This window comes from Oncorhynchus kisutch, linkage group LG18 (assembly GCF_002021735.2).
Source record: "Oncorhynchus kisutch isolate 150728-3 linkage group LG18, Okis_V2, whole genome shotgun sequence".
Taxonomy (NCBI): Eukaryota; Metazoa; Chordata; class Actinopteri; order Salmoniformes; family Salmonidae; genus Oncorhynchus; species Oncorhynchus kisutch.
In genome coordinates, this window is record NC_034191.2 from 36,009,585 (window position 1) to 36,081,673 (window position 72,089).

The following is a 72,089-nucleotide window of genomic DNA, read 5'->3' on the forward strand; positions in this document are numbered from 1 at the left end:
AGCAGAATTCTAGCCAGTCGTTGACATTTCTGGGAGGAGTCTGTGACAGTTGCATCTGGGCCATAGAGAATGACAGAGATCTCTAGTGGCCAAAATACCATGTTAGCATGGGCAGCGCAATTGAGGGCTTCCACAATTTTAATATAGTCAACTGGCTGGGACTTTCCAGTCTGGTCTCATAGACTAGATGTAACATAGTAAATGTGAATCCGGGATACTCAAATTAGTGGAACGGTTAAATAAGACAGAAGGTATAACGCGAAGGTCTAGTGAACGTCTAGGAACCCAAAGGTTGTGTGTTCGGAGCTCATCACTGACAACTTTAGCTTTTTAGATAATTAGCAGCTTTGCAACTAATTACATCTTTTTAGCTACTTTACACCTACTTAGCATGTTAGCTAACCCTAACATTAATCCTTTTACCTAACTCCTAACCTTAACCCTAACCTTACTTAGCTAATGTTAGCCACAACAAATTGGAATTTGTAACATATCTTACGTTTAGAAGATTTGTAACATACTGTGCGAATTACAATTCGTAACATATCATACAAATTGGAATTCGTAACATATCATATGACATGGTTGACGGACATCCACAAATTAATACCTACCATTCAAAATGTAACATTGGCATGTCCCGGATTTACATGTACTATGTTATGTTGACTTCTGAGTCCAGGTTGGACTTCCAACTTCATTGGCTGATCCCTTCTGGTGACACTGCTGGAGTCATGTCCAACCGGGTCATCAGGAAGGTTTAGCCAATCGTGAAGAAGAAAATTGACTACTTCAAAATGGAGATAGCCTCAATGGCACTGCCCATGCTGTCACAGACGCTATAATAGCACATCTACAAAAAATAAGTCCTCTATCTATTTCTATGGTTTGGGTAACTATTGCCCTAGTTCATCAGTGTCAAAACAGTGCAGCACATTTGCAAAAAAGCTGATTTAGACTGCATAGGGAGAAAGGTAATCAACATGAGAGCATTGGGATTATATTTTAAAATCAGCTTAGTGCAACCAGCAACCTCACTGTACATCAGGCTTAATGCTGCATTCTTAACCAAGTGGGAAGTGGGAATTTACTACATACGACTGGGAAAAATCTGCTTGAACGGCCCTCCAATTGATCATTACTAGTGGGAAACTCGTCTATCATACTGAGCTCCCATTTCTCCCACATGCTGACATCTGACGTCACATACTAAGAAAACGACCTTGATAATACCATTTTGGCAGTTTCGTGCAAAAAACAAAGCATTAACTATAAAAAAGCAATATATTAATATGTTTTCTGAACACTATCATTTGTTTACAAGCTTGATAGCTGTAGTTTGAGTTTATGGTTAACACAGCTTGTTGGGCATGAGCGTTTCTCAACGTATTCAAAGCACATTAATTAATTTACGACTTCACAACTAGTAAATTCCCACCTCCTACTTGGTTACGAACGCAGCTTAAAAACATGACTTCGTCTACAGAGGGAGACGCGGTGGACAGGCGAAATGACCTCCTGAATTTGTCGACTGCCTGAACTATTATTGTCCAATTTTATGAATAATTTGACGATATCTCTGTATAAATATTATTTTTCAGTGGAAATTCTAAAGAGACACAATGGACCGAGTGAAGAGCTCCATGCAGCAAGTACCGAACCCAATTCCCAAAGCGCTGATTCGTCGGACCGGTGGTGCCAACAGTTTAGAACTTGAAAAGGAGAACTTTGAACGCGGTCAGGTAAAGCACTTGTTTAGTGGGAATTCTGGATTTCTTGTACAGAATTAGAAGGGACTAAGAAATGTGAAGATATTATAATTGTTATGGTGAAGCTTCGAGTTGGAACCGTCCGTTGCATTGAAGTTGGCAATTATCCGTTCAGCGTGAAAAACCATGACATGTCCGCAAGTTATCAGCTTGAGTGATTGGTGCTGCCTCGCAGGTTCGGATTTCCATGGAACTTTCTGTGAACATTGCTCATGATCTATGCACGAAGGTGTGTGTGGGCGCCAACTTGACTTAAATGATTGAGTGTTTACAGGAATGCATTGTTTCCGATGTTTGTAATACAATGTAGTAATATAGTACCACCACACAACAGCAAGCCAACATCATCATCATCATCCCTCATTCTTAGCAGTGGGTAACATATTTGATACGAATGTTTGATAGCTATGCCTCAAATAGCTTCTACTAGATTAGAAAAGGTATCGTCACAAAGTTGATATTGCAAAGATTATAGAGACATGACATCATTGTTGGGTCTTCAGTGCAAGATCAAAATCTGTTGAAATAGGTCAGTCCTAAGAGCACAGATTTAGTTATTTGAGAAATTCTGCCTGATAAAGAACAGAGGTCTGATTTACCATCTCTCAGAAGAGGTGACGCCCACAACTGTGGAGAGAGAGGCAAAATGCTGTATGTGTCTGCCTGGACTATCCATAAAACCACTACCATGTATCGAACTGCAATAAAAAGCCTTTAAGTGCATCCTGGACACAGCACTAGAACCAATGGCCTGAGAGATATTGTGATGGGTTCTGGAAAGTACAATCAGCCTACAAACTGGGGTGTGTGAGAGAGAGCTGGGTGAGACTATCATTGTTGCTTTTATCCAGGGAAATAAGTTTGATGAAAGGGTAGGACTGAGCAGCACTGTTTGTTGATGCCCTTTAAACTGGCAATCCACAGTTAAAACAATAAGTGTTTCGGTAAAACGCTGAGGGATGGGGCTGTAACGACTCTCAAATTCATAGACCGAGCTATGGATGCAAGGACTGACCATCCATGATATCAACATTTTTGTTTTAATCATGTTTTGAGGCTATATAGTGTTTGTTTACAAACATTGGAGTAAAGCAAGCTTATATATTGTGTTTTGATGGGGAATCAATGGGTACATATCATTAATTTATAAATAAAAAATGGGATGCAGTGACTGCAGATGCCCCTTTAATGGTTTGGATGTACTTTGAATTCTCAATCCCATATAGCTGACAGTCTGTTACTCGAGCTGTAGTATAGAAAAACGCATGCTCATTTTTCATGCACGCTGCCGAGCAGCGTGGACAAGACACTTCCTGCTTGGCAGTCTCTTCCCAGATGGGGGGGGTAGTCAAAAAGTAGGTCAGATGAATCAAGCCTTTTAAATTACCCTGCTCTGCTCTGCTGGGTTTTTTTTTTTTTTTGCGGCAGATGCAACCTGCTTTTCCCCTCTTCTACTACAACCACTGCTAAATTAGCCAATGAGCTTTTGAGCACTCATTTGCGGGACTGACGATTGATCCAGAGAGCAGAGGTTTGCTGTCTCTTGTAGTCATAGTGTGCTATGACTGTGACATTGATTTTAGATTAAAGCCTACATTTATACATTTAGCCTATCATACCACATTCCTCTCAAAATTGCTCAATTCAGATACGATTCCTAATCTGGTTGTAGCAGTTGTTTTTGTTATGGTTGATTTTTGACGGCAGTCCTAAAGCTGTTTCGCCACGGAGGGAAGAATCAATGAAATCTTGTTTGTGCTTTAATACAGGGATTAGCCCCGAGTTAATCTGATCTGTTGTGGCTTGGATCTGCCTGAATCTCCTGGCTTTCACCACTGTCCCAAAACCACCAGTGGCTCTGCTCTAAGACCTCTGTTCAGGCACAAGCACTCTAATACAATCTATACGGGTCCCAGATCTGTTTGTGCTGTTACACCAATGACCATAAGAGTTTTATGGTGTTTAGAAATGTGCATTGACACTGAACAAGTCTCTAGAGTAGACAGATCGTGGTAAGGGTGAAGTCATGGATCCCAAGGCTCCTATCTCGGTTTCTTAGAGCCTGAGAGTCGGGTAAACAACAAGGGTGTGTTCAGATTCAGAGTACTCATTACTTCATTTTGTCCGCAGAGTTATAAAAAATACCTCACCCATGCCCAGATAACACATACAGCATGCATGTAATGACATGTTTAGAGAACTGAAATAAGTAGTGTCCTCTCTAATTGGAGATGGAATGAATCTACAGTGTGCTTGTTTATGAAGGACTGCCATGCCTCTCTGTGGAGTCGCAGTTGTACTGCTACGTAACAGTTTCCCATCGGTCATGAAATGTAACGGCACAGTTGTTTAAAAAAAAGAGCTCAATGACCAGCTTGAGAGAAACTATTTTAGCCGTTTCAACAGTCCACCTCCACTTGAACACCGTACCCCTTTAATTAACCATTTAACTTCCAGAGCTGCCATCTCTTTCTCTTCTGGAATGACAGGCCCGACTTTGCAGGTAGCCTGGCGGGTAGGAGCGTTGGGCCAGTAACCGAAAGGTTGCTGGATCAAATCCCAGAGCTGACACGGTAAAAAATCTGTCATTCTGCCCCTGAGCAAGGCAGTTAACCCACTGCCAGAAACCATAGCTCAGTACTGCCTGCTACAATGACGGCATGTCTGTCTGGATAGTGGTCTGAAATGAGAGAAACATGGCTGCGTCTGTGAGAAAGCTACTTCCGTTCAGCCTGGCACCCCACTTTAGAACCTCTCCTGGGTCTCTCAGCTCCCAGACGGGGCTTTCTATTGTGGGATACATCCTGAGAGTGACTCCACCACACAGCAATGTGGCTTACATAATTAAGTCTTAAATTTAGATCCAGATTCTTCCTGCCTGTCTCCAGCCCCCCTGCATCCCACAGCTCTCCAAGACAGGCTGCCTCTGGATATTCAGTACGGTTCGTTCCTTGTCATTTCAGCAAGTCATGACACCCACCATCTCAGATTGTTCTGAAATGGTTTCTGTTAGAAACAGATAAGACTAGCATTCCTGCAACATTATTTGGTTGAAATCTAATTAGATCTCTGAGAAATTAAGCTAATTGATTGCACCCAAATTGGCCATTTTTTATTTATAGGATTAATATAATATTCAAAGAATCCAAAGAAATTGTCAAAAGCTCCCCACGGAACCCCTACACCCCACACCAATCAGTTCTCTATGTCTGACAAGGAGCGTGGAGTGTGAAAAGGTTAATATTGGCACCATTTCTTTTTTTTTGTGCAAAAAAGTTAGCATTTGAAACAGTGGACAACAAAACCAACACATGGATTGCTCTCATACCTTCTCAATAGACTGCTTACAGGGTAAGGAAACCTATATGTAATTGTGTAATTTTGGTTAACGATCCCTTTAACATTGAGCAGTCACCTGAAACAGTACCATCTTGTGGCCAGAACCTGGCAATATCAGGGTGTAGGATGGGACATAAACCTAACAACTTCAATGACTAATTTCACTGAACAGGGGGGAAAAAACATCACCAAATTCACTGGGAATACATTACATAGGATGTAGAAACAATACTCTGAGCCGTAGTACCATACTACATGTCAGACATAGAGAACTGATACTATATACCTGTTGTTGGGGATTGGCGTGGAGGGTCTGTGGGTGATAATTTATTTGGATTCCTCATGTCTTACTCATTGTTAGAAAAAGGTTTGGTCCAAATCAGATGTCAGCTACTATATTTATTGAATATTATATGAATCCTATATATTAAAATTGCCAATTTAGATGCAATCAATTAGCTTAATTTCTTAGATCAAATTATATTTGAACTAAATTATGTTGCAGGAATGCTAATCTTATCTGTTTCTAACAACAGAAACTTTCAGAAAAATCTGAGATGGTGGGTGTCGAAATCCACTTGTGCTTTTTGAGCATGAGAGTCATTCTGACACTTTTTGAGGATGTTAACAGTTTGTTTCTTAGATGATGTATCTTAGTTTGACTAAGAGATGCTGTGGCACTGCTATATCTCTATCTGGTAATCAATGCTGCCCACCCCACTGCCTGTGCCCCCTTTAGTGGAGCACTGTGGTGCCCTGGCAGCTGTGGAATTTGGAGGAGGATCCACGACCATGTCCCTTGGGCACAAGCAGCACAGCATGGCGAACCTAGACAAGCACTCTCTAATCTCTCTCTCTCTCTGTTACACACACTCTTGGTCTTCCTTTCTCTTCCTGCCTTTGTAAGATACCCCCACCCTCTGCTTGTACCCTGTCATTATAACCAGGGTGAGTTGGAGAGGGGTAGTTACACACACGCACGCACAGGGAGAGCGAAAGCGGCCCGGGCCCATTAAAACCACTGAGGCAGCAAAAACAGCAGGCACTGGCCTGTGACCTCATTGCACCGGCTGTAGATTAAAAAGTCCTGGACATGAGTGGCAGGTCAGCCATTGGAACAAAGTACTGAAATGAGATCAAAATGGCATTAACTCTGGCTTTAATTTGGATGGATTAGATATTTTAAAACCTAAAAAAAAGTTGATTGGACATTGGATGCTTTGGTTACATCATCACAAGGACCTACATTTGTATTATTGACTTTTAGTTCATCATTACAATAATACTTGTGATTTTAGATCTAACTTTCTGACTTCATTATTGCGTAAATCCATTATAGCTTAGGGGATACTGTTCACACACAGTAGTGATTTATTATTTTTTACCTTTATTTTACTATGCCCTAATGTCTGGCCAACTGGATAGAAGGGCCTACTCAGCGATTAAATGTCATTGTGACATACCAGTAAGTAGATTTTTGTTCTGGAACGGTTTTGTCTCAGCCGTGTTCAAGGCCATTTATATGAACTTTGCCCACAGAATTGAGACAGAGAGGCTTTCACCCTTAACTCGGCGTGTGTGGTGTGATTGTGTGTGCTCGGCACCACCCTCACTAAGGCGGAATTAATGTACGGGAACCCAGACGAAAAGAGAAACTCAGTTGTTCAAACAATCAATATAAACATGATAGTCATAAAGGCCTAGAGTAGTGTATGTGAGAATTGCAGCCTCTCCATAGAGCCGTGCTCGATGGGTCCACCCACACCATTGGCCCACACCGTACCAGGAAGTGAAGAGACTGTAGTGAAGAGCAGGCTTTGTCTGAAGACAGTCTGTTTGTGTGTAGCGGCCAGTCTGCCAGCAGGAGAATGGGTCACATATTGATTACTGTGGACTATGCTCCTCACTTGGCCCAAGTAATAATAATAATTGTAGCTTTAATTGTTAATGTGCTTTTCATGCATGAAAAAATACTTAATTTCATATGTTCAGTACCAAATTGCTGAGGTTATTACTAAAGAATGATATGCATAGTCTAATATTGACTTGTTTGTGCTTTGTCAAAGTTGTTTTTTTAGCTATCTGAAATGATCTGAGCTGTTTGATTTTGTGTGTGAAGATTCCAGACAGTGCAATAATTTCACGATTATGATATAAACCTCTGTCTGAGAGTAACCAGAGGAGGGCACTATTTACCTAAAATGACTGATGTAAGCTAAAGTTTATAACCACATTGCCTCAGCATAGTTGAAGACTGAAAACGGCTCCTTTTTGCAGTGTCACCGTATAACTTTGATATTGACAGTGACTTACTTTAATTATGCTACTGTAGGCTACCCTTTTCGTATAGCACATCCTATTTCAATATGGCCCATAAATATAGGCCTATATCAGACAGTAATGTTATGGTCACATGTAAGCAGTCCCCAAATCACAGATTATTTGTTACACTGTTGCACTGGTTGTGGAAAGTTACATGGTTTACCATCATGATGATTTGCAGTGTGCCCGAGCCGCGCTGGTCTGGTGTCTCATCATGTATTTGATATTTTTTCAGGATAGTATAATTTGTTACATGGTGAGGTACGAAGTTAGTTTGGGCGGGGGTTTGTGCCATCCCCAGTCTGCACCTATTGTTTCACAGAGAGAGCACGCTGTTGTTTACACAAAATCCCCGGACAGATATTCAATTATTGATGTTTAGAACCACCTGCCGTCCTGTTTAGAAATATATATTTTAAATATTGCAATCTACAATGCTATACAACATATTCAAAAAATACACGAGAGGGAGATGTTCCCGTGTATAGCCTACTCTAGAAGTAGGTTGTCGTTTTCTAGACAGTTCTGTTCCGCTTCTCGACAGTCGGATGCTGTGGCTGGGAGCCCCCACTGTTAACTGAGCACGTAGGACCGGGAGAAGGGACACGGAAGGAAAGGAATTGGAGAGCATTTGATATCAAATCGGGACACATGTTGAGTTAACGGGTCCACTCCACCACCCTCTACCGTCTACCTCATAAGCGATTCTAGATTTCTAATTTCCCAGTTGTAGACGATTCTGTCGAAGTATTGCCATCGACCGGATTCGTCTTTGAGCTCACAGCCACCCTGCATTTTTCTGGGACTATGGATCTTAGTAAAATGGTAGGTTTCCAGATATCGATTTATTTTTCCAGTGAACATTGTTACAAAGGCGCAACAAATATGTGTGTTCGGGGTGAGAGCGTACTCATTTGTTACCAGGATTGTTTATTTAGGAAATTACAAGTTGGGATACTGCCTTCGGGATATATGTTCATGGTCGCTCTAAATAATTTGCTGATCATGCAACTGTATCGAGTGGTGTTTTTTAAGTTGGCCGTGTATGCTATGGATTGTTATAGGATAGTCCAGACTCTAGTCAGATGCATGTTTTAGTGTAGGCTATAACTAGTGTATTGGGCTATAGTTTGCTAATGAATTTCCCCCGACTGATCGGATGTTTCCCCCTTATTTTCTCACATTGGCCCGTTTTCTATGGTCATTAGATAACGTAAGCACGCGCACGTTTTCCACGGTGACTAGAATATCAAATAGCTATCTGACTATAGTGTTGTTTTCTTGGAGGAAAGCGATGTCAGTCAGACTTATGGTAGCCCAGCTACTTTGCAATGCGTGTCGTGGGTCAGTTAAATACTTTCTATAAGGCTACTAGAGACAGCAGCATATCTACTAATAGGTTGGATTGCACAATACATTTAAAATATTTTACTAACCACCAGGGACATAAGATATAGCGTTACAACCCATACATGATTAGTTCGGGAATAATAATCACTCTTATTGATAGAGAACCATCACATTTGTGTTACATCATGAGTGTCATTGCAAATATCATGGCTGATAGTGATAGAGGCTATGCATGCTGTTTTGTATGATTGATCATGAATGGCCTACAACAGCAGATGGAGAGCATTGATTTAGTCATTTGTGAACAGGGGAATCCCCACTTGAGAAATCCCCCCTCAGGGTCAATTCAACACTGGCTGGACTTGGTGTGAGAGTTCCAGAGCAGGTGCACTAGCAGGGCCAAAGCACCAAGACTGCCCTTTCAATGCCAACATGGTGTAGTAGGCTACTATAGCTCTGTATAGAGGGGTGGGGGAAGGGGGTCAATACCAAGCTTTGTGCTCCTCCTGAAATCTCATTGATGTGGTGGTAACCGTTGAACACACACACAACAGTTTGTTTGAGGCAAACACCGGTTGTGATGGAATACGTTCCTCCGTTGTTCTTGGAAGCAACACCGGTTGCTCAAAGTCACGTTATAAATATGTTATTGGAGCGCTGTTCACCGCTCTGGATCAAACAGGCGAAGCCTCAAGGCTGCTCTCTGAGACAAGTTCCTCTCTCTCGGCCAGAGGAAGATAAAGGCCTGCCTGCCACCTGCCTGTCAGTGTCCTCTTAGCTCAGACTCCTCTGCTTTGGTTATTTATGTCATGCACTGAGAGACAACGGTATGAAAACATCAACACTCTTGGCAGATGCAAGAATCGAAAGCAGATATCGAATCGTTCTGAAAGAGGGCCCACTACTGTTGTTAAGGTGATCTAAAACCTAGTCTTGTAAGACTGTATTACATTTCTACAGTGTCATAGCGTCTTTATCAAGGTAAATTAGTGGAAATGTCCATAGAGAAACCACAAACTAATTCAGCGGCTGATGTGCTTGCCCTTTTACTTTTATGACATCGGCACTTCTTCAGGAAGTTAGCTCCACTAGTTACACAAAGCAGATAGGAGGCCTCCCTCACAGAAGGTTGCAGAAAGCTGTCTTGTCAAAGGAGGCTCGTAAACGGACCATGGGGTTTAAGTTTTATTACGCAAGGGCCTTTGGCCCCCAAGGTCCACACTCCGGCCAGTATGTCTCTTGAACCACCTGCCGTCCTGTCTTCCAGCCCAAGCCCCACAGGAACAAAAGCTGTTGTCGGTGATGTTATAGACTTTGACTAGCTCAATGCTGGCAGTTTTGAACTGATAATCCACCTGGCTGTGCTGCTGCTACAGTTTCAACTGTTCTGCCTGCGGCTATGGAACTCTGACCTGTTCACCGGACGTGCTACCTGTCCCAGACCTGCTGTTTTCAACTCTCTAGAGACAGCAGGAGCGGTAGAGATACGCTCAATAATCGGCTATTAAAAGCCAACTGACATTTACTCTTGAGGTGCTGACCTGTTGCCCCCTCGACAACTACTGTGATTATTATTATTTGACCATGCTGGTCATTTATGAATATTTGAACATCTTGGCCATGTTCTGTTATAATCTCCACCCGGCACAGCCAGAAGAGGACTGGCCACCCCTCATAGCCTGGTTCCTCTCTAGGTTTCTTCCTAGGTTTTGGCCTTTCTAGGGAGTTTTTCCTAGCCACCGTGCTTCTACACCTGCATTGCTTGCTGTTTGGGGTTTTAAGCTGGGTTTCTGTACAGCACTTTGAGATATCAGCTGATCTAAGAAGGGCTATATAAATACATTTGATTTGATAATGGAGTCTTAATAGACATGAGACAATGAGAAGTAGGGCGACAATACAGTAGTATATACCTATTCAGTGTACAAAATATTTAGGCCTACCAGTTTGATTCTGGACAGTATATTTCCAATATTTTGTCTTACTTTGGTCCTGAGGAAGGTCCTGTGTTTTTTTTTCTGAGCACATGACCTGACCAGGAAAAACTCTTTACTTAAATGGGGAGGGACGATCTAAACTTGTTCAATAAGAACACCCAATTTCTGTTGCAAAACATTTTTCTACGGTGTGCCCTAATGAACACAACCCTGGTCTAATCCATGTTGGCTTTATGTTCACATAGACAGGAAGAGTGGCCATGCTGGAGGGATTGTCTTTTATGTTTCCTTTCCCTACCGTGCCAGGCTCTTAGAGGTGTAGAGTGAGTGTTCCATGGGAGTGGAAATCGACGTCAGAAATGTGAGCAAATTTGTCAAATGCTCCTTTACCGAAACAAGTAACATAGAGGGCCCTTTTCAGTGTGCTGAACTTTTAAAATTGGTGGAGTTCCAACCTGAAGAACAATATAACCTAAACCCTCTCACTTTTACGCTCTATTGCTTTTACAACTTGTTGCTTTGAGGGACGTTAGTAATATGCTTGGTTTTAGGTTTTCACATTTGCTTCCTAAAAAGGTGTGTTTTTAAGTGTATAGTATGATGACTTGTTTTCACACAGCCTGTCTAGTGTGACGTAATGTGAAGTGAGTAACTTTTCAGGAAGTGGCTATTACGTGTTTTTAGTTATTTCAACATTTCCATCTCAAGCAATCCTTGTCAGCAGGAGAGCACTATTGGTGTCAAACAGCTACAAATTGTGTGTGTGTGTTAGTAAAAGTTTAAAACTATGTCCAGTTGACCATTGGCCTGGAAGATGCTGGCAAAGGAAACATTATAAAAGGGGAGCTGTGAGGTCTGTTTGGGTTGGCACCGGGTACTAGGCCTGAGGAGGAGGAGGAATAGTGGAGGAGCTGGGTGCATTTTTCGACAGGCAGGAAATGGGCTGGACAGGGTGTGCCAAGACAGCAAGCCTGACTGAGCACCCCTCTCTCCCCCCCAGACCCACTGACCCTCTCCCCACCACAGCACCTCTGTGTACAGTGGCGACGCATTCACAGGCAGCCATCCATATTTCCTGTTTTCATTCCCTCCCCCCATCCTTCCCTGTTTACCCATTCCTCTTGAGGTGGTGGGCAAGTCTTAGCAGTACCACCGCAGCAGCCCGCCGTGCACCTCCAGTCCACGGTGCCTGATGAAAGCACTGTGGGAACAGGGAATAGTTTGTGCTGCTTGGCCCCTGCTTGTGTTCTGGTGTGGTTTCAGCACAGCGTGAACAGCAGATCATCTGAAACGCTATCTATCAAGACCACTAACCAAAAAGCACTCTTCTTCCATGTCAGCCATGTAGATTATGTATGGATAGAAGCTCACCAAACTCATGAGAACCCAGGCTCCTTTATTTAGACTATTATTTTGATTGGATTGATTGCATTAATCCAATCAATGCAGATGTTTTTCAACCATCATTAACTTTATTCTGCTCTTCAACTGTTTTCCTAGAGTAGTGATAAAAATATACTGCGTTGTCGTCAAAATCATCTCGTGTCCTAGTACCGATATGGCTGCAGGAAAAACTTGCAATGCAAAATGTTCCCCATTATGCCATGGGATGGGCCGTTAGTCATGTTCATGTCAAGCAGTCAACCATTATTCAAATGCTTTCTTTGGGGAAATGACTCATCAATGAGAGATTGCTGCATTATTAAACAGGCACTGACCGGGCGGCTTTTAAGGCACCGGCTATGTCCTGCTCAGTACTAGACAAGACAGGCTCATACTGAATCCCAATACACCCCTAAAAGCCTGGGCACTCTTGTAGATCTCAAAGGATCTGATAGGTTTAAGCAGTATGGTAATTCCTTCACCTTGTCTTCTGATAGGCTGGGTGGAGTTTTCACCATATTGCTTGCATTTATCCTTTAAGCTCAACAAGTGTGTAGGCCATTTGGGTTTGTTTCTTGACAGTGTCACTGCCACACAGCCAGGTGAGGACTAGCATATCAATGACAACAGGAGAGGCCTCTAGAGTTCTCTGTGCATTACATAGGTGGGCCCAGTCCAGACTAGTCTCTGTGAGGCAAGCCTCATCCTCTGTCTAATCCTCCAACTGCAACACACCCACCACCACAGTCTGTTTCTCACCTACTAATTCAATTTTCTAGCAGTCATCATCTCACTTCATCGGCTGGCCATGCTGCGACGAGACGAGTTAATAGGCCTGTCGATGCCAGCGAGCCGCTCCAGCTTCTAGTCCCATTGGCTTGCCAGGAGTCCTGAGCAGCTGGCACTCTCTTTTAGACGGACGACAAAGTCGCTCTGTGGACTAATTGGGTCGTTCCTGTGTGGGAACTGCTTGCACAAGTGCTGGGAGCCTTCCATCGTTCTTGGAATTTTGAAAGTTTAAAAAAAATATTTTTTACAGAAAGAAATGGTGTGGGGATTTGACTGAAATGTAATGGTAGTGCTATTTTTACACTGAACAAAAATATAAATGCACCATGGAAAGTGTTGGTCCCATGTTTCATGAGCTGAAATAAAATATCCCAGAAATGTAAAATTTTGTATTTCACCAAAAAGTTTGGCACAAATTTGTTTACTTCCCGGTTAGTGAGCATTTCTCCTTTGCCAAGATAATCCATCCACCTGATAGGTGTGGCATATCAAGAAGCTGATTAAACAGCATGATCATTACACAGGTGCACCTTGTGCTAGGGACAATAAAAGGCCACTCTAAAATGTGCAGTTTTGTCACACAACCCATTTGGCATGTTGACTGCAGGAATGTCCACCAGAGCTATTGCCAGATAAATGAATGTTCATGTCTCTACCATAAGCTGCCTCCAATGTCGTTTTAGAGAATTTGACAGTTTGTCCAACTGGCCTCACAACCGCAGACCCTGTATGGCGTTGTGTGGGCGGGCAGTTTGTTGATGTCAACATTGTGAACAGAGTGGTGGCCTTGGGGTTATGGTATGGGCAGGCATAGGCTACTAACACCGATTGGATTTTATCGATGGCAATTTGAATGCATGGAGATAACGTGACGAGATCCTGAGGCCCATTGTCGCGCCATTCATCTGCCGCCATCACCCCATTTCAGCGTAATCCACGGCCCCATGTTGCAAGGATCTGTACACAATCCCTGGATGCTGAAAATATATAATTTCTTCCATGGCCTGCATACTCACCAGACATGTCACCCATTGAGCATGTTTGGTATGCCTTGAATCGACGTATATGACAGTGTGTTCCGGTTCCGGCCAATATCCAGCAACTTTGCACAGCCATTCTAAGAGGAATGGGACAACATTTCACAGGCCAATCAACTGCCTGATCAACTTTATGCAAAGGAGATGTCAATCTGATGCAAATGGTGGTCACACCAGATACTGACAGTTAATTTGTTTGTTTTTTCCACACCCCTAGCTTTTAAAAATATATCTGTGACCAACAGATGCATGTCTGTATTCCCATTCATGTGAAATCCATAGATAGAAATCCATAGGGCCAATTTCAATTGACCGATTTCCTTATGAACTGTAACTCAGTAAAATCTTTGAAATTGTTGTGTTTTGTACTTGTTCAGTAAAGAAGATTCTGAATGTTTTGGACTGTATTTGCAAGTGAAATCCAGATATGAGATATTGTCCTTTGTCCAGACTCCTGCTGAGCTGTTTTCAATACGTCTCATCCATCCCGCAGTAGATTCTCAGACAAACAGTGGTGACACTTGAAAAGGTCACATTCGCTTGCCTGTCGTTGTCAGTAAACACAGAGGAAGCTACAGGATACTTTGGTGAGATATATGGCTCTGGGTACAGTGTTGACATCATGGCATACACACAAATCGCTTGGCTTGTGCTTGATTATGTAGCAACAGGTGTTCCACCTGTAGCACCAGTGTCCATATCAACCCTGCATGTATGTTTAATGATCGAAGGCATGGCTAGTAGAGCTGAGCATGTTTTGTGGTTCATCCTCTGCAGGGCTACAAGCTAAGGACAGAGACATGGATGGAGTGGAATTTGAACCAGGGAGCAGTGTGTGTTGAGAGATGTTAGCCAGCTCTGCATTCCTCTCTTTATCCTTGTCCTCCTTCTCTTCAGAAGGCACAGCTGTGACTTAATTAGACAGTCACCCTGTGAATCGATCTTGTCAATACAAAGCCCGTCTTTGTCACCTTGAGCTGTGAATATGCCATTTGTAATGAGGCTGAGAGAAAAAGACAGAAAGAAACAGGCTATTTTGTCTACTCTTATCATGACTCTTGCGTCCTTAGTGTGTGTATAAAGGTTTGTTGATTTGATCACTAGAGAAACAATCTACATGTCCGAATGAACAAGGTGTCTAAATAATCACCAATCGAGCATGACTGTGTAGTGCACTACTCCTAGGTTATACTTCTGAATGCCATGGTCAGCAAGTCATTCCTTCGTGTGAGACCAACGCACTGCCTGCGCTCCCAGTGAACCACCGGTGAAGTGAACCTGTGATGATTTATCACCATCTGCTTCCCCTCCCAGAGAGGACTCAGGACATCTGGGGGAAATGAGATGATTCAACCTGGCCTGTCCTTTCTTGACCCTAAAGCCACTCCACTTCAATATCACTGTTCTTTATCGGACAACATGCTAGATGTGACACCGGTATTCATTTAAAGCAGAAATGGGCAACTGGTGCCCCTCCCCCCTTTTGTAGGCCCACATATCAATTTCTAAAAATGGAGAGGAAAAAAAAGTTTTAGGAATTCAGTTGGTCTCAACGTACTGGTGCGATTTCAAAATGTGGATGTGCATCAGCAGTTTTTCTCTTGTTATATCAGTCAATGATAGTCACTCAATTAGCCCATGTCAGCCCATGTTTGATTGCTAAGTTAGTCTAGCCAGTTATCTAAACTTGTAGTAATCATGGTCGATTTATGGACCGTGGACGGCCCCCGTTTTGATTTTGTAAGTCACTCACTCAGATATCATATTAACATGGCATAAGTCTGAGCAAAAATGTGTAGAATTGCAGGAAATAAGCATAACAATTGCAAACATTTCTGACTGCCCCATGGCAAAACGTATATAGAATTGCATCAAACTTGTTTTAAAACGGCCACATTTTCTCTTTGCCCCTTGGCAAAATGTGTAGAATTGCAGGAAATTAACTCACTTTTAGGGCCCCCAAAAGAATAGGGCCTGCTCTGACTGCATGTGTTTATTTATTTATTTATTTTACCTTTATTTAACCAGGTAGGCAAGTTGAGAACAAGTTCTCATTTACAATTGCGACCTGGCCAAGATAAAGCAAAGCAGTTCGACAGATAAAACGACACAGAGTTACACATGGAGTAAAAACAAACATACAGTCAATAATGCAGTATAAACAAGTCTATATACAATGTGAGCAAATGAGGGGAGAAGGGAGGTAAAGGCAAAAAAGGCCATGATGGCAAAGTAAATACAATATAGCAAGTAAAATACTGGAATGGTGTGGGTATGGATGTGGGTACGTAGACCCGCGAGTCACTGTGGCCCCTTAAGTTCATATTATTTTTTTGTGACCCCCATCAGAGTTGGCAATCCCTGATTTAAAGGCTCAGAGAAGAGGTGGAGGTGCATAGCGGGGCTGCTTTTCCTCTCAGATGGAGGCCGAGATCAAATAGCCCTGAAAGGGATACTCCTAATAGGCCTGAAAGGGATACTCCTAATAGGCCTGAAAGGGATACTCCTAATAGGCCTGAAAGGGATACTCCTAATAGGCCTGAAAGGGATACTGATGTGGCTCTTTACACATAAGTTAAAAGAATGTATTACTAATTGTAATTCACTTTGGCATCTGATAATTCATATAAAAAGAGATAATTCTGAGTGTGGTGTGTGTCTTCCTTGAGTGAGGAGTATGAGAACACCAATCAGTGCAATGCTTTTCTCTTTCCTCTCTCCCTCCACTTCCTCCTCTGCACAGGCTGTGAGCATCAACAAGGCCATCAACACGCAGGAGGTCGCCGTCAAAGAGAAGCATGCCAGGAATATCCTCTTTGTCGAGCCGGGTGTGTCGCTGTGTGTTTGTGTGTGTGTGTGTGTGTGTGTGTGTGGGGCACTGTGTGTGCAGTGTCGATGTTAGTTGTGCAGTGTGGATGTTAGTTGTGCAGTGTGTGTGCGTGCGTGCATAGTGGTAGTGTGTGTGTTGGATAGAATCGGTTTCTCTCTGACTATAGAGAAAGGAGAGCTGTGTTTATGTTGACTCCCATGTGTTTGTGCAAAGCTCTTGTTCCTTCATGACTCAGGGTTGTGTTCGTGCAAAACAATAATGGAACGTGACCCTGATGTCTGCCGGGACCAGGCCATTAGTGTGTGTGTGTATGAGAGAGACAGACTGCTCTGTAACGGTCATTGTGAGATGTGTGGGAGCCCCTCTTGAGAGAACAATGGAAGTTGAATAGGCAAGCAAAACACCTCTCTATGTTAAAACCCCCCCAGCAGCCTTCGTCAGAATATGTGTGCTCTCTGTCATCTCCCTTGTGTTTCTCCTTGACTGGTCTGTCTCACCCTGTATCTTGGGGACCCACCATGAGAAGGGCGCCCACACTTTCTGGGCGGCGGTCAACCGTCTACCGCTCTCCAGCAATGCGGTGCTCTGCTGGAAGTTTTGCCACGTCTTCCACAAGCTGCTGCGAGACGGCCATCCCAACGTAAGTCTGAACCCACCAACACAGCCCTGATGGGACACACACCTGTGTCGCGATCTGTAAGGCGTGCAATAGAAAACTGAAATTAGCATTTATTATTGGACAAGACTTGTCAGTTCCTCCCTGTTTCACTACGTTTTCTTTTGGTTCCTAATGAACACCACCCTGAACATAGTGCACGCCAGGGACATGCCCATCTCTCCATAGACTTGTGCTCAAGAAGTCTCGAATGATACTATATTCCCTCTTTATTACTCTGCTGGATTTGGTTTGAAGCCAAGCAGGGTAGGGCTAGAATGGGAGACCGATGCTCTGTGATCACACTAAGCTCCCACAACACTTATCCCAAGACTAGGGGTGTTAACCCTAGTCGCCCCGTCTTAATTCCTAATCTGGCCCTCCTCATCCCCAGATTCCAATTGGCTAATTTCAGCCCCTCTCCTGTCCTCTCCCCTGCATCTCTTTCTAAGGTCATTGCTGTAAATTAGAATGCGTTTTCAGTTAATTTGCCTGGTAAAATAAGGTTTAGGTCAACTAAATATAGGGGTGGTTTCCCGGAAACAGATTAAGTTTAGTCCTGGACTAAAACCAATTTTTAAATGGATATTCTCCATTGACCATGCTTTTAAGTCCAGGACTAGGCGTAGTCTGTGTCCAAGAAACCGGCCCATAGGGAATATCATTTAAGATTTGCACTTAATTCAGAATAGCTATTAGTCTGGTCCAAGATCTGTATGTGCTGCCTTGCCAAGTCATGCCAAACACAAACAGTTCTGGGACCAGGCTACATAGCCTCTACTTCTATTAATGTATCCTACTGTACAGTGAGATGACAACCACCAGTTTAGCCACAGTAGCTACTACCTCCAAGAAATAGCATCATCCACCATGCAAAGTATCAGCATAGTGCTGTTCACACACCCCCATACACATTCATTCACTTCTGAGGACTCAGGCAATCGCCCAACACACTGGCCTTCTAGAACACACCCACACAATGCATACAGTACAACTTCACGTGTAGTGCTCTCTCTGTTGTATCAGTATCAGCCTTGTCTAAATTTTCTTTCTGTCTCTGTGTGTTCAGGTGATAAAGGACTCGATGAGGAACAAGGCTGACCTGAGTGACATGAGTAGAATGTGGGTAAGGATCAGGACACAGCAGCTGATGGTTGGCATTACGGCCATAAGGCCCTTCCCAACCAGACCAGGAACAATTCTCAGCCCCAGTCATCATGTCTACCACTCTTAACCGGCAGGCTGGCATGGACACATTGGCTGCGTCGGAAATGGCACCCATTTCCTATATACTGCACTAAATCCCAAATTAATACATACAACCACTAGCATAAAAAAAGAATCATTTTTTACACAATGTGGCTGACGCAACAGATCAGAACATTTAGCTTCAAACGTTGGTAAACTATTATATTAACACATTATAAGTGCAGCAATGTGCACACAGAAGCACAGATGTTCCATTAGCAGGAAAACACCATTATCAAAAGTGACCGCAAATGCGACTATGCATGTAATGCTTTTATTATAAAGGTGCATTTTTATGGTGAAAATGATCTTCTTAAAGCTCACGCGCTGCTTATGTATGCCAGTAAAACAGATTAACGTGCTTCATTTGAAGATATTTGGCCACCTAAGGTATGATACAAGCCTATGGGCTAGGTGTGTGTCTAATGATTCGAAAAAGTCGAGGGGGAGAAAAAAGGCATTGTCTCTTGCCTTCTTGTTAGCTGGTCGTAATTTACAAGTGATAGGCTAACCTTGTCACCCATCAGGCTATTCTTGATTTAATCTTGTTTTTACATATACTAAATAATACATGTGAAATTTGTTTTGATTTAGAATGGACCGTTGTCATGCACTTATCCTGAAACAGGGACATGGGAAAAAAATATGTCATCTATGCACTTAAAAAGGGAATGGAGGACAGCTATCCCCTTGGTTCAATTTCTATGTATTTTCTTTTGTCATTGTTACCCCAGCCAGGTAGGCTATACTCCTGTTGTAAAGATAAGCAATTTGTTGAGTATTAGGAAAGTTGAGGAATAAATATAGTAGGCCTAGCCTTTAGAAAGCTGATGGGATCCTGCTCTTTTTAATAGAGGCCATAACTCTGTTTTCCTGCGCAATTGCATGGCCAATGAAAATGTTGCACAACATGAGCTCATGGGGGCTCATGAAGTGCTTGATTAGATTTTCGATCACATTTGCATTGATGCCAGAGTGATTAGAGGAACAATAGAGTGCTGAGTATCAGGCAGTTAGCAAGTTTGGTAGGCTGCTTATGACCATCGGCAGCATCAGAGCTGGGCGAAGCCGAATTACAGTGACTAAACGGACACGTGGAATTTGACTGCCTTCATGTGTGTCAGTAATACGGTCACCGCAACAGCCCTAGACCCAACTTAATAGTTGATATAACGTTTCAAGTTCGTTGCAGGCAGGCCATGCATGGCCAATGTGATTCATAGGATATTTATTTTCAACAGGATATTTTCTACCTGCAGGCTGCAATGTTTTTATTTGTTGGCTTTATGTGGGCTATTTTTACATAGATAGCAATGGAAGTTACTTTTTTAGGTTTGTATCATTTTAATTTAGATAGAATTTTGATTAACCACATTTGATATACGAAGACGTTATTAAATTAAACTTTTCCACACGTGCATATGAAAACCATAACTGGCACACAGATTGGTAGAAATGGTAAGATAAATTGGCATTCCACATGAAAAAAGTTGTTTACTGGCCAATTCAGGATAATAACGGCAGAATCTGCGAAGCCAGCAGGAGCGGGAGGAGGATGGTTTTGTTAAGGTTTCTTTCTTCTGGTTATCTTGATCTCTGGCTCCCTTTTTGAGTCATTTGTGTGTTTTTTCATCAAACAGTGCGCTTAAAGCATCAGACAAGCTCAATGCATATGTATTGAACAAAATATAAATGCAACATGTTTCATTTCATATAAGGAAATCAGTCATTAGGCCCTAATCAATGGATTTCACATGACTGGGCAGGGGTGCAGCCCAGTCTGGGAGTTCATAGGCCCAGCCAATCAGAATGAGTTTTTCCCCACAAAAGGGCTTTATTACAGACAGAAATACTCCTCAGTTTCATCAACTGTCCGGGAGGCTGGTCTCAGATGATCCCACAGGTGAAGAAGCCTGATGTGGAGGTACTGGGCTGGCGTGATTACACGTGGTCTGTGGTTGTGAGGTCGGTTGGACGTACTGCCAAATTCTCTAAAATGATGCTGGAGGCGGCTTATGGTAGAGAAATTAACATTCAATTATTTGGCAAAAGCTCTGGGGGACATTCCTGCAGACAGCATGCCAATTGCACGCTACCTCAACTTGAGACGTCTTTGGGATTGTGTTGTGTGACAACTGCACATTTTAAAGTGGCCTGTTATTGTCCCCAGCACAAAGTGCATCTGTGTAATGGTGATGCTGTTTAATCAACTTCTTGATATGCCACACCTATCAGGTGGATGGATTATCTTGGCAAAGGAGAAATGCTCACTAACAGAGATGTAAACTAATTTGTGCACAACATTTGAGAGAGAAAAGCTTTTTGTGCATATGGAAAAATGAATGAATCTTTTATTTCAGCTCATGAAACATGGGACGGACACTTTACATGTTACGTTTATACTTTAGTTCAGTATAGTTGATTTTTTTTTAAAACACAGGGTGTGTCTATATATGGAAAGATACATGAATAACAATCTTTCGGTCTACCAATATTTATTTATTTATTGATTTGGGGACAATCCTAATATAGGGAATATGGTGTGATTTTTAGAACACGCATGTCATATACTGTACATTGACTGGGGGGTAAAATCATGATCACCCTCATTATTTCCCCTCAACGCAATATCAGCGTGGTGCGTCCATGCCGGTCTACTGTCAGTTAGTGTTGCCATCGCCATCTGAGTAACAAACATTCTAATAGGTGACAGTCACCCAGCATTGAGGTCCTGCTAAACCGGAATCAGACTCTACAACACACACGCTGTTGTTATGGTATTCTAATGGTGCTACTGTGTATAGACAATATCTTTACACGCTTTTGGAGGGCTGACTGTGGACTGAAACAAATGTTTCCATCCAGTTAAAGGATTGATTTAGGTCTGTTAATTTGGCATCCGTAAAACGTTTACATTAAATAACCACATTTCAACAAAAGAGTTGCCTCTGGGTTGCAGCAGTACAGTGGAAAAGCCAAACCGTTTACTGCCCATGCATTCAGTGAGCAGGATGGACGGGGGAGCAGCTAATGCTGACAAGTAACCTTTTCCTGGAAGTACACTTAGTTGGGTCTCTCTTGGTATTTACTGATGGTACAAAATATACTAGGACTCTGGGAAAGTGACCTTGATGACCAGTCAGTACCGCTTCCTTCCTGTTGTGACAACACACTGAGGGCCCAAAGAAAGGGAAGTGAGAAGAAGCTATTTACTTTATAGCTGGCTATTCATTTTGACACACACACATGCACACTAGTGATGCATGGGTTGACTCATAACCCGCAGTCACCGTGGTTATATCTGCGGGCGAGTGGGTTTAGGGTCATGAAATATTGTGTGGTTGAATAAAGAGAAAACAATACCTTAAAAAATCCATATGTATCATTCTATAGGCTACATAAAATGTTTTTCATTATTTTAGGCTATCTGGCATTAGTGCATGAGCCTAAGTTTAAGGCCTGACTGTAGGCCTATGGCATGTCAAGGGAACTGTAACCTACTGTTCAGATGGGTTCAATAGTAACTGAAATCTGGACACTGACTGTAGGTCTATAACATCTCACAGCCTTAATATTAACTCCTGCAGAATTAAGCATTACTTACAGTAAAATGATACACCAATTGTAGGCAATATTTTGACTGGGGAACAAGATTGAGATCTTTTAGCATCTTGAGAGAATGTGAATGTGCATTTAGCCCCTTTACAGACGATACATATCTTTTATATAATGTGTTTCAAATCTGTTGTCAGTATTCTGTCTCTAAATGTTGTCTTTCACTAGCAGCATCATATCACCAAGTGAAATTCTGAGTATGTGTAAATGTACTTGGCAAATAAAGGTGATTCTGATCAGCGTCATAAATCTGATTTTAGTATTTCAACCACACAAAATATGCATCCAAGCCGGACTGAAAACTTATCAGAAACATGTTGGGTTGTTTTCACAGCTTTCTCTTTCCTTACAACCGGTCAAACTGATCTACAGAAAATATTTCCCGTTTAAAAAAAGAATAATTATTGCATTTTCTCCCTGGTCTATAAACGTCTTTGCTCCGTGAAAGGAGCAGAGATGACAAAGAGAACTTTACCGACGTCAACTAGATTCAAACATTCATTCTATCGACTTATTACATTATTCTGGTGAGCAAGAGTTTTAGTCTTCTAGGCCAACATTTAATGACAGAAGAGAAGCTAAATGTATCTAATTATAGATTATAACAATTACAAGCAGAAATATGTCTAAATCAGGCAAAACAAATCCTGCACCACCTGTCAAAAATCGTTTTTGCCGTCTCTGACTAGCCTACAGCGCATTTGCTTTATTAGGGGGTTAGGGTCGGGTGTGGGCCTCAAATTTTCACATTATCACATAGTCGGGCGGTTGAGGATGGGTTAGCAATTGCGAGGGGGTGCAGGTGAACAACAAGCTGACCTGCGTACCACTAACAAACAAACACACACACAGGCCTGCACTCATACAGTGCAAGACATTGCAGAAGAAGATCAATTTGATTTAATGATAAAATACCTTCTGCAACGTCAGCAACTAGCGACTCCTTTGGAACTCTCCCAAGGCCCTGGAGAAGACCATGTCTATCTCACTTTGATCTGGTCGCTCTCTCAGGCCTCTGACTCCATCTGTTCCCCTTTTCCCCTCTGCCCTCAGGGTCACCTGAGTGAAGGATATGGGAAGTTGTGCAGCATCTACCTCAAACTGCTTATCACCAAGATGGAGTTCCACATCAAAGTGAGTAGTACCCCAGCCTGTATGAACGACAGGCTGACCAGTCTCCCTCGTCTCTCTCTCTCTGTCTCTCGCATATACCCTTCTCTAAGGATATTCCTCACACAGAAACACTATTCTAAAACTAATTGCCTTTTAGAAATCAGTAGTTAATAGATAGCTAAGCTCAGTGAAATACTGCAGGCAGCAGACTTGGTGTTGCTCTGGGGTTTTTAGTCATTGTTCCTGGAGATGGAGATGCCTACTGAAGTGAAAAAAACTAGGTTAAATCTAAATTGTATTTCTTTGAATCCTCACGTCCTCTCTCCTCATCTCCTTCTCAAAGCACATTGGAGCAGAAGATCTGAGGTTCCTCCCCTCAAATCTTCTCCTTCGATACATTTTGAGAAGGACACAAGGAGAGATGAGGCGAGGGAGCAAGAGAATACAATTGAGATTCAGCCCATTCTGATATGACTCGTTCTTCTCTCTCCCCTCAGAATCCCCGTTTCCCCGGCAACCTTCAGATGTCAAACAGGCAGCTTGACGAGGCGGGAGAGAACGACGTCAACAACTTGTGAGTGTCGCTTGCCTTTGTTGTTTTCACCAAACCACAGAGGGCTGGATCTATAATGATACATATTCTAATGTATCCCCAATGTTCCCTTGTAATCATAATTAAAAGTGTTGAAAATGACAAGAAAATGAAGAATGTATTGGTTATTGCCTTCTATTAGATACTCTATAGCATATGACTATTGTTATATGTAGACAAACCAACTCTGGTTCATTGCTACATAGGTCTTATAGCTTCCTCCACTTTGTACATGCTGTGAACACTCCAATCCAACCCCTCTGTGCGTTTGTGTGTGTCCTCTCACTACAGCTTCCAGTTGACAGTAGAGATGTTCGACTACCTGGAGTGTGAGCTCAACCTATTCCTTGGTGGTAAGCTATTCCTGTCTCTCTCTCTCTCCATCTCTCCTCTGCAACCACGCTTATCTAAAGATGTTGTGACATAACATGACACTCAGCGTTCACACACAACCATCTGGTTCTATCTTTTATATGTCAGGGTCATGTTCATCCGCGCAGTCAACGGAAAAAGTTTTGCAGCGGAAAACAAACATGAGTGTTTCTTATTGGACAAGTCTAGGTAGTCCCTTTCTGTACTTGTCCATTCTCTTCCGTTTGGTGCCTATTGAACATAACCCTGGTTTTGGCTTCATAGGCTATGTCCCAATATCCACACTAGCATACCACTTAGAATGTGTGCCCAATAAATTGCTTAATTGAAAGTAGTATACTAGTATGGACATTAAAACAGAGCTATACAGTACTCTCCTGTCTCTCGGCCACTATAAGCTCTTCACAAAGTAAAACACACATCTTCCATCTATCTCAACATGAGTGCCCTTCTTCCTCCATTTGAACACTCAGTAGGACTAATTTCTACCCTGTCTCCACCTCTTCTCATCACACACACACACACACACACACACACACACCCCCTTTGTCTCCCATCAGGAGAGATGTTTTGCAGGCTAAAGCATCACGTCACCCAGGAGCTGAGAGGTGTGTGTCTGGGTTTGACTGTACAGGAAACCACACCTCTGTGTGGAGGGAACGACTGGGTCTGTAGGGACTGGCATCAGAGCGGGAGGGAGGGAGTGCAAAGGAGATGGAGGGACTGAAAGAGAGCTGTAATGAGAGAGGAAGAAAGAGAGACTTTGAGTACATACTCATTGGTTGATTCAGTCTAGAGCAGTGGTTCCTAACCACCTGCGTGCACAAACAGTGTGTGACTTTTTTTGTGTGTGACAGTCACTTGTGTGTGTGTGAGAGAGTGATAGAACGAGATGATCACTGATGTGTGTGTGTCATCCCTTGCAGTGTTCAGCTCCCTGGACATGTCGCGGTCTGTGTCGGTGACGGCGGCGGGCCAGTGTCGCCTGGCTCCCCTGATCCAGGTCATCCTGGACAGCAGCCACCTGTACGACTACACCGTGAAGCTGCTCTTCAAGCTGCACTCCTGTGAGTCCAACACACACGCCCCCCGCTGGACAAATGGCAGTGTGACAGCCTGAATAACTCATACTTAACTACTAATCTAGGGCCAACAGTTTTTCCTGTGACTGTCCCAGAAAAACTGTGGCTATTCCAAGGGCACGTCATTCACATAATTCTCCTGGTCATATCATGGGGTTGGGAAATGGCTAAAACCTTAGTACACACACATTTTCAGTAGTTTCATATACACACATTCCAAAACTCTGATCTGTTTGTCTGTCTGTTCCAGGCCTTCCTGCTGACACACTCCAGGGCCACAGAGACCGCTTCCAGGAGCAGTTCAAGAAGTGAGTTCATGCACAAGTCATGGACAGCGTCTCAAATAGCACCCTATTCCCTATATGGTGCACTAGTTTTGACCAGGGCAGTGCTGAAGGTGTGATGATGAAGGTGGTTTGTTTCATCCGTGTGTGTGTCGTCTCTGCTAGGCTGAAGAGTCTGTTCTACCGCTCCAGTAACCTGCAGTACTTCAAGAGGCTCATTCAGATCCCACAGTTACCTGAGGTAAGGCCTGGAGTCCTCCTGAACTAGCCTGTAGATTAGACAGGATCTCTGCTGTGTATTATCAAGTAAATACTGTATCATTCACACACGCTCACACCCATGCACATGCACGTAGTCTCCTATTTTCTCTGTTGCCCTTGCTTCCTCTTGAGGAATTTGGGCCCAGGTTGCTGTTCAGCTACTTGGGTTAAGTGCTATACAAATACAATTTGATTAATTGTCTCGTGTGTGTGTGTGTCTCTCTCCGCTGTCAGAACCCACCTAACTTCCTGCGGGCGTCGGCGTTGTCGGAGCACATCAGTCCGGTGGTAGTCATCCCGGCTGAGTCGTCCTCCCCCGAGACGGAACACATGGTGGACCTGGTGACAGAGGACCTGGTGGATACCGACATCCCCGTCCAGCCGGTAGCCCATCTGAACATGTTCCAGTACTGCTTTCGTTTGTAACGTTTGTAACATGCGCCGTTTGTAACATGCCATATTGTGTGTGAAAGATGAATTTTGTGCGCTCGCTGACTCAAACTTATCCCATTCCTGTGGCATGGAATATTTTTTAAAATATTTTTTACAGAATATGGCATGTTACAAACGGTGCCCCTCCTGTCCTCGGTCTTAGTTGTACAGTATCTGTGTCTGTCAACTTAACCTAATGAAACCTAAAGCCTATAGAACGGCTGGCTGGCTGGTTGGCTGGCTGGCTGGCTGGCTGGCTGACTGTCTGTCTTGCTGTGTTGGTTCCGACTAGGCTACTGTGGTAGAGCCCAGGTTCGACGACCTCTTTGGCACGTCCGCCGCCACGGACCCCTTCAATTTCAACAATCAGAACGGGATGCGCAAGGACGACAAGTAAGACAACAGAACCAAACTGGCTGCACTCTGGATGACCGAATTTGACATTTGTAGGATATCCTTTGTCTGTATAGATTGGTCTGAATTGTGTGACAAACTGAAAGCCCTGCAGCTGAGGTATGGCCTGGGCACACCGTAGCAAAATGTTTTGCAACGGAAAATACGCTTTTATCATTGGCCACGTCCAGTTAGTCCTTTTTCTGTTTTGGCCCATTTTCTTCCGTTTTTTTTGCCTAATGAACACAACCTTGTCCTGTCCTGGTTCCATTAGGGACCGCCTGATCGAGCAGCTGACACGGGAGATCCAGGCCCTCAGGGAGGAACTGGAGTCCTTCAGATTGGAGGTGAGGAGGTTTAATGAGGCACTTGAGTCACTACAGAGGCAGTTCTCCATAATGCCTGAACTTCTGAGGCAGTGTGTTTACACACTGTTAAACCATAACATTCTGTCCCTTCTCTCTCTCTCTCTCTCTCTCTCTCTCTCTCTCTCTCTCTCTCTCTCTCTCTCTCAGAGTGGGCGTCTGTGCCAGGCGCTACGCGGGCGTGTCAATGAGCTAGAGGCGGAGCTAGCAGAGCAGAGCCACCTGAGAATGCAGGCGTTGGGAGAGAGCGAGTTCCTGAGGGCGGAGCTTGACGACCTGCGCCGGGTCAAAGAGGACACAGAGAAAGAGCAGCGAAGCCTCACCGAGATCGAGAGTGAGTCCAGAGACAGCCCGGGCACATCTGCACAACTCCACCTTCTAGCAGTTACCCACTACCATCCGACACTCCAGTACCCATCTATACCACTTCACATGTGTTTTGTTAGTTAACGTGTGTTCAGCCCTCTGTGACTGTTGTGACAGTAACAGCGCTGTCTGTCCATGTGTCTCAGGGAAAGCGGTGGCCAACGAGCAGCGCTACGTCAAGCTGAAAGAGAAGTACACAGAGCTGGTGCAGAGTCACGCTGACCTGCTGAGGAAGGTAGGTCCATCCAGACCCCTTACGATCAAAGAACCTCACCCCCCCAGACTCATGGTGCAGGCTGACTCCTACCCCTCTCAGCCAGTGCCCTTTTGCTCCCTCACCCTTGGCCCTCACCCTTGTTTGCAGATCTGAAGGGTCTGGATATGTATGAACAGTGTAGTGGTGGAGATTTCACTATATTGCTTCCAACTTAGCGAACTGCAAACATCAGGTGTTTTGGCCAAGGGAGAGGGGTCAGGAGTAGGGTGTGAACAGGGACCCCTATCCATGCTGTACTACAACATTTCTATGGAGAATACACTTCTAGCAGCAATGCTCACACGTTTCCTCCAGATTTCTTGTTTGTAATTCTAAAAGCTCTTCCCTCCCCTAAAAAATCTTGTGTTTTTCTGTTTGTGGCTTTAGAACGCGGAGGTGACTCGTCAGATGACGGTGGCGCGGGCGGCTCAGGACGAGGTGGACACCGTGAGGAGAGAGATGCAGGAGAAGGTCAAGGCTGCCCAGGAGGCCGCGGAGAGACAGGTGAGGGCAAGGCACACGTTGTCCTGAAATACCGTTTCTCTCTCTCTCTTTCCCCTTCTCTCGCTCTCTCACTTTCATGGACACAGATGACTTCAAATGTAATACACTTAACATCTTTATACTACAGTACATTGAAACCTTCTCTCTCGATCTCATTGTGTAACTGAGATGCCTTGCTGTACATGTAGGTGTTAGAGAGGTAGGAAAACCCCTCAGAATAAACTGAGGTAGAGGGATGGAGACCTAGCAGATGACATCTCTCTCCCCCTCCTTTCTCCGTCTCTCCCGCCTCTGTCCCCCTTCAGGAGCAGGAACAGGTGGAGCAGCTGCAGGAGCTGCAGAGGGAGCTGATCTCCAGTAGGGTGGAGCTAGACACCCTGAAAAGCACCATGGCCTCGTCCCAACAGGTGGCCAACTCTCTAGCCAAAAACACTCACCCAACAGTACACTCCTCTCCTCTCCACTCTACTCCACTTGACCTCACCCTGACACCTTCACGTTTTCTTTACTCTGTCTTCTATCTTTACATTCCCCAACTCCATGTTACTCTTCTACCCATCTGTGTGTCTGTGTGGGGGGGGGGTTGTGTGGAGTGTGATCCGACAGTGTGTAGGCAGGCCTACCACTCTTCACTCCTGCCAACCCTATTTCTGAATCAACACACTCACTTCTCTCTCGCCCTACCCCCTTATTTTCTAATTCTCCCTCACACAACCACTCCCTCCTGTCCTCACACACATACTCTGTCACACATTTCACTTAAAAACTCTTTCTTCCCGTTTCACATTCCTGTTCGCATGCTCAGGAGGGTGCCCACAAACAGGTGAGGGAGAGTAGAAGAATGGCAGTTGTCATATCCACATCTCCTAGCACTTAGGGCGTAGTCACCATTAAAAAGGTGGTATTAGGAGTGTATAGTGTGTGAGCCTTGTTGTTCATTTCAGCAGATAAACACAGGGATAGGTACGATCCTAAAATACTGTATGTGTATCATACTGTTTCTCCCCCCCCACACTTAAATCAAAGCTAATTTGTCACGTGTGCCGAATACAACAGGTGTAGCCCTTATAGTGAAATGCTTACTTACAGACCCTAACCAACAGTGCAATTTTTAAGTAAAAAATAGGCATTAGGTAAAGAAATAAAAACAACAGTAAAACGACTATATAGAGTAGCGAGGCTATATACAGACACCGGTTAGTCAGGCTGATTGAGGTAGTATGTACATGTAGGTATGGTTAAAGTGACTATGCATATATGATAAACAGAGAGCAGCAGTAGCGTAAAAGAGGGAGTGGGGGGTGGCGGGACACAATGCAGATAGTCCCGGGTAGCCAATGTGTGGGGGCACCGGTTATTCGGGCTAATTGAGGTAGTATGTACATGAATGTATAGTTAGTGACTATGCATACATGATTAACAGAGAGTAGCAGCAGCGTAAAAGGGGTTGGGGGGCGGGACACCATGCAAATAGTCCGGGTAGCCATTTGATTACCTGTTCAGGAGTCTTATGGCTCGGGGGTGGAAGCTGTTAAGGAGCCTTTTGGTCCTAGACTTGGCGCTCCGGTACCGCTTGCCATGCAGTAGCAGAGAGAACAGTCTATGACTGGGGTGGCTGGGATCTTTGACAATTGACAATTCACTCACTTTCCTTCTCTCTGTCTCTCTCAATCTCAGTCGAGTGAGGAGCTCAGTTCGCAGCTCTCGACTGTGGAATCGGAGAAGGTGGAGCTAGCGGGATCCTTGTTGAAGAAAGAGGAGGAGCTTGCAGGCCTGGGGGAGGAGCTAGAGCGTGTTCAGAGCAGCCTGGCCAGTGAGAGGGAAAGTGGAGTGAAGACTGCCGAGGCCCTACAGAACCAACTCAATGAGAAGGTGCGTTTCAGGGGAGGTAGCTGTTTGTGTGCGTGTGGCCTGTGTTTCAGCCTCTCAGTGAGCGTGTGTGATATCTGATTCTCTCACTGACCCTGTGTGGATAGGAGAGCAGGGAGCAGGCCCTGGAGAGGCAGCTGGTGGCAGCCCGCTGGTCCACCCTACAGGGGGCTGTGGAGGAGGCAGAGAGAATAGTCCAGGACTCACTGGCCCAGCTTGACGACCCAGCACATATCAGCTGCACCAGCTCTGCAGGTCAGCCTCTAACCCTCTCCAACCTCTGTCTTAGGCACACCTGATTACAGCTTTGTTCCTGTCTGTCCCTCCGACCGTCTGAGATGATGCTACATTGTGAAACCCGTGCTGTGTGTGTGTGTGATGTTGGATGATGTCCCTTCATAGTGGTGTGTTTGTATGATGGAAGATGCCTCCCCCTTACTGTGTACCCTCCTTGTGTGTAGACTACCTGGCGTCCAGGTGTCAGGCATCTCTGGACTGTATGGACAGACTTCACTCTGCCAGAGACGGCTACCTGGCAGACAACACAGGTCAGATTCAGATCTGCTTTCTTACTCCCTTAGTCAGCTTTGTGCCATCACACACACAATCTACTTTCAGGCACCTATCGAAGCCGTTGTCGTTCTTGTGTAGCAGGTCAAAAGGTCGCTGTGCAGTTTGACAGTAATTAACTCGGCAACATTAATCATCCTAATGGAACGAAGAACGTGTGTGTGTGTGTGTGTGTGTATGTATATATATATATATATATACACACATACATACATACATACATACATACATACATACACACACACAGTACCAGTCAAAAGTTTGGACACACCTACTCATTCAAGTATATATATATATATATACACACACATACACACACACACACACACACAGTACCAGTCAAAAGTTTGGACACACCTACTCATTCAAGTGTATATATATATATACACACACATACACACACACATACATACACACACGCATACATACACACACACACACATACACACACACATACACACACACACACACAGTACCAGTCAAAAGTTTGGACACACCTACTCATTCAAGGGGTTTTCTTTATTTTTACTATTTTCTACAACAATAATAGTGAAGTTATCAAAACTATGAAATAACACATATGGAATCATGTAGTAACCAAAAAAGTGTTAAACAAATCATATGCCAAGAGTGTGCAAAGCTGTCATCAAGGCAAAGGGTGGCTACTTTGAAGAATCTAAAATATATTTTTTGGTTACTACATGATTCCATACGTGTTATTTCATAGTTTTGATGTCTTTACTATTATTCTAAATCAGAAAATTGTCAAAAAATAAAGAAAAATCCTGGAATGAGTAGGTGTGTCCAAACTTTTGACTGGTGCTGTGGTAAAAATGTGTATTTTATTGTTCAAATACTGTGTTTTTCAGCATTACAGCCTTCAAGTACTTCATATAAAAGTGGCATGTCCTGTTTATTTGTATATAGACTTTTATCAGTTTGACCTTTGACCCTTGTTTCTCCAGGTGTGTCGGAGCTGGTGCGGGCAGTGACCCATCTTGCACACCTGGTGGGCGACACCATTGTTCAGGGCAGTGCCACCTCTCACATGGTGCCAGTGGAGCAAGCGGACGGTGGGTGTGAGCTGCCCCTGTGTCTTTTCAACTGAAATGTGCACTCACAGGACAGGAATGCGCCATGATTTTAAATAAAGTTTGATTTGATCCATGTCTTATAAAAACCACTACGTCCCTATACGCTGCCGCCCCATCTGTACTACGGGGTGGCAGCGTAGCCTAGTGGTTAGAGCGTTGGACTAGTAACCGGAAGGTTGTAAGTTCAAACCCCCGAGCTGACCAGGTACAAATCTGTCGTTCTGCCCCTGAACAGGCAGTTAACCCACTGTTCCTAGGCCGTCATTGAAAATAAGAATTTGTTCTTAACTGACTTGCCTAGTTAAATTAAGGTAAAATAAAAAATAAAATATACATGTTAGATAAGTACTGATAATGTGCAGACAGGCAACGACTGATTCCCTTTCTGTTTGTGCTGTCTGTCACCGGGTGCCGGCGTTGGGAGGACGGCACAAACAGATGAAGGACCAGGATAGCAGTTAGGCACCCACTTCCTCTAAGTCTCCGTACTGTGTGTGCATCTCTGACCGTCCTCTCTGTCCCCCGTCTCTTTCCACAGCGTTGTCAGACAGTGTGAAGGCGTGTGGGGCTGAAGCCCTGGCCCTGCTGGGTCAGATGAAGGACCAGGAAAGCCTGGCTACGGCAGACAGCGCAACGTTGAGGGCAGCACTGGATGGCATCCTGGCCACCGCAGAGGTCAGTCCAGTCTTTATGGTCATACAAGATTTGTTGTTATTTGCTTTATTCTTAAGAGTAAATGTGAGTACATAGTACAGTTTAGGTGCAAATTACAGTCATTTGATTTCATGAAAACATGAGATTATTACACAATTACTAGCGAGTTAAAGGGAGGAGGAGGTCTCTGATGTTGATACTGATGATACAGAACCATTGAAGGCCTCAGTCAGGCTATTCATGGATAAACTAGAATAGGCTACATGTCCAGTTGATCTTAAGGTGAACTACAGAAAGTAAACAATAAGGCTGTCTTTAAACACTCTCATCAGAGGAATCACAATCGAAAAAGAACAATCACAATTTGACTACGTGTTCAAATGATTTTTTAGCAATCTGTACTATACCTACTGGCAAGGATATCAATCTGTACTTTACCTACTGGCAAGGATATCAATCTGTACTATACCTACTGGCAAGGATATCAATCTGCTTTCAGCCCTGGTTTCTAGCAACAACCTGCCACTCGCAAAAAATCTGCGATATCTCTGTCTGCGTATCTCTCTCAAGAGGCCGACTCTGATCTTGTAGGTATTCGCCTGGTCGTAGAATTCGTCTCCCCGGACGGCTGCCGGTTGGTGCTGTGTTATGTACACGTCTTCCACAACGAGCCGGTCGTAGGGGATCTTGACAATGATCCGATCCATGTTCTTTTCGGGAGTAAAGGGTTGTCTGTTATCATAAACAACATCATTTGGCAGGCTGCTAGCACCGGGGTTGCTTATTGTATTGAGGTTGCCCACTGCAAAGTAGAGTCGTGTGGTGTAATTAATTGCTGGGAGTAGCCTCTCGGTGTTTCCAAAGGAATGGAAGCCATATTCCAGCCGGTGTTGAAACCAACAGAAATGGCGTCTGTGCGGGCATGGATGGTCAGCTGTTGAGCAAACCAGTAGAGCAGCTTGAGACCGTGACGTGGATAGCTGTGGCCAAACTCTATGGTTCTGAGTTCATTGATTGATTGGAGTTCTCTGATAATGGCTGAAGAGACTAGGAGCAGGGACAACAACAGGAGGACAGAGCAAACCAGGCCTTTTCTGTCCATGGTGAATGTTGGTGTAGCTAGAATCTTAGCTGGAGGATGCTGGAATCTGGATGATCAGGAGTGCAAATCTCGTCTCCAACTCACCATTTTATAGAACAATTTTGGTGTGTCACAACAGTACTTACTCAACCAGTTACTGTTATTGAGATGAGGAGCAAACTCTGCTATTCTGCTGAAACTGCTGATCCCATGTTTATTGTCTTGGTAATAATGAGGGGGGGGTTCTTTCCCGTAAACGTAAGTTCCAGAAAATGTTAGGTCCAGGGTTCTAGTGCTGCCGCACCGGAGCAAAACGCTGCCACTACTCAGAATTTGGGTTGTTTAATAGTCTGGGTAAAAGTTTAGATCAAAGATCAATCAATGTTTTGGCAAGATCACTTAATGATTAATTAGTATTCTACACAACATACCCAATTTAATAGTATAGTTTAACGTTAATGTTAGACCAAAAACAACATGTAAATTCTTATAACATTTTAGGATGATTTTACTGCATGGTTGTGTTAATTGAAACAAAATACAGGTACACTACATAACCAAAAGTATGTGGACACCCGCCCGGTCTTAAAAGTCAAGTAACAGCCTTTTATTCAAGAGAGTACTGAGTACATACACATTTTACCACAGGTTATAAACTGAAAATGACGTCAGCGTTTTCTAAATGTTCCGTCTCTTCTTGACACTGGTAGAAAGGCTCTATAGTTCTCAAGCCTTCCCTCCTTGCCTAGAGCCAAGGTCAGTCAGTGTAGATAAGCATTCTAGTCAGTCTGGAGATTTGTACCAAGGAACAGACAGTCATTGTTCTAACTTTTGACCACGTTCACACACATTATTTTCAGTACTGGGATCAAGAGAGAAAACTCATACATATATAGAATAGTATTCTGATTGAAATGGCCTGATTTGAAATCTATACATAATTAGTCATCATTGATAAAAAATTCCCTTAACAGCGTTCCAATTCATCCCAAAGGTGTTTGATGGGGTTGAGGTCAGGGCTCTGTGCAGGCCAGTCAAGTTCTTCAACACCGATCTCTACAAATCAATTCTGTATGGACCTCGCATCGTGCATGGGGGCATTGTCATGCTGAAACAGGGAAGGGCCTTCCCAAAACTGTTGCCTCAAACTTGGAAGCTCAGAATCTTCTAGAATGTCATTGTATGCTGTAGGGTTAAGATTTCCCTTTACTGGAACTAAGGGGCCTAGGCCGTACCATGAAAAACAACAGCCCCAGACCATTATTCCTCCTCCACCAAACTTTACAGGTTGCACTATGCATTGGAGCAGGTAGCGTTGAGCTTTACATCATTCCAGGCAACTCTTGGCATTGCACATGGTGATCTTGGGCTTGTGTGCAGCTGCTTGGCCATGGAAACCCATTTCATTAAGCTTCCGACAAACAGTTATTGTGCCGATGTTGCCTCCAGAGGCAGTTTGGAACTCTGTAGTGAGTGTTGCAAATGAGGACAGATGATTTTTAAGTGCTACGGGCTTCGGCACTCGATGGTGAGTGGCCTACCACTTTGTGGCTGAGCCGTTGTTACTCCTAGAAGTTTACACTTCACAATAACAGCACTTACAGTTGACCGGAGCAGCTCTAGCAGGGCATACATTTGACGAGCTCTGAAAGTCACTGAGCTTTTTAGTAATGCCATTCTACTGCCAATGTGTCTATGGTGATTGCGTGGCTATGTGCTCGATTTTTATACACTTGTCCGCAATGGGTGTGACTGAAATAGCCGAATCCACTAATTTGAAGGGGTTTCAACATACTTTTGTATGTATAGTGTATGCTGTAGCACGTTAACACAATCTGCTCGTATATTTGCTCAAACAGTAGAAGATCTAAATTCATATTCCCATGAAACTGATTGAGATCAAATGGTTGGCATGCAGATGCAGCTTGGGCGTTTCACCGATAAAACCAGAGGAATTATCATTCACAATTGACAGTATGTATTTGAGCCGATATGTGTTGGTATAGGCAGATGATGCATTTCTGCATATTTTAAAATGGTATTATTCAATGGTCTACGTCGGTACAAACTTTGAGAAACAGTGACATCATACATTTATTTTGCGAGGCGGCACCTAAAAAAAATGTCACTACGCCACTGGTAGTCCCAGCATTTGTTGGGGACTGGCATCCACCAGTGTTTTTGTTTTATGGCGCAGCCATTGGGCTCTCGCTTGCCACGTCACTTGGATGTTTTATGATATAATGCTTTATAAGAAGAATTAGTGCTGACTAGAGGTCGACCTATTATGTTTTTTCAACACCGCTACCGATTATTGGAGGACCAAAAAAGCCGATTTTAAATGTTGTATTTATTTGTAATAATGACAATTGCAACAATACTGAACAAACACTTATTTTAACTAAATATAATACATCAATAAAATCAATTTGGTCTCAAATACATAATGAACCGTTCAATTTGGTTTAAATAATGCAAAAACAAAGTGTTGGACAAGAAAGTAAAAGTGCAATATGTGCCATGTAAGAAAGCTAACGTTTAAGTTCCTTGCTCAGAACATGAGAACATATGAAAGCTGGTGGTTCCTTTTAACACGAGTCTTCAATATTCCCAGGTAAGAAGTTTTAGGTTGTAGTTATTATAGGAATTCTAGGACTATTTCTCTCTATACGATTTGTATTTCATGTACCTTTTGACTTTTGGATGTTCTTATAGGCACATTAGTATTGCCAGTGTAACAGTGTAGCTTCCGTCCCTCTCCTCGCTCCTACCTGGGCTCGAACCAGGAACACATCGACAACAGCCACCCTCGAAGCAGCGTTACCCATCGCTCCACAAAAGCCGCTGCCCTTGCAGAGCAAGGGGAACAACTACTCCAAGTCTCAGAGCGAGTGACGTTTGAAACGCTATTAGCACGTACCTCGCTAACTAGCTAGCCATTTCACATCGGTTACACCAGCCTAATCTCGGGAGTTGATAGGCTTGAAGTCATAAACAGCTGCTGGCAAAACGCACTAAAGTGCTGTTTGAATGAATGCTTATGAGCCTGCTGGTGCCTACCATCGCTCAGTCAGACTGCTCTATCAAATCATAGACTTAATTATAACATAATAACACACAGAAATACGAGCCTTAGGTCATTAATATGGTCGAATCCGGAAACTATCGTCTCTGAAACAAGACGTTAATTCTTTCAGTGAAATACTGAACCGTTCCGTATTTTATCTAACGTGTGGCATCCATAAGTCTAAATATTCCTGTTACATTGCACAACCTTCAATGTTATGTCATAATTACGTAAAATTCTGGCAAATTAGGCGGCCCAAACTGTTGCATATACACTGACTCTGCATGCAATGAACACAAGAGAAGTGACACAATTTCACCTGGTTAATATTGCCTGCTAACCTGGATTTCTTTAAGCAAAATATGCAGGTTTAAGAATATATACTTCTGTGTATTGATTTTAAGAAAGGCATTGATGTTTATGGTTAGGTACACATTGGAGCAATGATACGCACCGCATCGATTATATGCAATGCAGGACACGCTAGATAAACTAGTAATATCATCAACCATTTGTAGTTAACTAGTGATTATGATTGATTGATTATTTGTTTTTTATAAGATAAGTTTAATGCTAGCTAGCAACTTACCTTGGCTTACTGCATTCGCGTAACAGGCAGTTTCCTCCTGGAGTGCAATGAGAGGCAGGTGGTTAGAGCGTTGGACTAGTTAACTGTAAGGTTGCAAGATTGAATCCCCTGAACGAGGCAGTTAACCCACCGTTCCTAGGCCGTCATTGAAAATAAGAATGTGTTCTTAACTGACTTGCCTAGTTAAATAAAGATTAAATAAAGGTGTACATTTTTTGGGGGCCAAATCGGTCTCCAAAAATACCGATTTCCGATTGTTATGAAAACCTGAAATCGTCCCTAATTAATCGGCCATTCCGATTAATCGGTCAACCTTTAGTGCTGACCTGCCATGGTTGTGAAATTCTTTGACATGGTTGTGACATCGGTCTACTAAATTTAGTGGAAGTCCACACCCTGCAATCATACTGAGAACCTCAACGTCTTCATAATGCTTATTTGTGCACATTTAAACCAGGGGATGTCATCATGATGAGTCTCAGTGCTTCTTATCCTTTCAACAAAGTATGTGACCCGTGGAGGGGAAATCACAACACTAGAAGTTGACCTTCAGGCACAGGTCAGCTCCCCCACACTCTTTCTCTCTCCCTCTCTGGTCTGTAGAAACTGCGTCCTCGGGGTCTGGAGCTGCAGCAGGGGGAGCTGGGAGATCTGGTGGAGCAGGAAATGGCTGCCACATCAGCCGCCGTGGAGTCAGCAGCCGCCAGGATAGAGGTAACCAGCTCAATTTGTGTATGCGTGCGTGTGTGTCACCATCATCACCAAGGAGGATCCAGACAAAAGTGTGTGTGTGTGAAAAGAACCCTCTGGTTTCATTTTTACAAAAGGTGTCTAATTTCCTCTATTTGTTCTATTCCATTGACAGGATATGCTCAACAAGTCGCGTGCAGTCGACACAGGGGTTAAGATGGAGGTCAACGAGAGGTGAGTCTCCTGGACATGTCCAGTAAGAAAAGCTCTTTTTTTTCCCGTCACCTTTTTAAAACGTTTCCATGGCGTGCCCTAATGAACACAACCCTGGCTTTGAGAATCACATAACTTTCAAATGAGTGAAACGTTTCAGATCAAGATGTGGAGCTGCCGAACGAATGTGTCCTCTATCGCCCCCCCATAGGATCCTGGCCTCCTGTACAGACCTGATGCAGGCCATCAAAGAGCTTGTTCTGTCTTCCAAAGATCTGCAAAGGGACATTGTGGATAGTGGCAGGGTGAGAAACAGAAACCTATCATATGTGCATCATAATGTATAATAATATAATATACGGAGTGGCTGGCTCCGCTATTGATGTAGAGATTAATGCGCATGTACTGTATTTAAATGTAGCTGCTGCCCTCTTTGCTGCCTATATAGCTTCTGCTCAGTGCTCCCACTGCTGCTTCCCCCTCATTGACATGAAGGGGGAAACTTTAGTGTTCCTAATGTTTTGTACACTCAGTGTATATTCCAATATAATAGATATTCGTTCCACCAGGGGGCAGCATCCATGAAGGAGTTCTATGTCAAGAACTCTCGCTGGACTGAAGGCCTGATCTCAGCCTCCAAAGCCGTGGGCTGGGGTGCCACGGTAATGGTGTAAGTAGTATCACACTTTTTCTTCTAACGTAACCTCTTATTACTACACCGGAGCACTGTTACAGCAGTGTTGTTACTACTACACAACACCATGGTATTCTGGAATACACTCATTTAGGCCAGAGGTTTTTCCTGACTACATGACTCCAGCTCCTTACTGTATAGCCTATAACCGTTGAAATAGTAGCATGATGTACTACATTACCCATAATGCTCTGCGTAATGTTTCCCATAGAGATGCAGCAGACCTGGTGGTGCAGGGCAAGGGCAAGTACGAGGAGCTGATGGTGTGTTCGCATGAGATTGCAGCCAGCACTGCACAACTGGTGGCCGCATCCAAGGTGAGACGGTACTTCTTGTGTAGTGATATCAATCAATCAAATATATTTATAAAGCCCTTTTTACATCAGCCGATATCACAAAATGCTGTACAGAAACCCAGCCTAAAACCCCAAACAGCAAGTAATGCAGATGTTAGAAGCACAGTGGGTAGGAATAACTCCCTAGAAAGGCCAAAACCTAGGAAGAAACCTAGAGAGGATCCTGGCTCTGAGGGGTGGCCAGCCCTCTTCTGGCTGTGCCGGGTGGAGATTATAACAGAACATGGCCAAGATGTTCAAACGTTCATAGATAACCAGCAGGGTCAGATAATAACAATCACAGTGGTTGTAGAGGGTGCAACAGGACAGCACCTCAGGAGTAAATGTCATAGCCGATCATTCAGCGTTAGAGACAGCAGGTGCGGTAGATAGAGTCCAAAACAGCAGGTGCGGGACAAGGTAGCACGTCTGGTGAACAGGTCAGGGTTCCATGGCCGCAGGCAGAACAGTTGAAACTGGAGCAGCAGCATGACCAGGTAGACTGGGGACAGCAAGGAGTCATCATGCCAGGTAGTCCTGAGGCATGGTCCCAGGGCTCAGGTCCTCTGAGAGAAGATAAATAATTAGAGGGAGCATACTTAAATTCACACAGGACACCGGATAAGACAGGAGAAATACTCCATATATAACAGACTTACCCAAGCTCCTCTACACATAAACTATTGCAGCATAAATACTGGAGGCTGAGACAGGAGGGGTCAGGAGACACTGGCCCTGTCCGACGATACCCCCGGACAGGGCCAAACAGGCAGGATAAAACCCCACCCACTTTACCATGTGGTAACTGAAACTGTGCATGTGTGCGTGAGACACTCACAACCGGATGTACATATGCCAACCTACATCTCTCTCATCACTTGGTGTGTCAACCATATCTCTACATGTGTTTAAGACATACCCATGACCCATTCGTGTTGGTAACCCAGCCACTCTCTGGTCTGTTGGGCAGGTGAAGGCAGACAAAGACAACGCCAACCTGGGCCGCCTGAAGCTGGCATCCAAAGGGGTCACACAGGCCACCGCCGGAGTTGTAGCCTCCACCAAGTCCGGGAAGTCCCAGATCGAGGAGAAAGGTGAGTGGATTAACAGTAGTGTGGCCATGGATTTACAGTGAGAGATCAACATGACTTAATGTTTTGTGACTGAATGCTGAATGTCTTTCTTTCTCTCTCCCTCCTATGACCGTGTGCTTCAGACACCATGGATTTCTCCAGTATGACCCTCACTCAGATCAAGAGGCAGGAGATGGACTCACAGGTAAGAGCAGTGTGTGTGTGTGTCTGTGTGTGTGTGTTACAGGTCTAAGTAAACTGTGTTTTTGTGTGTGTGTGCTACAGGTCTAAGTAAACTGTTTTTGTGTGTGTTGTCAGGTTTCGGTTCTAGAGCTGGAGACAAAGCTGCAGAAGGAGCGAGAGCGTCTAGGAGAGCTAAGGAAGAAGCACTACGAGCTGGCCGGGGTGGCCGAGGGCTGGGGGGAGGAGGACGAAGGTGCGTATGTGTGTCTCAACATGATTACTCAGAGGCACTATGGCAGAAATAGCGGTTGTGTGTGTGTGTGATTTTCTTTTTGGCCTTTTGTTTGTGTTGAAGCCCAGTCTAATATCTCTACTCTTCTCACAGGTACAGGTTGAGGTCTGCTCCCCACCTCTCCTCCAACCACAAGACTGACTTCTCTCTCGCTCTGCCTCTTGCCCCATTTATACACTCTTCAGTCTTTCTCTTCCTATTTATTTTTTGATTTTTATGAAAGCCAAATAAAAAGGTGCTTTTTTAAAATGCTCCTCTTGCTCCCTCCCGGTGGCTTCCCCCCCCCCCTCGACTGTTGAGGAATAGCACACCTGCTGATGGATCCTTTGTCTTCTACCAACGGTTCATTTTGTCCCAGTGGGAGCACCACTAGTGTGTGTGTGTGTGTGGAGCGACCAACCACGAGCACAAGTTCTTCACAACCAGATATCCTACAATGCATTGCACAAGGGCCAATCCCTCATCAGAGGGAGACTTGACTGATTGCCAGTTAGACCCCACCCCTTGCCCACCCAATGTCTCATCAGTGCAACAAAAACAGGCGTGTGTGTTTTTCTCCCACTAAACAGTTGTTGCGTTGTTATTCTAAGTCGTAGAGTTGTTGCCCTCGCCAGTTTTCTTTTCTCCTGGGTCCTCTTTTTCCTCTCACTGTGAGCTTTTACCTCTCTAACCCAAACCCCGTCTGAGCTATATGCCCACCGAGATACGGACTTCTGCCTTTTCGCCTCCTGGTTTAAAGACCATGATGACTGTTGTTGTTATTATTAGAGTTGACTGTTTAGACACCCAGCTACCCTGAGGATACACTAGAAATAGATCTGTCCCTGAAGTGAGCTCTGTCTGTTGAAATGAATGGGGTTTAGGTTCTCTAAAGACAGTAGTGTGGTGTGTCTGACCAGCCAGAGAGGGCTGCTGCTGACGTTGAAGTGGTGTGTGATGCTCTGGGGCTGCTTTGAACCCCTGGTTGTGTTCATTAGGCACAACACGGAAGAAAACGGAGTGAATCTAAAAAGGTACTACCTGAACGTGTCCAATAAGAAACACTTGTTTTCGTTTTCCTTTGCAAAACTCTATCCTACACCTTGTCCTATTGAACACAACCCTGATCATGCTGGACCGTTGATTGGCTGTGTGGCTGTGAGCTTCCTGGTCTCTGTAACGTAGCTGGAAAATGGACTTCAATAAGCTGCCGTCTGATAATGTACTATTTATTCCCCCAGGGGCTTCCCCACATTGATTTGAAAGGAATGGACTTAAGAAAGATGGTGGAGTGAGCAAGTAATAAGCAGAAAGGCAGGGAATTGGAATGCAGCCTTACACACCCACACTGCTGGGTTCTCATCAGCTTCACCAGACGACGTAGCTGTAAAGCCTAGACAGAGAAACCGACAACTTCCATCTGTCTGCAATAGCAATAACACCTGGGCCGTGTTCATTAGGCACCAAACGGAAGAAAACTGAAACGGGGAGTATATACCTAGACCTGTCCAATAAGTTACATTGACACAAGAGGGCAGTGTTTCACAGCAGAGCTACTACATTACAGAGACTCGTCATGAATTCTCCTCCACCTCTCTCTTGCCAGTGGACACTAGTGCTCTTCAATCTGGCTTTATGAAAAGAAATGGGAACATCATATGTTTTCGAGTACAGAATGAGTTAGGTTAGTAGGGTTTCATCCAGTATTTGTTTTCCTTTGAAGTACTTTAGCTTCTCTTGAGCTTGCCTGGCGCAATGGAACCAATGAAATAGTCCCAAATGTGCTTCAAAACACGCCCATCTGGCACTCCAGTCAGGCTCAATGAAAAGCAATGCAATTCAAAAATGTATGAATCCTATTTGGACCCAGATCTGGTTTAATCATAGCATACTTTCTCTGTGTGTGATGCTCTTTGAGTTTGTCTTCCTGTGTGTCTTAATGCCCCTTTGAGTATTTAATATTCTGCTATGCTTTTGGCTGTTTTATATAAAAAGTTGTGACACTGGGTATTTAATGACGATTTAGCGGTGTACTTCCGTCACTACTTCCTGGTTATTAACCTCTCACCCTTTGGTTTGTGTCTGTAGTCCAACCAGCTCAGCCAGCCTTTCAAACTGCCGCTCACTGTAGTCGATGAGAAACAAACAGTACTCAAAATAACATTTGAAATAATGTCTTTTTTATGATATACTAAAAACTATGTATGTGGGTTTGTTTTATTTTTTCAGTTTTTAAAATAAATATTTCAACTCATTAATATGACCAAAGCTTGTTTGTTTAGTTATTTTGCTCACTTCGATGAGGACTGGTCAAGGTAAGCTGCTGCAATTTTTTCAAAGTCCTTGACATTTTCATGAATATTTAATTAGTTCATATTTAATTAGTTCATGAACCCTTAAGTGATTAGGAAAATGTATTATTCAAATGATTAAGTTAGAGACTCGTAGGCTATTTCCAGATAGCCCGTCCCATTCCTCTTGTAGGACGCTATCTCATCATGTACTCTTTCTAAGGATTCTATGAGATGTAATGCGCTGGGGAAAATGGGGATAATTATTATGACCCTTTTAATCATTGTGATTGATACAGGAGCTGTAGGATGGATATCTGTCTCTGTACTGTCTAGCGTGGATTAATGTCAACATTTAATTATTGTTTAAATGTAGGAAGATTACCAAAATTCCTTCTGTGTGAGTTGTGCAGTAATACTGTTATATAAGTGTGATTAGTTGTGGCCCGGAACACTGTGTTCAATCTCAAGACAATGGGACTAAAGGTAGATGGGGGGGGGGGGGGGGGGGGGTAGTCATATTAACCCAGTATTTGTGTCCCTCTTCTCAATAATAAGGTTTCTACTATGTGAGGGAGCCCACAATATCACAAAACAATGACATTGTGTCAAACCATATCTTTCATATCACTCAATCTATTCAGCACAGTATTGAATAGTAGGCCCCTAGTATTTACACAGTTCCATTCCTACCATTGTTACTGCTATACTATACTATACTATACACAATAAGATTACATTATGCCTGGACTGGAGAAAGAACATATCCTCTTTCATTGTTCAGCTAGAGCCTTTGTGGAGAGTATTGATTTGATTTATTGCATGGAAAACAAAGTTGTGGTCGAATTAACTCTCCAATTGATCTGAGTAGACTAATGCACCAATATCCTGCTGTCTTTTCCACTCATTAAAGAAAGGCCTGTTTACAAATACCGAGAGTCATACCTGATTAAAGTCAATTCCTTGACGTCTGTATAGGACCTTGCTGTCAACATCAATGCCCAAGTAAGTACACTGTTGGTTAAAGTTATGTACAGCCGTTTAGCATTTGTCTTCTTCCTTCTTTGAACACCGCTCCTTATTGTAACACAAGGCTTCTGTGGGGTTGCCTGTCATGTAGAACAGAGAACCGTGTCTGTCTGCTCTATTCATTATGTTTCTGTCTGCAACATTCTGAACGTTTCAGCGTAATGATCAGTCTATCCTGTTCTGATAGCCCTTCATTATCAACTCAGCAAATAAAGAAACGTCCTCTCGCTGTCAACTGAGTTTATTTTCAGCGAACTTAACATGTGTAAATATTTGTATGAACATAACAAGATTCAACAACTGAGACAAACTGAACAAGTTCCACAGACATGTGACTAATAGAAATGGAAGAATGTGTACCTGAACAAAGGGGGTCAAAATCAAAAATAACAGGTCAGTATCTGGTGTGGCCACCAGCTGCATTAAGTACTGCAGTGCATCTCCTCCTCATGGACTGCACCAGATTTGCCAGTTCTTGCTGTGAGATGTTACCACACTATTCCACCAAGGCACCTGCAAGTTCCCAGACATTTCTGGGGGGAATGGCCCTAACCCTCACCCACCGATCTAACAGGTTCCAGACGTGCTCAATGGGGTTGAGATCCGGGCTCTTTGCTGGCCATGGCAGAACACTGACATTCCTGTCTTGCAGGAAATCACCCACAGAATGAGCAGTATGGCTGGTGGCATTGTCATGCTGGAGGGTCATGTCAGGAAGAGCCTGCAGGAAGGGTACCACATGAGGGAGGAGGATGTCTTCCCTGTAACGCACAGCGTTGAGATTGTCTGCAATGACAACAAGCTCAGTCCGATGTTGCTGTGACACACTGCCCCAGACCATGACGGACCCTCCACCTCCAAATCGATCTCACTCCAGAGTACAGACCTCGGTGTAATGCTCATTCCTTCGATGATAAACGCGATTCCGACCATCACCCCATGTGAGATAAAACCGCGACTAGTCAGTGAAGAGCACTTTTTGCCAGTTCTGTCCAGCGACGGTGGGTTTGTGCCCATAGGCGACGTTGTTGCCAGTGATGTCTGGTGAGGACCTGTCTTACAACAGGCCTACAAGCCCTCAGTCCAGCCTCTCTCTGCCTATTGCGGACAGTCTGAGCACTGATGGAGGGATTGTGCGTTCCTGGTGTAACTCCAGCAGTTGTTGCCATCCTGCAGGTGTGATGTTCGGATGTACCGATCCTGTGCAGGTGTTGTTACACGTGGTCTGCCACTGCGAGGACGATCAGCTGTCCATCCTGTCTCCCTGTAGCGTTGTCTTAGGCATCTCACAGTACGGACATTGCAATTTATTGCCCTGGCCACATCAGCAGTCCCCATGCCTCCTTGCAGCATGCCTAAGGCACATTCACGCAGATGAGCAGGGACCCTGGGCATCTTTCTTTGAGATTTTTTTCGGAGTCAGCAGAAAGACCTATTTAGTGTCCTATGTTTTCATAACTGTGACCTTAATTGCCTAACGTCTGTAAACTGTTAGTGTCTTAACGACCATTCCACAGGTGCATGTTCATTCATTGTTTATGGTTCATTGATCAAGCATGGGAAATAGTGTTTAAACCCTTTACAATGATCTGTGAAGTTATTTGGATTTTTATGAATTATCTTTGAGACTTATCCTGAAAAAGGGACGTTTCTTTATTTTCTTAGTTTATTTTCCAGGTAGACTGCATGGCAAGGAAGTCCGACAGTCTCAATCAATCTCTCAATCTGGGGATCACTGCAATTCCATAGAACTCTCAGCCCTCTTCAGTCCTGGAGGGAAGACTTAATTCTACATGTGTATATGAGTCCCTTTCACACGCTCGCACATACAATCTAAAAATAAAATTGAGCGTGAAACAATCTGTATAATCTGAAATAAATGTGGAAGTTACAGCAAACTCTAATCTAGAGGGATTATACCCTACAGTAACTCCTGGACCTGTTTTCTATCTGCCACACACACTTCTATACTGCATACACAGACAGCCGTACATTACCAGTGAATCCCACCATTTATTGCTAATCGAACACAACAGAGTTGTGTTCATTAGGGTATACAACAGAAAGCGTTTTTCAACAGAATGCAAATGTTTCTTATTTAGTCCCTCCCTGTTTCTGTCCATTTTCTCCCATTTGGTGCCAGGAGAGCATGCTGGTTTATTTATTTCAGTCTTCATTGTGAACAGGTGTCAGGCCCTACATGTTGTCCTCTCTCTGTGGGTGTTTCTGAGCAACTAGAGGTAAACATTCCTTCCCCCCTATGCTGTGCTGTGTACTGTACTGTACTGTTGGCCTCAGCTATGGGTGATCTGTGTTGGGATCTCTTCCTAACTGAGACCAGACCTGAGCACCCAGCGAAGACATCTGACCAGACTGACCACACACACACCACCGTGTCAGTACTCATTTTTCTTTGGTTAATGTAAAAAAAAAAAGAGAGTTTACCCAATGTATTAATTTATTTCCAATTGTTCATTATCAATGTCCTGTACAACAATGTGGAGGATGCTGTTTGCTCGGCTGTTTGGCTGATTTGTGTTGTAGGCTGATGCCGTGTTGTGTCCTCTCTAATCCATTACAAGCAGGGAGGGGAGGAGTGATTCCATGGCTCCAAGTGAGGCTGAGCTATTTTTAGTTCCCTGCGGTTGGTTGGGAGCTGAGCAGGCACTAGGCTCCATCAGGTCCCCTGGCAGAGGGCGAGAGTGAGAGCGGCCTCTCTCCCCCTATACTCCGATGACTGAGGTTCTCGTCATGAGGCCTGGACAGACCCCACCCCCACATCCCAAACAAACAACACATCCATTCAGACACACTACAGCCCCCCCCGGTTGCTCTCATCACAGATGTTAATCTTGACAGGGTTGGGTTTTTTTTTATTCCGCTGAAGTAAACAAGGTCTGGATCCTTTACATTGTCATTTTATTTATCGGATAGTGACTGTGGTTCTGATGCATAGTGCTTTGGATATAGGAGGGGAAAACGATATATTCCACTGAGGAAAACTGGACAATAACAGTAGAACGATGCCCATAACCGCATGTGCAGAATCACAATATGAGATGGATTCTAACGAACCATCACATGCTAGGTCATTCATAGGATGCGTGTGATCTGTTATCAGTCGGGCATTTTTTTTTTTTTTGACCACATGACCTGACCAGGAAAATGTCTTGGGTCTACCCGCATCACAAGACTTTAGTGTGGAGTTGACCTGTTCATCTACTTGGAGCCAGGAGGAGCTATAGTCTTTGTGTGCCTTTACAGGGTTAAAGCTCTAAAAAGGAGCCCTTATTATTAAGGACTCTTAATGTGAAGCCAGGCCATGTGAATGTAATCACTGTTCCAATGTTTGTGTGAATAAGGGAGTCAGCCATAGGAACAATAAACTATGATCAAACCCAGCCTGCCTCACTGGAGGCCTTTGCTTACATTGTTTTCTCTTGCCTTGCACGTTGAACACCAGTCATTATGCTAACGCTAGTCAGCGTTAGAGGCAGTTTCGTAAGCTAACTTCCTTCATACTGGACCCATAGACATAGAAATGGTATTCACAAGTTCATCTGACTGGGGGCGTAGATAAAGGGCATCAATGCCAAAATCCCGAAGTATCTCTATAAGTGACTGACACAGACATGTGGTCACTGGACAATAAAATAAAGAGCTTTCCTTTTCTCGGTCTCTCCTCTAAGGGCTGTGGTTCTTGAAAGCAAACAAGCAAAACGGCAAATGATACTGCTTTCTCAGGGGCGATGATGTTTCACCAACACAGACTGAGACAGAGTGCCCGCTGTTCATTGGACAGCTTTTAGAGGTTAGCCGAGTCCCCGGTGACCTTATGGTGAGATATCACACCAATATACCCTTAAACAGCTAGGAAAGCAGTGTTGCTGTTCGTTTTTATTAACTCCCAATAAAGAGCATACACCTTTAAGAACAGAGGGGAAGTTCCCAGCTACAGTCACAGTTCACAGGCACAGGACCGTCTGAGTGTTGTTTCTCAATCTGTTCACAGAAAGATGATTTGACGCTTGTGGGTTTGTAATGAAGCCTTGTATGGCTAAAAGACACAAACAAACAAGGCCATGAATTAAGTAGGAGTGTAAACTGCATTCATTGTGTTTTCTTTTATCCCTGCTATAGACAGCCAGTCTGTGTGGGTTGGTTTCTGTCCTCAGGCCGGAGCAGGGAAATGTCAAGAAGTGAGTCCTAACTCGCCCTCTGGGTCGGCCGAGGGCTGTTCATGAGAAAGCTGATGGGAGGATCGGGGGAGGTGATGATCACACAATGATATGAATGAACAAGTCCAAACATTCATTCAACCTCTTCAGGTGTATGCATCCTCTTTCTGTAATCAGGTGGTACAGTATGTGTAGTAGGCAACACAGTACCTTCACGAAGGCTCTGTGAGTGAGACAGTATGGCTCACATACTTTCATAAAAGTTTTGGGCCAATAGTTGAATGCAGCCACAGGTTAAACTGAAGCACTTGGGAGAAGCAAATGCTTTCTTTCTTACTTTATTCTTAGTACAGAGTAACTCTATGCATTTGTTTCACAACGCCATATTCATGGCCCGTTGGTCTGAGGCTGGGAGTAAAAGCTGGGTCCAGACAGACAGACGGTGCACGACACCAGCTCCTACCAATGTGCCACACCTCCACAAAATAGAACCTGTGCGGTTGCTAAGAGAACTGGCCAAATACACAGCAACATCTGCTGCAATGATCTAAGAGGGAGGTGGACTGACCATGCAGCAGAGCCCCCTCTCAGTCTGGCACCAAGCTTCCACTGGAAACCCCTCCCCTTGGGAGAGGGGTTGAAGGGGAAGGAGAACGAGGGAATGATAGGAAAGCGAGAGAGAGGCGAGGGAGAAGATAGGGAAAGTGAAAGAAGAGGAGACGGGAGAGAGGAAAAGCCCACACATTCTCCCATGAAATCTGTTTCCCTCCCAACGAAAACAGCATGGGTTTCGAGCTAAAATAATGATCACATTTGTTTTTGATGAGGCTAGAAGTGGTGATGTATAATCAGTCCTCAAGAGCTGCTATAGATATGGTGAAGCTGCCATTTTGTTTTTCCACTATTTATATGTATGTAGAGTGCTCTCGAAAAGTATTCAGACCCCTTGACTTTTTCCACAGTTTGTTATGTTACAGCCTTATTCAAAAAAGTATTAAATACCTTTTTTCCTCATCAATCTACACGCAATACCCGATAATGACCAAGCGAAAACAGGTTTTTAGAACTTTTTGCATATGTATTACAAATAAACAGATACCTTATTTACAGAAATATTCAAAATTGAGCTCAGGTGCATCCTGTTTCCATTAATCATCCTTGAGGTGTTTCTACAACTTGACTGGAATCCACCTGTGGTACATTAAATTGTTTGGACATGATTTGGAAAAGCACACATCTGTCTATATAAAGGTCCCACAGTTGACGTTGCATGTCAGAGCAAAAACCAAGCCATGATGTTGAAGGAATTGTCAATAGAGCTCAAAGACAGGATTGTGTCGAGGCACAGATCTGGGGAAGGTTACCAAAACATTTCTGCAGCATTGAAGGTCCCCAAGAACAAAGTGGCCTCCATCATTCTTTAATTGAAGAAGTTTGGAATCATCAAACTTAGAGCTGGCCGCCCGGCCAAACTGAGCAATCGGGGGTGAAGGGCATTGGTCAGGGAGGTGACCAAGAACCCGATGGTCACTCTGACAGAGTTCCTCTGTGGAGATGGGAGAACCTTCCAGAAGGACAACTATCTCTGCAGCACTCCACGAATCATGCTTTTATGGTAGAGTGGCCAGACGGAAGCCACTCCTCAGTAAAAGGCACATGACAGCCGGCTTGGAGTTTGCCAAAAGGCACCTAAACGATTCTCAGACAATGCGAAACAAAATTCTCCAAGATTGAACTCTTTGGCCTGAATGCTAAGCGTCACGTCTGGAGGAAACCTGGCACCATCCTTATGGTGAAGCATGGTGGTGGCAGCATCATTTTGTTGGGATGTTTTTCAGCGGCAGGGACTGGAAGACTTGTCAGGATCGAGGGAAAGATGAATGGAGCAAAAGTACAGAGAGATCCTTGATAAAAACCTGCTCCAGAGTGCGCAGGACCTCAGACTGGGGTGACAGTTCACCTTCCAACAGGACAAAGACCCTAAGCACACAGCCAAGACAACACAGGAGTGGCTTCGGGACAAGTCTCTGAATGTCCTTGAGTAGCCCAGCCAGACTTGAACCGAGTCGAACATCTCTGGAGAGACCTGAAAATAGCCGTGCAGCGACACTCCCCATCCAACCTGACAGAGAGGATCTGCAGAGAAGAATGGGAGAAACTCCACAAATACAGGTGTGCCAAGCTTGTAGCATCATACCCAAGAAGAATCGATGTTGTAGTCGCTGCCAAAGGTGCTTCAACAAAGTACTGAGTAAAGGGTCTGAATACTTATGTAAATGTGATATCAGTTTTTAATTATTTAGCTTTGTTATTATGGGGTATTGTGTGTAGATTGATGAGGGAAAAAATAATAATTTAATCCATATTAGCATATGTATACAAGATGTAGGCTATTGCAAATGGCTGTATATATAGATCTCGTCTGTCTTCAGCCTACGTCACTATCCTATTCTACGTCACTATCCTATTCTACGTCACTATCCTATTCTACGTCACTATCCTATTCTACGTCACTATCCTATTCTACGTGACTATCCTATTCTACGTCACCATCCTATTCTACGTCACTATCCTATTCTACGTGACTATCCTATTCTACGTCACTATCCTATTCTACATCACTATCCTATTCTACGTCACTATCATATTCTACGTGACTATCCTATTCTACGTCACTATCCTATTCTACGTGACTATCCTATTCTACGTCACTATCCTATTCTACGTCACTATCATATTCTACGTGACTATCCTATTCTACGTCACTATCCTATTCTACATCACTATCCTATTCTACATCAATATCCTATTCTACGTCACTATCCTATTCTACGTGACTATCCTATTCTACGTCACTATCCTATTCTACGTGACTATCCTATTCTACGTCACTATCCTATTCTATGTCACTATCCTATTCTACGTGACTATCCTATTCTACGTCACTATCCTATTCTACGTCACTATCCTATTCTACGTCACTATCCTATTCTACGTCACTATCATATTCTGTTCTATACAAAAGAACATTGACCCTGATAATTGATACATTATGGTGATGTATATCCAAGACCAACATAGCACGCAGAACACATCCAATACAGGTACCAAGGTGATGCTTTAATTGACCAAGTTCCAATGATATTGTCACTCCTATCTCCTCCTTTACAAAAGACACTAAAATTGAATCATTTTCAAAAGAGTAAAAAAGTAGTAAATATTGTTCAACCGACGAGGGATATACCAGAGAGAAAGCATGGCAAGAATCCAAATCATATTCATGACGATAAGAGACATCACATATTACTATTTACATTTAGTAACACAGAGATTGACAAAAATTATAATATATGTATATATTAAGATCTGTCATTTACAAAAATCATAATGCATTATATCACAGAAAGGCTATCCAAAACCTTGGCTTTCAACAACAATTCTCAACCCCATGTTGTGCAACACTTTGAGCCAAGCAAAAAAAAATGTATCTTGTGTTTGGTCAATTTATTGTAGATGGGTGTGTTCTTTGGTTGTGCTAGGGACTTCTACAGCCTCTGACTGGAATTCTGGACTGCCAGTCAGTTGCCGTGGATACCAGGGAGATTGGTTTGATTAGTTGTGTTGCTTAGTTGGCTTCTGTTTAGAAAAATCCACAGGTCTACTGTACGGCTTTTCTGTTCAGTGTTTTATGTGAGGGCCAGGTTGTAAATTAGAGTGTGTGTAACAATCTATGAACTGCTATGATCATCCAAGACTGAAAGAAAGCTTCAGAACTTCATAAGAGCATCTCCTAAAGGCCTCCACATCCCAACTGCTTTCAGTTACCATACCAGGCCAAAACACTAGAACCAAATCTCCAAGCCTGTTCAAATCAGTTTCAAAAGTCAAAGATGTTTAACTCTATAGTTCAAATTTATTCCAAAGTGGTGATGGTAAATGTATCTTAACTTACATCAGACACAACACATGAAGTATCCAAACATCACAAGACATGATTTCAGGCATCTACGGATGATGGAGAGAGCCAAAGCACTGACTGATCAGATTCTTCTCAGAGTTTAGACGTATCCTTGAATCCTTTCACACTCCCTATCATCCTGACTCGCACAACAAAAACTGCTGCCGGTAAGACCTGGAGTGGATCACACGGCTGTGCAACCAGCTGTACCTACAACCCCACAACCAGGGTGGACTAGAATCCAGAATCAGGACCTGCCCTCTCCCTGACCCGCCTCCCCTCAACCCTTCCCCCGCCCAGCCCCCACAGCCCTCAGTGCCAAACCTTAACACCAGGCCTCATCACTGTCCCAGCTGGCACGGCCTTGGGTGGATCAGATCAGCTGGATTTGGGGATAATCATCTTAGGCCATCTCATTCACATACAGACGAGAGCTCCCATCAGCTGTTTAACCCAAGGCTACTGACCCTGCCAGGGCCTGGTCTCTCCTCACACTGCAGGTCAACCCGCCCTAACATAGATAGTAACACAACATTACTGGCCTTGGCCTGGCTCTCTATCTAAAGAGCTACCCATCAGGCTTGGATGTTGGTCTGGGACATGCATGGCTGTGTGTGTGTGTGTGTGTGTGTGTGTGTGTGTGTGTGTGTGTGTGTGTGTGTGTGTGTGTGTGTGTGTGTGTGTGTGTGTGTGTGTGTGTGTGTGTGTGTGTGTGTGTGTGTGTGTGTGTGTGTGCGTGTGTGTGTGTGTGTTTGCTTGCCATTGCGTGTGTGTCTGGTGGTGTCCATCCATCCCCAATGACATCCTCCTCCAGTCCAGACACACACAGAGCCCAGAGGGGCAGGCCAGGCTGCTACTACAGCCTCACACACACACTCCCCTACTACCTCCACCCTGGAGGCTGCTGGTGTGTCATCAGGAGGGGAGGACAGAGGTCCATGGTAAATCAAAGTCGCACACTCACCCACACACTCGGCTCCTTCCCTCCCATCCACCCCCATTCAACCCCAAACCGAGTCACGGATGACGCTTCGTCTTTCAGTCCCAGCCGTTGTCCTTGATCATGTGGGCCAGCTCAATGATGAACTTCCCCTCCTTGTACTTCTGACTGCTCTCAAAGGCATGCTCCTGTAGGGGATTGTCAGGGTGTTGGAAGAGACAGAGGGAGGAGAAAGAGGAAGGGAGGGATAGGGGGAGGGGAAAAAGAGGGAAAGGGGAGAGAGGAGGAGGGAGAGAAGGAGGGAAAGAGAGGGAAAGGGGAGAGAGGAGGAGGGAGAGAAGGAGAGAAGGGGGGAGTGATAGAGGGAAAGGGGATAGCGAGGGGAAGGGGAGAGAGAGGGGGAGAGATAGAGGGAGGAAGGGGAGAGAGAAGGAGGAAGGGGAGAGAGAAGATTAGGCTTTTCCAGGATGATAAACTTCACACTCATTGCCATTGAAAACACTGTACTCTGATTTCACCTCTGAACCACTTTATATAATGGAGCATTGCAGAAAGTGCTGCAGGCTACTGCAGATTACAAATGTAGTCAAATGTGTTTTTACTGTACATCTCAATATCCTGTTTAGTCTTTCCTATTCAAGCGTAGAGAGGAGTTATCAGGTTACACGGTCTGGAAGTCTACTGGGTCAAGCGTCTGTGGAACTTGGACGGCGGTGTAGAAACAACCGTTTCAGAGATATTAATGGCCTCGTCCCGCTATCGTTATATCTGGGCAGACGTGTGAGGTATGAGTGAGTCATAACGACCCCCCCCCCCCCTCCCCCACACAGGTCTGGAGGAAGTGGCAGTGACAACCGGGCATAAAGCCATGCTGATAAACGGGACAGCTGGTATGTGGAGCGGTTGTGTGTTCCACATTGACCTGCTACTAGAAATATCACCTTTACTAAGTACTGAACATGGAGGCACAATTATATTTCAGTGCAAATATAAAGCTGTCCACATCTATATCATAGATATACAGTACCAGTCAAAAGTTTGGACAAACCTACTCATTCAAGGGTTTTTCTTTATTTTGCCTATTTTCTACATTGTAGAATAATAGCGAAAATATCAAAACTATGAAATAACACATATAGTTACCAAAAAAGTGTTAAACAAATTAAAATGTATTTTATATTTCAGATTCTTCAAAGTAGCCACCCTTTGCCTTGATGACAGCTATGCACACTCTTGGCATTCTCTCAACCAGCTTCATGAGGTAGTCACCTGGAATGCATTTCAATTAACAGGTGTGCCTTGTTAAAAGTGAATTGTTGAATTTGAATGTTGAACTTAATGCATTTGAGCCAATCAGTTGTGTTGTGACAAGGTAAGGGTGGTATACAGAAGATATCCCTATTTGGTAAAAGACCAAGTCCATATTATGGCAAGAACAGCTCAAATAAGCAAAGAGAAACGAATGTCCATCATTACTTTTAAGACATGAAGGTCAGTCAATCCGGAAAATGTCAAGAACTTTGAAAGTTTGAGTGCAGTTGCAAACACCATCAAGCGCTATGATGAAACTAGCTCTCATGAGGACCGCCACAGGAAAGGAAGACCCAGAGTTACCTCTGCTGCAGAGGATAAGTTCATTAGAGTTAACTGCACCTCAGATTGCAGCCCAAATAAATGCTTCACAGAGTTCAAGTAACAGACACATCTCAATATCAACCTTTCAGAGGACACTGCGTGAATCAGGCCTTCATGGTCAAACTGCTGCAAAGAAACCACTACTGATATATACACTACATTATATATATATATGCTACATTATATATACACTACATTATATATATATGCTACATTATATATAGGCTACATTATACAGTGGGGAGAACAAGTATTTGATACACTGCCGATTTTGCAGGTTTTCCTACTTACAAAGCATGTAGAGGTCTGTAATTTTTATCATAGGTACACTTCAACTATGACAGACAAAATGAGGAAAAAAATCCAGAAAATCACATTGTAGGATTTTTTATGAATTTATTTGCAAATTATGGTGGAAAATAAGTATTTGGTCACCTACAAACAAGCAAGATTTCTGGCTCTCACAGACCTGTAACTTCTTCTTTAAGAGGCTCATCTGTCCTCCACTCGTTACCTGTATTAATGGCACCTGTTTGAACTTGTTATCAGTATAAAAGACACGTGTCCACAACCTCAAACAGTCACACTCCAAACTCCACTATGGCCAAGACCAAAGAGCTGTCAAAGGACACCAGAAACAACATTGTAGACCTGCACCAGGCTGGGAAGACTGAATCTGCAATAGGTAAGCAGCTTGGTTTGAAGAAATCAACTGTGGGAGCAATTATTAGGGAATGGAAGACATACAAGACCACTGATAATCTCCCTCGATCTGGGGCTCCACGCAAGATCTCACCCCGTGGGGTCAAAATGATCACAAGAACGGTGAGCAAAAATCCCAGAACCACACGGGGGGACCTAGTGAATGACCTGCAGAGAGCTGGTACCAAAGTAACAAAGCCTACCATCAGTAACACACTACGCCGCCAGGGACTCAAATCCTGCAGTGCCCGACGTGTCCCCCTGCTTAAGCCAGTACATGTCCAGGCCCGTCTGAAGTTTGCTAGAGAGCATTTGGATGATCCAGAAGACGATTGGGAGAATGTCATATGGTCAGATGAAACCAAAATATAACCTTTTGGTAATAACTCAACTCGTCGTGTTTGGAGGACAAAGAATGCTGAGTTGCATCCAAAGAACACCATACCTACTGTGAAGCATGGGGGTGGAAACATCATGCTTTGGGCCTTTTTTTCTGCAAAGGGACTAGGACGACTGATCCATGTAAAGGAAAGAATGAATGGGGCCATGTATCGTGAGATTTTGAGTGAAAACCTCCTTCCATCAGCAAGGGCATTGAAGATGAAACGTGGCTGGGTCTTTCAGCATGACAATGATCCCAAACACACCGCCCGGGCAATGAAGGAGTTGCTTCGTAAGAAGCATTTCAAGGTCCTGGAGTGGCCTAGCCAGTCTCCAGATCTCAACCCCCCCATAGAAAATCTTTGGAGGGAGTTGCTCAGCAACATCCCCAAAACATCACTGCTCTAGAGGAGATCTGCATGGAGGAATGGGCCAAAATATCAGCAACAGTGTGTGAAAACCTTGTGAAGACTTACAGAAAACGTTTGACCTCTGTCATTGCCAACAAAAGGTATATAACAAAGTATTGAGATAAACTTTTGTTATTGACCAAATACTTATTTTCCACCATAATTTACAAATAAATTCATAAAAAATCCTACAATGTGATTTTCTGGATTTTTCCCCTCATTTTGTCTGTCATAGTTGAAGTGTACCTATGATAAAAATTACAGACCTCTACATGCTTTGTAAGTAGGAAAACCATTTTTATTTTGAGGTCTTGGCTGATTTCTTTTGATTTTCCCATGATGTCAAGAAAAGAGGCACTCGGTTTGAAGGTAGGCCTTGAAATACATCCACAGGTACACCTACAATTGACTCAAATGATGTCAATAAGCCTATCAGAAGCTTCTAAAGCCATGACATCATTTTCTGGAATTTTCCAAGCTGTTTAAAAGCATAGTCAATTTAATGTATGTACACTTCTGACCCATTGGAAGTGTGATACAGTGAATTATAAGTGAAATAATCTGTCTGACTTGCAAAAACTATAGTTTGTTAACAAGAAATGTGTGGAGTGGTTGAAAAACTAGTTTTATGTGTATGTAAGTGTATGTAAACTTCTGACTTCAACTGTATATAGGCTACATTATACATAGGCTACATTATACAGTATATAGGCTACATTATACATAGGCTACATTTTATACAGTATATAGGCTACATGATACATAGGCTACATTATATATAGGCTTCATTATACAGTATATAGGCCAGATTATATATAGGCTACATTATATATAGGCTACATTATACAGTATATAGGCCAGATTATATATTGGCTACATAATATATAGGCTTCATTATACAGTATATAGGCTACATTATATATAGGCTACAGTATACTGTATATAGGATACATTACATATAGGCTACATTATATATAGGCTACATTACACAGTATATATAGGCAACATTACACAGTGTATATATATGTAGGCTACATTATATATAGGCTACATTAAATATAGGCTACATTATACATAGGCTACATTATACAGTATATAGGCTACATTATACTGTTAACAGGCTACATTAAATATTGGATACATTATACAGTTTAGAGGGTATATTATGTATAGGATCCATTATACTGTATATAGGCCACATTATATATAGGCTACATTATATATAGGCTACATTATATATTGGCTACATTATACAGTATATAGGCTACATTATATATAGGCTACAATATACTGTATATAGGCTACATTATATATAGGCTTCATTATACAGTATATAGGCTACATTAAATATAGGCTACATTATACAGTATAGAGGGTACATTATATATAGGATCCATTATACTGTATATAGGCCACATTACATATAGGCTACATTATATATAGGCTACATTATACAGTATATAGGCCATTCCCCCCAGAAATGTCCAGGAACCTTGCAGGTGCCTTGGTGGAAGAGTGGGGTAACATCTCACAGCAAGAACTGGCAAATCTGATGCAATCCATGAGGAGGAGATGCACTGCAGTTATTATTCAATTTTAGACACATTATTCAATTTCTGTTAGTCACATGTCTGTGGAACTTGTTCAGTTTATGTCTCAGTTGTTGAATCTTATGTTCATACAAATATTTACACAAATATCTTGTTAAGTTTGCTGAAAATAAACGCAGTTGACAGTGAGAGGACGTTTCTTTCTTTTCTGAGTTTATATAGGCTACATTATACAGTATATAGGCTACATTATATATATATATATATATATATAGGCTACATTATATATAGGCTACATTATACTGTATAAAGGCTACATTATTTATAGGCTACATTATACAGTATATAGGCTACATTATTTGTAGGCTACATTATACAGTATATAGGCTACATTATTTATAGGGCCTACTTATTCTGTATACATAAAAACTGATCTTTTTTTGAATGCATTCTAACCCTTTGTCTAATTTGTGATTGGATAAGCAGTTGTTCTTGTTGCTGGTCAAACTGGTCTTGAATCACTACAGTTATCTCAGTGTGGACAGCCCAGCTCTGGTCCATCATGAATGACCACCACCTCTGAACTAGGGGAAGGGGGTCAAGTTTGGTTGGTTGAGTACTTAGAAAATGTATAGGCCTACATCATGAGAAATATGCCCCTTAGATCAAGATTGGGACTGCAAGGAATCCCTATGAGTCAGCCTATGTACTGTAATGTTACACTGATGTTAGGAATGATGGGTCCAAAATAGTCTCATGGTCCAAAATTAAAACCAGAACTCATCCATGTCAATAAGATAACATGAAGAGTGAAGTAGGGCCTGCACACTCAATTGTTCCAAAACCTTTATTAGTTCACAGTGTTTCAATCCTACAATGAATTAATAAGGTAATAAAGGTATTACTAATGAAGGTAATGTGCCAATGCCTATCCGCTCTAACTCTAGATACAGTATCTGCCACTCTAGATACAGTATCTGCCACTCTAGATACAGTATCTGCCACTGCACTCTAGATACAGTATCTGCCACTCTAGATACAGTATCTGCCATTGTTCTACCCCCCCCCCCCCCCGACATGTGCACACTCTTACACTCACATATTTCCAACCCAGAGTTGTCTTGCAGTTCTCACAGTAGATATCTGCCACAGCATGGAGCCCCGTGAGCAACACTCTCTCTTCCGCCGGCCCACACCCCACGTTCACCCTGAGAGAGAGAGAGCGAGAGAGAGAAAGAGAGCGAGCTCATAAGCTGATTCGTAAAGGTTGCCAATCTATACTGAGTCATAACACGCCCACTCACACACTAGATAATATTACCCAGAAGGCATTTCATACTGAGCTAGATAGGGACCATGTTCATACAGTAGGAATGAGCATCTTCATTTCATACTGATTGTGATTGTGCTCGCGGGCTGAGGACTGGATCGTGGCTGTAATACTGTAATACTGTAATACATGTAGTACTGTAACTACATGTAGACACCGTGATACTCACACTGAGTTGAACAGATAAGCTCTGCCTTGGCTCCCCTGGAAAGACTGCAGGAGAAGAAGATAAGTAGGTTAAAAAGGAGGAGTATCCTCAGCAGTCAGCATTAAAGCCACAATCTGGAGTTTATGTTTCAGCCTGTCACGTTGTATAACTGATTGGAGACAGGAGCAGGAATACGTAATAGGGGGTTTTAATACTCCACGCCATGAAAAGGCACGGGGACGAAGCCCAAAACAAACACGTATACAAAAACACAGGGATGTAAACCCAAACAAAAGAGCGAGGTAAAACCTCTAATAAATACACGGGACAAGACCCGTAATAACAACACACGGGACAAGACCCGTAATAACAACACACGGGACAAGACCCGTAATAACAACACACGGGACGAGACCCGTAATAACAACACACGGTACGAGACCCGTAATAACAACACACGGGACGAGACCCGTAATAACAACACACGGGACAAGACCCGTAATAACAACACACGGGACGAGACCCGTAATAACAACACACGGGACGAGACCCATAATAACAACACACGGCACGAGACCCGTAATAACAACACACGGGACGAGACCCGTAATAACAACACACGGGACGAGACCCGCAATAACAACACACGGGACGAGACCCGTAATAACAACACACGGGACAAGACCCGTAATAACAACACACGGGACGAGACCCGTAATAACAACACACGGGACGAGACCCGTAATAACAACACACGGGACAAGACCCGTAATAACAACACACGGAACAAGACCCGTAATAACAACACACGGGACGAGACCCGTAATAACACACGGGACAAGACCCGTAATAACAACAACACACGGGACGAGACCCGTAATAACAACACACGGGACAAGACCTGTAATAACAACACACGGGACGAGACCCGTAATAACGAAAGACAAAACAACAAAACACATGTACTCACAAGACCAACGGGCATGGGAACAATAACCGAAAGAGACAATGGCGAACAGAGGGCACATGTACAGTTGAAGTCAGAAGTTTACATACATTTTAGCCAAATACATTTAAACTCAGTTTTTCACAATTCCTGACATTTAATCCTAGAAAAATGTCCCTGTCTTATGGCAGTTAGGATCACCACATTATTTTAAGAATGTAAAATGTCAGAATAATAGTAGAGATAATGATTTATTTCAGCTTTTATTTCTTTCATCACATTCCCAGTGGGTCAGAAGTTTACATATACTCAATTGGTATTTGGTAGCATTACCTTTAAATGTTTTAACTTGGGTCAAACGTTTCAGGTAGCCTTCCACAATAAGTTGGGTGAATTTTGGCCCATTCCTTCTGACAAGGGCTGGTGTAACTGAGTCAGGTTTGTAGGCCTCCTTGCTCACACACACTTTTTCAGTTCTGCCCACAAATGTTCTATAGGATTGAGGTCAGGGCCTTGTGATGGCTACTCCAATACCTTGACTTTGTTGTCCTTAAGCCATTTTGGCAAAACTTTGGAAGTATGCTTCGGGTCATTGTCCATTTGGAAGACCCATTTTCGACCAAGCTTTAACTCAACTTAATTCAAGACTGATGTCTTGAGATGTTGCTTCAATATATCCACATAATTTTCCATCTCTGTGATGCCATCTATTTTGTGAAGTGCACCAGTCCCTCCTGCAGCAAAGCACCCTTACAACATGGTGCTGCCACTCCCGTGCTTCACGGTTGGGATGGTGTTCTTCGGCTTGCAAGCCTCCCCCTTTTCCTCCAAACATAACAAAAACATAATAATAACAAAGTCATTATGGCCAAACGGTTCTATTTTTGTTTCATCAGACCAGAGGACATTTCTCCAAAAAGTACTATCTTTGTCCCCATGTGCAGTTCTGGGATTGATTTGCACTTTCGCACCAAAGTACATTAATCTCTAGGAGACAGAACGCGTCTCCTTCCTAAGCGGTATGACGGCTGCGTGGTCCCATGGTGTTTATACTTGCGTACCATTCTTTGTACAGATGAACGTGGTACCTTCAGGCGTTTGGAAATTGCTCCCAAGGATGAACCAGACTTGTGGAGGTCTACAATATTTTTTCTGAAGTCTTGGCTGATTTCTTTTGATTTTCCCAAGATGTCAAGAAAATAGGCACTCAGTTTGAAGGTAGGCCTTGAAATACATCCACAGTTACACCTCCAATTGACTCAAATGGTGTCAATTAGCCTATCAGAAACTTCTAAAGCCATGGCATAATTTTCTGGAATTTTCCAAGTTGATTAAAGTGGGGTGTTCTAGCAAAGTCAACTTAGTGTATGTTAGTGTATGTAAACTTCTGACCCACTGGAATTGTGATACAGTGAATTATAAGTGAAATAATCTGTCTGTAAACAATTGTTGGAAAAATTACTTGTGTCATGCACAAAGTAGATGTCTGTAACGGCGTTCGTCTGTAGAAGGAGAAGCGGACCAAAATGCAGCGTGGTGGTTACTCATGTTCTTTAATGAAATATGAACGATACATGAAATAACTTAAATCTACAAAAGGACCGTGAAAACCTATACAGCCTATCTTGTGACAACAAACACAGAGACAGGAACAATCACCCACGAAACACTCAAAGAATATGGCTGCCTAAATATGGTTCCCAATCAGAGACAACGAGAATCACCTGCCTCTGATTGAGAACCGCCTCAGGCAACCATAGACTTTGCTAGAACACCCCACTAAGCCACAATCCCAAAACCTACAAAAAAAAAACATACATAAACACAACACAAAATAAACCCATGTCATACCCTGGCCTGACCAAATAAATATAGAAAACACAAAATACTAAGACCAGGGCGTGACAATGTCAATACCGACTTGCCAAAACTATAGTTTGTTAACAAGATATATGGTTGAAAAACTAGTTTTAATGACTACAACCTAAGTGTATGCAAACCTCCGACTTCTACTGTACACAATTACTAATTAAGGGCAAGGGATTTGGAACCAGGTGTGCGTAATGAAACAGTTCATTGACGCCTAGAGGCCGGTGACGTAGACCTCCGGAACTGGTGCACGAAATGAGCTGCAGTACCGGGGGAATCCGTGACACCCGCCACTTCAATGACATGATCATTGAACAGCAGGAAATATCCCAGATTTTGCCTTTAAATTAAGACAGACAGAGACAGACAGACAGACAGACAGACACGTGCTTTTTGTACAGGTGAGGGTTTACTTTACATAGTGTAACACAAGGAAAAAGTCATATTCTAACACACAAACACAAACACAAATACACAAGCTGTAGAAGTAAGATGGCTGTGAAATTAGCGACACAGAGGTGCAGTAGGCTCGTTTCCCGTCTGAAAGGGCAGCGTCAGCTGTAATACTAGGTCCAAGTGTGAAGGAGTCAGCTAGCAGAGCTTTAAAGACAGCTGCAGCAAGCACTCAATACCTTTACAGTTATTACTGTGCGATGCATTGAAATTCTAATTAATCTGTAAAAACTACAGTATTTATACAGAATATCCTTTATTTAACCAGGGAAGTCACGCTAAGATGGACCTCTCTTTCAAGTAAGCCCTAGAGCCTAACAGTAGCATGTTCTCTCATGCTCTCTCTTAGGAATGACTTGCATATTAGGGCAGTGTTTCCCTTACATACCGGATTCAATTTATCACCGAACTCTTGATTAGTAGATTCAGGGTCAAATTAATTCGGCACAAAACAGAGGTAAACGGACTGAAACAGGGAGTGTCTACCTGGATTTGTCAAAAATACTCTTATTTTCTGTTGTAAAACATTTTTTTTATGTTTTCCGCTGCATGCACTAATGAACACCACCCAGTTGTGTTAGTGCTGGGCTTTAAAGAGTGACTGCCTTTATAAAGCAACAAATCCCTTTGAAAACGGATATGAGTCAGAAACAGTTATTCTAGTGTAAAAATGTACTACAAAGTGTAAATAGGATAAGTCTTGTCTAAAATTCAGTTTGGAACATTTGTGAGTCACAATGGGTAAATGAAGATGTCCATTTGCCCACTAACATTGGGTGAACAGCTGCAGTGATTTCTCTCAATCCAATAGACAGTGAGACAGACCTACCCAGCAAATCCAACTGTTTACATAAGACAACACGTCAATTATGTTTTTACTTGAGAAATACTGCACCAACCACCTTAGTTAGATCTAAAATTGCGTGACTAAAATATCCTAGGCAAAAATGTCAAAACGAATGACATATTTCTTGAGTTATCTTAAACATTATTAACCAAATGCGGAATCGGTCAGGAAACACACATCCAGGACTCAAATCTAGTTTTTCTAATGAGCAAAAGAAAAACATACGTGCCAATCGCCATGTTCTGTGACTCTTTAAAGGAAACGTGGAATAGATCGAGGGAAACACTATTAGAGCAAGCAGTGTCATTAGGAGATGGACGGTTGTGGTCGGTATGTTAAACAGTCAGTATTCACCTTGGAGATGAGCTCGTCGTGGTTGGCCAGGTGCGCTCTGCAGTGGATGCAGCTGTAGGTTCGGTGGCAGCTGGGCAGGTAGGCCTGGAAGGTCTTGGAGCGTGTCATCCTGACCATCGGGTGGGGCGGGGTGGGGGGGCGGTGCAGGAAAGGGCTGCCGGCCCAGCTAGGCTCGCAGGGGAAGCACCGCAATACACAGGTGAGGGCCGTGGTGGGGGGTGGGGCGGGAGGCACACACCTGGTGAAGCGGAGCACAGGAGAAGCACACTCTGATGAAGGTGGTCTATACTCGAAACCTCGTTGTTGTTTTTGACCTAATCCCTGTGTAGGTTGTTGGCAACACAGCACAAACAGATCTGGGTCCAGGATAATCCATGTGTGGATATAAAGACATTTTAACTTGAGTACCTCGGATTTTCTTTTATATATATATGAGCTCCCACAGGGATAACTTTATATTGCTGCATAATACATATCATTGTGTGTAAAATAAGAAAATCTGTTTGCCTCCATATGTTCTCTACATAAGAAGTACAGTAGGCAAATTACTTTGCAGTGGAGCATGACAGAACATGAATGTGTGTGTAGCCTATTTATTTATTTGATTTATTTTACCTTTATTTAACCAGGTAGGCAAGTTGAGAACAAGTTCTCATTTACAATTGCGACCTGGCCAAGATAAAGCAAAGCAGTTCGACAGATAAAACGACACAGAGTTACACATGGAGTAAAAACAAACATACAGTCAATAATGCAGTATAAACAAGTCTATATACAATGTGAGCAAATGAGGTGAGAAGGGAGGTAAAGGCAAAAAAGGCCATGATGGCAAAGTAAATACAATATAGCAAGTAAAATACTGGAATGGTAGTTTTGCAATGGAAGAATGTGCAAAGTAGAAATAAAAAATAATGGGGTGCAAAGGAGCAAAATAAATAAATTTATTAAAATTAAATACAGTTGGGAAAGAGGTAGTTGTTTGGGCTAAATTATAGGTGGGCTATGTACAGGTGCAGTAATCTGTGAGCTGCTCTGACAGTTGGTGCTTAAAGCTAGTGAGGGAGATAAGTGTTTCCAGTTTCAGAGATTTTTGTAGTTCGTTCAAGTCATTGGCAGCAGAGAACTGGAAGGAGAGGCGGCCAAAGAAAGAATTGGTTTTGGGGGTGACTAGAGAGATATACCTGCTGGAGCGTGTGCTACAGGTGGGAGATGCTATGGTGACCAGCGAGCTGAGATAAGGGGGGACTTTACCTAGCAGGGTCTTGTAGATGACATGGAGCCAGTTGGTTTGGCGACGAGTATGAAGCGAGGGCCAGCCAACGAGAGCGTACAGGTCGCAATGGTGGGTAGTATATGGGGCTTTGGTGATAAAACGGATTGCACTGTGATAGACTGCATCCAATTTGTTGAGTAGGGTATTGGAGGCTATTTTGTAAATGACATCGCCAAAGTCGAGGATTGGTAGGATGGTCAGTTTTACAAGGGTATGTTTGGCAGCATGAGTGAAGGATGCTTTGTTGCGAAATAGGAAGCCAATTCTAGATTTAACTTTGGATTGGAGATGTTTGATATGGGTCTGGAAGGAGAGTTTACAGTCTAACCAGACACCTAAGTATTTGTAGTTGTCCACGTATTCTAAGTCAGAGCCGTCCAGAGTAGTGATGTTGGACAGGCGGGTAGGTGCAGGTAGCGATCGGTTGAAGAGCATGCATTTAGTTTTACTTGTATTTAAGAGCAATTGGAGGCCACGGAAGGAGAGTTGTATGGCATTGAAGCTTGCCTGGAGGGTTGTTAACACAGTGTCCAAAGAAGGGCCGGAAGTATACAGAATGGTGTCGTCTGCGTAGAGGTGGATCAGGGACTCACCAGCAGCAAGAGCGACCTCATTGATGTATACAGAGAAGAGAGTCGGTCCAAGAATTGAACCCTGTGGCACCCCCATAGAGACTGCCAGAGGTCCGGACAGCAGACCCTCCGATTTGACACACTGAACTCTATCAGAGAAGTAGTTGGTGAACCAGGCGAGGCAATCATTTGAGAAACCAAGGCTGTCGAGTCTGCCGATGAGGATATGGTGATTGACAGAGTCGAAAGCCTTGGCCAGATCAATGAATACGGCTGCACAGTAATGTTTCTTATCGATGGCGGTTAAGATATCGTTTAGGACCTTGAGCGTGGCTGAGGTGCACCCATGACCAGCTCTGAAACCGGATTGCATAGCAGAGAAGGTATGGTGAGATTCGAAATGGTCGGTAATCTGTTTGTTGACTTGGCTTTCGAAGACCTTAGAAAGGCACGGTAGGATAGATATAGGTCTGTAGCAGTTTGGGTCAAGAGTGTCCCCCCCTTTGAAGAGGGGGATGACCGCAGCTGCTTTCCAATCTTTGGGAATCTCAGACGACACGAAAGAGAGGTTGAACAGGCTAGTAATAGGGGTGGCAACAATTTCGGCAGATAATTTTAGAAAGAAAGGGTCCAGATTGTCTAGCCCGGCTGATTTGTAGGGGTCCAGATTTTGCAGCTCTTTCAGAACATCAGCTGAATGGATTTGGGAGAAGGAGAAATGGGGAAGGCTTGGGCGAGTTGCTGTTGGGGGTGCAGTGCTGTTGTCCGGGGTAGGAGTAGCCAGGTGGAAAGCATGGCCAGCCGTAGAAAAATGCTTATTGAAATTCTCAATTATGGTGGATTTATCAGTGGTGACAGTGTTTCCTATCTTCAGTGCAGTGGGCAGCTGGGAGGAGGTGTTCTTATTCTCCATGGACTTTACAGTGTCCCAGAACTTTTTTGAGTTAGTGTTGCAGGAAGCAAATTTCTGCTTGAAAAAGCTAGCCTTGGCTTTTCTAACTGCCTGTGTATAATGATTTCTAGCTTCCCTGAACAGCTGCATATCACGGGGGCTGTGATGGACGACAAATGTCAACAAGCATAGACTGTGATATCATGATCCTTGTATTATACTGAGAGACAGTGGCTTTAAAATGATTTCACTCTAGACTGTTAACACAAAGAGGCTTGTAGAGGAAGGCTGTGTGCTATAAGCCTTTTTAAGACATGCCCTTGTTTTCTCTGTCGGCTTCTGCCTCTGAGCCAACAGTGTGGGACCAGAGCATAAAGAGACCACTCAGAGGTCTTGCGTGCACACTAACACACACACACAGGCAAGCACACATACTTTAACACCAAAGCCTTTCCTTTCTCTCTGTCATTTTAGGACAAAAATGTGAGGATAAGGCTAAAGCACAGCTTAGCACAGATCCAAGTAATCTCCACAATCTCCATAGACTCCAATTAGGAACAGGTTGTTACTCTAAACCAGGCTTGTGGTCAATTCCATTTCAATTCAGTCAATTCAGGAAGTAAACTATAAATTCCAATTCTACGTTTACCTAATTGAAACACATTAAGGAAAACTGGAATGGGAACTTCCTGAATTGACCCCAACCCTGCAGTAAACCCTGGGTGTAATGAGGTTCATCTACTCAAACAGCCTTAGAGAGAGACATTTATATCGGTCAACTAGCAGGTTCAAGGCCTGCCCTGACATTATCTTGAAATATGGAGCTAAATGCAGCTCCAATATATTTAGTTACAGTTTACATCAAAGCAGTGATGTACTCTATGAATCCAATATGTTCCGTGGCTAATGGATGACGAGTCAACCACACTCTGTAACGGGTCGTTTGATTATCTAGGTCTACTTCTGTCTCATGGGTATATCACTCACGCACACACATAGAAACACACACTTACAACAGCAGTGTTGATATAGTATGTTGACATGGGGAAATAAAGTGTTGTGAAAGAGAAACCTTATGTCACTGCCTTTTGACTCACTGAGTCACTTTCCCACTTTCCATCCAAAGGATCCATTCCCAAGCTTTTCCAATGCAAGTCAGTGACTCGAGAGATGAAATGAGAGCTGAGTCTCAAAATCACATTAGCCTTCCAAATCACCTCCATTAGTAATGATTTTCCATCCTCGACTCAGATATGGAAAATGATTTGTCCAAGTCTCTCAGCTTTAAGAGATATTACATCTCCATGTAACATATGTATAGAAAGAGAGTAACAGATATAGAAATAGCAGGTGAATACAATGCATTCGGACATTATTCAGACCCGTTTACTTTTTCACATTTTGTTACATTACAGCCTTATTAAATCATTTTTTCCCCTAATCCATCTACACACAATACCCCATAATGACAAAGTGAAAACAGGTTTCTAGAAATGTTTGCAAATGTATTGAAAATAAAACAAGTATTCAGACCCTTTGCTATGAGACTCTCAAAATTAAGCTTAGGTGCATCCTGTCTCCATTGATTATCTTTGAGATGTTTCTACAACTTGATTGGAGTCCACCTGTGGTAAATTTACTTGATTGGATATGATTTAGAAAGGCACACGCCTGAAAATAGTAAAAATAAAGAAAAACCCTTGCATTAGTAGGTGTCCAAACGTTTGACTGGTACTGTATTGATTGATTGTATTGATTCTTGAAGAATATAACTTATAAATGCCTCATGAGTTCAAATGTCACACTCCATGAGAACCAAAAATATAAGATTGTTTTCTTCAATGGTTGTAAACATTTTGTAAACATTGTAAACAAACACTGTATAGCCTCATAACATGGTTCAAACAATAATGTTGATACCATGGATGGTCAGTCCTTGCATCCATAGCTCTGTCCATTAAGTGGTTACATTTCTCTAGGCCCATCCCTCAGCGTTTAACCAAAACAGAGGCAGGACAGCCATTTTGTTATTGTTTTATCTGTGGATTTGCCCTTTAAACAGCTGCATATTATCAAGACATCAAAGTGTCACCAACAAAAAGGTCAACAATAGGCCTATAGCAAATGCAGCATATGGCATTCATTTTTCACGTGTAAATAGCACTTTTCAGTAGTGCTCAAAGCATGCCATTCCATGAGCGAAGCATTTATTTTTTGACTTGAATCAATGAGCCCAATCAGTCCTCCATGACAACAAAATCATAAACAACAGAGTTGGGCTGGCTAATAATTCCTTAGTTTTGGGGTCATGCTCAGATAAAACAATTAGTCTAATCTATACTTCCATATTTCCAAGTCCTATTCTTGAAGATCAAGGGGTACAACATTTATTGGAATGACTGGAATTCTGATATCTTTACAATTTAAATTGTATTATTATATGTAGTAGAAAGTGATGGGTTAGAAGAAGCCTACATAACCCATAAAGTCAAATGTAACATCCATATATGGCCAGCTATGTAAACTTTAACATTGATTTACCCTGCAATAGATGTTGTTCAATTGGTAACATACATTTTTGTCTTCTTCTAATGCCTCTTAAGGGGAAAGTAATTTAAAAGTAACGGAATGTAATCAGATTACGTTACTGAGTTTGGGTAATCTAAAAGTTATGTTACTAATTACAATTTTGGACAGATTACTAGTAACTAACGGATTACATTTAGAAAGTAACCTACCCAACCCTGGCTGTGGGGATGTTTTTCAGCAGCAGGGACTGGGAGACTAGTCAGGATCGAGGGACCGATGAACCGAGCAAAGTACAGAGAAATCCTTGATGAAAACGTGCTCCGGAGCCCTCAGGACCTCAGACTGAGGTGAAGGTTTACCTTCCAACAGGATAACGAGTCTAAAAAACACAGGCAAGACAATGCTGGAGTGGCTTCAGGACAAGTCTCAGAATGTACTTGAGTAGCCCATCCAGAGCCTGGACTTGAACATCTCTGGAGAGACCTGAAAATAGCTATGCAGCGACACTCCCCATCAAACCTGACAGAGCTTGAGAGGATCTGCAGAGAAGAATGGAAGAAACTCCCCAAAAACAGGTGTGCCAAGCTTGTAGTGTTATACCCAAGAAGACCCGAGGCTGTAATCGCTGCCAAAGGTGCTTTAGCAAAGAACTGAGTAAAGGGTAAATGTGATATTTCCATTTTTTTTATACATTTCCAAACATTTCTAAAAACCTGTTTTTGCTTTGTCATTATGGGGTATTGTGTGTAGATTGATGGGGGGAAGGTCAAGGGGTCTGAATACTTTCCGAATGCACTGTATATTCACTTGCATCTAACATTTTATTCTTCAACTCAACATGTGTTGCACCTGTTGTTTCTTAGGTGAGAGGATGACCGACACATTGAAGAATCCTTCACTCATTTTCAAACACCAGATCATCTTTTGATGCGCCCATCTAGAAAAGGATCTCTTTCAAGACCCAGCATTTGTTTGTAGACTAAATGCAGCCCCTACAACAACACAGCACAACAAGTAGAGGCCTACCCTGCTTTGCACCAAAGCCTCTTTGTTTCATATCACAGAAGAAAATCTAAGACAGCTAAGAATAAGCCCAAAGACTAACCAAAACACAAATGCTCTCCCTGTAAAATAATTCTTCAAATATAATATGGATAGGATCCGCCAAATCTGTCTGAGCTTGCAAAAACTGCCAGCGTGTTTTTCTGACACATCATCGCCCCTGAAGGCTGATGTGCTGAGCTGAATGGTATTGGTATAGTCTGGGTGCCAGACTACATGCCACATCACTTACCAGCCAAAGGTCCTCCCTGGTATCACAACAACAACCTTGCTTATGTAACCGGAGAGGAGCTGCTGCTGCGGTCGAACAGTCAGAGGGACAATGATAGCGATAGCAGCCAGGGGACTGAGAGAGAGAGCGAGAGAGAGAGATAGAGACGGACTGGGGAGCGTGCGTCCTTGTGTTTGAGGCCCTACTGTAGCTGTCCTTCAGAGCACACAGCTCCAATGGGAGGCTTTATGTAGTTTCCTCTCTCTCTTTCTCTTGTTGTTTCAGGGGCAACAGACAGCATAGTGATGCGTTACATCACTGACTGCAGCAGACTGAATCTCAAATCCTCTTATCTGATCTTGAGGGTGGACAGTTATTGGGGTTTTCCCTTATTTGATCTGTATGAGCCTTCGAGGGGCGGACATACAGTACCAGTCAAATGTTTGGACACACTTTTTTCTTTATTTCATTATTTTCTACAATGTAGAATAATAGTGAAGACATCAAAACTATGAAATAACACATATGGAATCAGTAACCAAAAAAGGGTTAAACAAATCCAAATATATTTTATATTTGAGATTCTTCAAAGTAACCACCCTTTGCCTTGATGACAGCTTTGCACACTCCTGGCATTCTCTCAACCAGCTTCATGAGGAATGCTATTCCAACAGTCTTGAAGAAGTTCCCACATATGCTGAGCACTTGTTGGCTTCTTTTCCTTCACTCTGCGGTCCAACTCACCCCAAACCATCTCAATTGGGTTGAGGTCGGGTGATTGTGGAGGCCAGGTCTTCTGATGCAGCACCATCACTCTCCTTCTTGGTCAAATAGCCCTTACACAGACTGAAGGTGTGTTTTGGCGTATCGCTGCAGAATGCTGTGGGAGCCATGCTGGTTAAGTGTGCCTTGAATTCTAAATAAATCAGACAGTGTCACCAGCAAAGCACCCCCACACCATCACACCTCCTCCTCTATGCTTCACGGTGGGAACCACATATGCAGAGATCATCCATTCACATACTCTGCGTATGACAAAGACATGGTGGTTGGAACCAAAAATCTCTAATTTGGACTCATCAGACCAAAGATTTCCACAGGTCTAATGTCCACTGCTCGTGTTTCTTGGCCCAAGCAAGTCTATTCTTCTTATGGGTGTCCTTTAGTAATGGTTTCGTTGAAGCAAATCGACCCCATGAAGGCCTGATTCACGCAGACTCCTCTGAACAGTTGATATTGAGATGTGTCTGTTACTTGAACTCTGTGAAGCATTTATTTGTGCTGCAATCTGAGGTACAGTTAACTTATCCTCTGCAGCAGAGGTAACTCTGGGTCTTCCTTTCCTGTGGCGCTCCTCGTGAGAGCCAGTTTCATCATAGCACTTGATGGTTTTTACGAATGCACTTGAAGAAACTTTAGAAGGTCTTGAAATTTTCCGGATTGACTGACCTTCATGTCTTAAAGTAATGATGGCCTGTCGTTTCTCTTTGCTTATTTGCAATCCAACATGGCGTAGCAGTCAGACGTATTTGTCTTGTCTTGTCCCATGTATATATCTTATTTTTTCTTCGTATATAATTTGAATAGATTTTTTAGATTTTTAACCTCAACTTCAACATACTCTCCTGCAACCCGCCTCTCCCAATGTGGTATGGATCTGCTATTTTTTATACTTTAGGACCAGAACCCCCAACAGAAGCTAGCCAATTAACTAGCTACTAGCTAGTCAATCAAATCAAATCAAAATCCAATTTTTATTTGTCACATACACATGGTTAGCAGATGTTAATGCGAGTGTAGCGAAATGCTTGTGCTTCTAGTTCTGACAATGCAGTAGTAACCAACAAGTAAT

The 72,089-nt window shown here is 43.2% G+C and overlaps 2 protein-coding genes across 4 annotated transcripts in view; one reads left to right on the plus strand and one right to left on the minus strand.

Annotated features, from left to right (window-relative positions):
- The first annotated feature begins 1,454 nt into the window (after positions 1-1,454).
- Positions 1,455-42,940, plus strand: LOC109909023 (huntingtin-interacting protein 1). 3 transcript variants are annotated; one of them, XM_020507875.2, is made up of 31 exons: positions 1,455-1,742; positions 16,670-16,733; positions 17,254-17,396; positions 18,481-18,537; positions 23,328-23,408; positions 23,885-23,961; positions 24,271-24,332; positions 25,278-25,418; positions 25,684-25,741; positions 25,883-25,958; positions 26,213-26,362; positions 26,703-26,803; positions 27,078-27,150; positions 27,319-27,502; positions 27,681-27,769; positions 28,178-28,294; positions 28,600-28,701; positions 29,972-30,166; positions 30,271-30,418; positions 30,625-30,711; positions 31,699-31,806; positions 32,366-32,502; positions 37,822-37,932; positions 38,084-38,142; positions 38,333-38,426; positions 38,691-38,791; positions 39,027-39,132; positions 40,121-40,244; positions 40,367-40,428; positions 40,542-40,659; positions 40,792-42,935. In XM_020507875.2, exons 1-31 carry the CDS (start codon positions 1,623-1,625, stop codon positions 40,800-40,802), a joined length of 3,156 nt encoding a protein of 1,051 aa, XP_020363464.1. In that variant the 5' UTR covers positions 1,455-1,622; the 3' UTR covers positions 40,803-42,935. The 3 variants fall into 3 exon arrangements, with proteins under 3 accessions (XP_020363464.1, XP_020363465.1, XP_020363466.1); XM_020507876.2 differs by lacking the exon at positions 1,455-1,742 and adding an exon at positions 1,795-1,998 and having other exon boundaries at positions 40,792-42,939; XM_020507877.2 differs by lacking the exon at positions 1,455-1,742 and adding an exon at positions 7,953-8,255 and having other exon boundaries at positions 40,792-42,940.
- Positions 42,941-51,274: 8,334 nt separating this feature from the next.
- The window catches only part of LOC109909379 (protein yippee-like 2), a 35,800-nt gene continuing 14,985 nt past the window's right edge, over positions 51,275-72,089 (minus strand). Inside the window, exons 2-5 of the mRNA XM_031795925.1 lie at positions 63,699-63,936; positions 59,251-59,294; positions 58,851-58,959; positions 51,275-53,261 (exon numbers count right to left, since the gene is read on the minus strand). Of these exons, the coding sequence (XP_031651785.1) occupies positions 53,172-53,261; positions 58,851-58,959; positions 59,251-59,294; positions 63,699-63,815 (360 nt within the window). The 5' untranslated portion in view covers positions 63,816-63,936 and the 3' untranslated portion in view covers positions 51,275-53,171. The remainder of the gene's footprint in view (positions 53,262-58,850; positions 58,960-59,250; positions 59,295-63,698; positions 63,937-72,089) is intronic.

Bases quoted from the DNA above. Each gene is read 5' to 3' on its own strand.
- LOC109909023 (XM_020507875.2), top strand. From the start codon at position 1,623: ATGGACCGAGTGAAGAGCTCCATGCAGCAAGTACCGAACCCAATTCCC. The intron at 24,333-25,277 runs GTAAGCTATTCC...CATCCCTTGCAG, and splicing joins GCTCAACCTATTCCTTGGTG to TGTTCAGCTCCCTGGACATG. The intron at 39,133-40,120 runs GTGAGACGGTAC...TCTGTTGGGCAG, and splicing joins AACTGGTGGCCGCATCCAAG to GTGAAGGCAGACAAAGACAA.